The following is a 72,089-nucleotide window of genomic DNA, read 5'->3' on the forward strand; positions in this document are numbered from 1 at the left end:
TCGCCTAGTGCGTAGGCACCTTTAGTGTAATATGTCCCTATAAAAAGTTGTCATTGTCTAACTAAGTTTACTGCCCCTTCTCCCTTCCAAGTCCCCTATGAAGTTAGTCTGACCAATAACACTCTGGGCCTGATTAGAGATGGACGACGACTGGCTATTTGCCTGCATGTGTGCCGGATTCTCAGTTGGACATATATGCTGGCAGCTCAAACAATAGACAGCTATAGAAATACAAGGTGCATTCTTGCATATAACTTCTAGGTGTATGTTTGCACCTAGCTATGTAATTCCTAGGATGTTTTTTTTTTGTATCTGATCTCATTTCTTTCTTTTTTTGGTACCTGGTTTTCCATTAGTTTCTCATTAGTCTTTTCTTATCTTCCAACATCTCTTGTTTTTAGAAACTGGTGATTGCTGGGTTGATATGGCGATAGAGTCAGACTTTGGGGCAAGAAGTGGGACCCAAGTGCATGCAACATATGCAGCTGCTAATATTCTATTCTGCCCACTTAAATCTGTCCTGAACGCTACTCTCCATCTCACTTACCTCTCCCTCCACTCTCTCTCTCTTACCCCCACTACCAACTGCATGACTGGTTCCTCATCCATCGCAGAGTATTATTTAAACTCCTCACCCTCACTTATAAAGCCCTCAGTTGCCCCACTCCATCCTACATCTCCAACAACATTTCTGCTCACACTCACTCCTGCCTTCTACGGTCCTCTGCTGACCTCCACCTCACATTCACTGTGGTCATTTCTCACTCCCACATCCAAGGTTTCTCCTGTGCTTCCCCACAGCTCTGGAACTCTCTCCCTCACCCTATCAGATGTCTCTTTCAGTAGCCACATTTTCAAACGAGCCCTTCAGCCCTCCTCATAACTCATTACCCTGCCCCTCTGACCTCCCACCCACTGTCTATCTCAGTTCACCCTCCTGGTTACACCTCTTCCTCTTAGACTATAGATCCTCACCAGCAGGGTCCTCTGCCATCGATCTCGCCTCATAGCACCATCCCTGTCTTTAGTGCGCTTGAGGTTCTCCTGGCTCCCATCTCACACCAGTCACTCCGATCCTGTCTGCCCACCCACTGGTTGGTGAGTGCTGATTTACACCCCACCCCTATGAATTATTATTACTTGCGTTTCATAGCCAAAAGGAGTTGCTCCACCCTACCCTGCACTTCCTCCCATACCGTCCACCCTGCTTTTGATTGTATTGTTCTATAAATAGTTATTGTATGGTATCCGAGTTATGATTGTATAGCGTATACCTTTACAGCACAGCGGACATCTTGTGGCACAATAATAAATAAAGGATAAAAGTACTGAATGAACATGCACCTGTTCTGTATACCACTTATGGGTCTGTACTTTGTCATACTGGGCGTGAAGCCGCAAACATGATAAATCAACACATTTTAGGTCACCTTAAATTGAGGTGGCTTCAGGTTCAAATTGGTGCCCCTGACCCCACTGTAAGCAGCAGGGTATTTAACAAGGAGGCTAAGCCCTTGGGAGGGAGCAGTTACAAGGAAAAGATACAAATGCCAGTGTAGACCCCCTATAGAACAGGCTAGCCCAAAAAGCTTTGGCCGGCCAGACTACAGTACAACCATGAAACACTTCAGTGCTGTGAGGCAGCAATGCTTACCACTGTGCCCTGCTCTGCCCTCAGTGATTCGCCAATCTGCCACTGATATAGGGCCTTGAGTCAGAAACTTATTCAACTTTAGTAACATTTAGAGATCATAAAATGGAAGCTGCTCATGGCAATACTCTTCAGGTTCATGAAAGGGAGGGGTCATACTAAACAGAAAAACAGAAAGGAGCGTATCCCCTAGATATCCCCCAGCACACTAAATGGTACCTGCAACAATTCATGAAAACTATATGGTAATAGAAATTCAGAGATATTTGTTGCATGCATTTAGTAGTGCTAGTTGGAGTTCCCAGGGGTGACTCCCAGGTAAGCTGGCTCTCAATTTGGATGTATTTCTGTATGTGCCTTTATCATGAGGCCTTACAACAGAGTGGGCACTGTTATCATGCAGAGTAGGGACTGCCAGTATCAGAGAAGCCGTGAAGTGGCCTGGCAGCTTACCATTTACTTATAAATGCATGCAACAAATATCTCTGAATTTCTATTACCATATAGTTTTCATGTATTGTTGCAGGCACAATTTAGCAGAGCCGTAACTAGACATTTTGGTGCCCTGTGCCAGAAAGAGCATTGGCGCCCCCCTTATTTTTAAAAGGGACTTAATGCACCCAAAAACGGGCCATGGCTTCATGGGGAAGGGCCAGGGAAGAGATAGGAGAGGCCAGGAGATGCTGGGGATGAAATAAGAGGAAGCTACAAGCAAGAATGATAATAAACAGAAAGTTGACAGGCCCAAACAGCGCCCCCTGACCTGTGGTGCCGCACTACCCTAACTACGGCCCTGCAATTTAGTGTGCTGGGGGAACTCTAGGGGATACTCCCCTTTCTGTTTTTCTGCTTAACATTTAAAGATGTAACATCAATAAGTGCGGAGAGGACTTCCGCTTTACCGGCGGTGGTCTTATAGATCCTAAGCTTTCTAGGCTCAGGTCATGCAAAATTAGTGCATTTTGGATAAATTCCAATTTTTTTCCAGTCCGCTGGGTATTTTAGGCCATCAATATCCATGGCTCTTGCTCCGATATACAGTACTGTATGTAGAATATGTATTAATGTACGGTTGCAGTAACGTCGAAATTCAAAATGTCGACACCAGAATGTCGACACGGCATGCACGTCAACTTAGCCAAAATGCCGACATGGACATGATGTTGACACTGTCATATTCTCTACACTGTGAATGTCGACAGGCACAATGTCGGTGTCCATGTTAGTATTAGATTTAGGGTTAGGCTGCAGTTAGAGATAGGGTTAGGCTAAGGCTGCAATTAAGGTAAGGGTAGGGTTAGGGCCCGAATACACGAAAGTGCTATGTCAACATAAGGTCCATGCTGACAATCCTGCCATGTCGACATACTGGTGTACTTATGCTGTTCTTAAATATAGCCTTGTGGATTTGCCAGGCACTGCTGAATCCTGAGCCAAGTGCTTGAAAAGATCTACAATTACATGGATTCAATGGGGTCCCCAGCCTACATGCGCCCACAGTTTATTGGTCCCGACACTAGCACTTTACCCGATAGGACTTCATCCACTAGTAACAGGTCACACTTCACCGGAAACACCGGAGAATGATTTTGCCCAGAAAGGCAGTAGGAAATGACAGCAGGAAGAGATCTCCAGATGTCCTAACATCAGGGTGATCATGCTCCTTTGTGTAAACTGGGGGCCTCTTTTTGTCAGTGAGGCCAATCAGGCAAGCATGATGTAAAGCTCGGTGCAAGCCCATGACAGTGCCAGAGCTTGTTACCTAGGCTAGAACCTATCTGTTCCAACCATGATGAGAGACTGTTGGATGGACAGCACTGACCAGGAGTTACAGCTTCTGATGGATTGGTCAGGACCTGGTTAAAGAGATCTGTAGGTGGCTTAAGACTTTGCAGATTTTAACAACATTGGGGCGACATTGGACTTGGTCGGTGCTTTGTCAGCAGCGAAGAAAATTATCGGGGAGGGGGGTAATGACTCTGATGGGACATTGCCCTGGGGCTGGTTGCTGGTCAGTGCATGACTCAGCAATTTCATTAACTGTAAATTAAAATTAAAAAAAACTTCCCCATTGCATACAATAATGACTTTTGCTCTGCATACGGTGAAGGATTGCATACATAGCTGCTATAGGCATTATGATACACAACTGTCTCTCCTGTGATTAGCACTGAGTGTGTCTGACATCACATCCCCTCTGGTGGAGACATCTCAGGAGTCAGAGTCACATCTTATATCAGCACAGAGTTGGGACTACAGCAGAGTAATGGTGTGTCACATTATGGCAACGCTCGTCTACCTTCTAATGTTCCTCTGCCTCTTCTCATGTAAGTTATATTTTAGCACTTATATTTCCCATTGTGACATGCAGGACAGCAATTCAGTTTTTCAATACCAGCTGTGTTTCTTTTGGCAGATAGCATAGGCAGTGGTAACCCTCACACCCCATGGACCTCCTTACAGTGCATGTTTTCCATATCTCCTTGCTGGGGCAGAGACGTATTCAATACTGTCCTACACGTTATAAAAGATCCAAAGGTGGTGCTAATTATTTCTCTTATGTTTGTAACTCGCATGTGCTTCTTTGGAGAGCTGGAAAACATGCACTGTTAGGGTGCCCTGAGGAGTTTATTTGGGAAGCAGCATCTGATATTATATATTTTGTATGAAATAATGTATTAGTGTCACTCATTGTTACACACACTGTGGTGTCATTTCTTTGAACGTTACTCTTTTTACTGTGTGGCAGGAGACCCGTTATATCTTATATATATATTTATCTTATAGTTCCCAAACCCTAGACACAATGTTACGTCTATAGGTCATATCGTTGATAAATATTATCGGTGTTTGAAGGAAATGTTAAAAAATTTACTCCTAGCCTTCACTTTTCTTTAATTTGGTTTGTGTTTTTGAAAACTTTTGTAAACTTTTTTTTTTTTACCCGTTCCATATCTGACAATCTCTATCGCTCTCACTGTTAAGAAGTTTAAAAAAATTTTTTAGCAAGGTGTAAAGAACATTAAAAAAAAAAAATGAAGCTTGAAATCGATACTTGGAACTGATCTCCCCGTTATAAATATGCCACTTAGTAAAGAGGACATACACAACATGACAAAAACAGCTAAAGATGCAGCAAGTGTATATGGTATGTCACTTTAAGCAAGCAGTGCGTTTTAAGACATTCACAAAGTATAATGGTGAATCTGTGTCTTTGCAAGTTATGGATAGGTAGGCTGGCAGAGTTCGCTGGGACTTGCAGTTCCACAATAACCGTTGAGATACAGGCTGACCAATATTTTTTTCCATAGGTACAGTATACACATTCCAGATAACACATGACTGAGATTTTTACTAAAATATGACATTTATGAGAACAACAGGAAGGGATAGAGAGAGAAAGGGCTTATTGCTGGGGCACTCTTAAGTGTGAATCCGTATTCAATTCATATAAAATTTAAATTTTATTAATACCTTTAAAATTAAAGGGCACCCATGCTGCACATTAGTCATCCAAAGACTTTTTTCTCACGGAGTATAATTATCTAATTTATAAATATATCAGGTGTATAAAATTATTTAATACACCTGTATAATATATGGCGAACATATTCAGGCAGGGTAATATATCCCCTATATTTGCATAATCATAGAAATATTATACTGATAACGCGTGAGGATGATTACCCTAGTAACCCTTAATAATTAATAAACTGATGCAATGCTGTGTACCGTTAGTCCCAATTAGCTTCCTGTATTCACTAACCTACAGTACCTGGTATGCTCATGTGGTCTCCCGTTCCAGTACTAACCAGGCCCAATACTGTATAGCTTGCAAGATTGGGCATATCCAGTATGGTATGGCTGTAGGTTTTATTTATACAATCAGGGGAAGTGTAATTGCCCAGGTACATACATAGAGCAAGAGTGTTTGTAGGACTGTCTCACATAGGTCCAATTTATTCAATGACACAAAATTAAAAAAAAAGTAATGCACCAGCGTACTTTATTGGTTTCAATTTAACACATTTAATTATAATTCCATAAAAGATCACTTCTGTAATATATATATATTCGGAAGAGTACTCCATGCAATATCTTGTTGACATATCAATTTGTACAAATGCATGTATCATTTGTATAGGCAAATCCTGCCTTTTTCATCAAGTCACAGAGAACATGAATATGCGCTATTCAACAGATATTAGGTTCAAAATTATATCTCTCATAGTCCAGATGTGTCCATCCAAAATCAATTGTCACAATGCACAAACCTTGTATGGATGAGATTTTTTGAAAGCATCGGCAGTACAAACAGGTTTCTATCAAGCATATAATCAGATTCTGTATACGTTTGTGACTTATGTACTGAATCAGCAGGCTCCCAGAGAACGTGGCGTATGTTGTTCAAAGAATTACAACATATGCTGTACAGGGAGTTATTACCAGGCAGTATTCAACATATGTAAGGTTCCAGAATAGGAATGAGAACAATATTGCAAAACACAGCTGAAGTACAATAACAAATTTCATGCATGTGGACTTGTTCAAACATAACATGTGAGTAAATTAAAGTACATTTTCATGGGTTGATTACATTTACCCCTGACCTATGGACTCTGTGTTATACACCTACTTTAGGTTCTCACCAGCTGAAGCTAAAAGGCCCAGAGGTGATGACCGGCTTTTCGGGACAGATGCGGCTGGAATGTGTGCCTGATAGAACAGATCTCTTGGACTTCGGAGTGTTCTGGTTCCGTCAAAGGAAAGAACTCAAGAATCCAGAATCAATCATGTTTCTCAGTAACACGAAGAAGGAAGTATACAGCAGTGATTTGGTTAAAAAAGATTTCTCGGCAGATAAAACCGTGTCGGCATACATTCTAACCATTAAATCATTTGGCCAGGCAATCCAAGGAACTTATTATTGTATGATAAATAAAAACTCAGTGCTATACATCAGCCCGGGTCTACCGCTCCTCTATCCTGAAGGTAAGGCTCAGCACTCGTATATTAGATCTCTGTGAGCTTTCTTTAGTTCTGAAATAGGAAGTTAAAGCAGTGGAAAGGAAAATAAGTTGGATCTAGACTACAGATGAGGAAGCCTCACGTGGTTCAGTTCCTGTATTTTCCAGGAGACAACGTCGATAACTATTCTTTTAGCAAATCTATTTTATACCTGTTTCACTCTAAAAAAAAAAATCACTTATGAAAAAGTGTCATTTGTTATGATAATAATAACTTCCAAAAGCGGATAATATACCCTAAAAGCAAACTTCCTATGATCCGGTAGTTAAGTTGATTGTGAGTACCATGAGCCTTCCTAAACTCAACATATATTGCAACCTGTTGGGGGTAAATTTACTAAAGTGAGAGTTTTTAGAAGGGGAGATGTTGCCCATAGCAACCAATCAGATTCTAGCTATTATCTTCTAGAAGGTGCTAGTTAAATGTTAAGTAGAACCTGATTGGTTGCTATGGGCAACAGCTCCACTTCTAAAAACTCTCACTTTAGTAAATTTACCCCTTGGACTCATCTGTACTCAGATCCTTGGCTTAGGGGTATCATGGTGTATGATACAGGTGGAACGATTTTCTAAAGATAGGAGATAAACGGGAATACATCAATATCTCTTTGTCTGACGCCAATAAATAGAGGCACAGCAGCATAAATCACTCATTCATGTCTAAATGTCAATTTGTTTGGTATCTCTTCAAACTTTGTATACAATGCATTCAATTACAGGACGACTAGACCAGAAATGACACGTGCATTATATAAAAGAGCTACTGATAATATTAGCACAGTAGTTCTCATGTAGCTCCTATGTCTTAAGCTTATGCACCCAGTGGTTTACGTGCCCGTGATACATTGGTTTGTCCATTTAGTAGACCCTAAAGTAGTGATCTAGAGATGAGCAGAATATTCCTAACTGTTCTGTGAAACATTCTCTTTGTCCCGCAAAGCTATACGCATTTTATTGGGGGAAATTGTCCTTAATTGCTTCCAGTCGTACATCGGCCGGCCGTACTAGACAGCAGAATGATTGGCTGACGTCTTCTCAGCCACCGATGATTTATATCGAGTGAAACGCAAATGTGCAAACACGTTTGGGGAAATCCAGAGAACGACAGCGGAAACGCCTAGGTTGTACTCCTGGAACTTCTCGGCATGAATTGCTAATAAGCAAATAATATAGTTAGGATGGTACTTACACATATGTGACCGCAAGAGCTGCTGCGTGTTGTAGATACAGCCTGGTGCATTATAACTAACAAGCCAAACGCTGTAATGCAGGGGATTATAGATTTGTGAGAATTGCTAACAGAGCTGCCACATTTATGACAATTGCCACCCATAATCGTGGCTAAAATCATTAATCAAAACAATGTTGTAATTAAAATACCAATGCGTTCTCACTTGAAATGAAATAAATAAACTTTAGTAAGATCTAGAAATAAGTCTGGTATGAAAAAGAAAACCAACAGGGTGCCCCTATCAATTATCCGTAATTACTTTGTAGCTGAAATGTCGGTGGAATGTTATGATCAGCAATTTGTCAAAATCACCTATTTTTTTTCTTTTTAAGGCAAAGTGACCCCCCCCCAAAATAAAAAGACAAATCATTGATCATTACATTCCCACCTGATGTGTTTGCACTATTGCACTATACTTTTCTGAGTCCATTTTAATTTCCATTAGAGGTACGTGTCACATGATCACTCTATAGTGGTGGGTGTTGTACTATTTTTGGTACATGCCTGGCGACCCCTGAATCTTGCAGAGGGCCGCACTATATGTTGATGCTATTTTTGGCAAATGTCCGTTTGCCCACAGTGACTTTATTGTGGGTAAACCGGACTTTAAATGGAACTAAATTGGATCAGTCACAGCTACTGTATGACACACTTTCCTCCTTGCTAACATTTGCATGAGTGTTACTCGTAAACCTCACCCAATATAGGACAGGTTCTATTTTCAGAAATGTACAATGTAACTTTAATTTTTCGCTATCGTCAGCTTGATCAGCTTTCATTTTTGAAATAATATTCAGTATTCTGTAATTAAATGAAATCTAAGGGGGGATATGTATCAAGCCTTGGAGAGAGATAAAGTAGAGGGAGATAATGGGGGAAGATGTATCAAAGCTGGGAGAGAGATAAAGTGCTGACCAATCAGCTCCTAATTGTAATTATTCAATACAGTATGTAAGAGGTGCTCACATGAGTTTCTGTGAATTCTGTTGGATGGTTTGAACTCCTAGTGGAAGTGAAAAATATAAAATTCTGAAGGGCAAGTTCCAATGGAAAAATGCGTGAAGAGTTGCGAAATGCGTTGAGTATTCTGTCGAGCAGTTTTTAAAATTGTGCTCTGCACATTTGCAAAATCCAGCAGTAAATGACTAAGTAGGCCTCTACCACCGACTATCACTACCAGCAAACAATCCAGTTCTCACTGTTATCCCGCATCTGTGTACGTATATTTATTTCGATTTTAGTTTATACATTTATAATCACGTTAGTTGTGTTTTCGGATCTTAGTGACAACTCACAAACCAACTACAACAAAAGCGTCTGCACCAGAAATCACCACAAAAGGCAAAGGAGACGCGTGTGACTGTTCCTCAGGAAAAACAGGTATGTGCAGGGAGACATTAGGCGGGAAATGCAATGTGTTTAATAGTACTGTATTGCAGAAACAGTCAGGATGAGATCTGGTCATACAAAGTCCTTGTATAGTAACTATGTGGATCATTTACCCTAATTCACTGTGTTCCGATATTAGTTGAATGTAGCCTTCTAATGGTAATATAACATTTACATAATGTGCTCGTCATAGAGGGGGAATTCATTTAGGAGAGAGATTCGTGCTGTGACCTCACCCATTAATATTCTGCGGGCGCTGCATGGTAATTTAAAAATAAGACCCTGTCATGTGTTGCAATTAAAAAGCTCACCTCCGGTGTACAAAGGGTTAAATCCTGATTATGCGACCTGTGTGGAAAACGGTTCTCATAGCAAGTTCACCTTGCAAAACGATCCCACCCATAACACAGTGTTAGCCCTGGCAAGTGGCCATCGTAGATGTGTAACAGGCTGCTTGATCTGGGTCAGTGTGTGGTTTGCATTAACACATGTTACTAATAATTATGTTTATGGTGCAGGAAATAAATGGTTTTAGTGTTTCTTTTCCTTATATATGAATTTATTGATGTATATTGTTTCTTTCCGTGCTGGTGAAGTCTGCAGTGTGGTATGAGATTTCAGTATGTGTCAAACAATTAGATAACTCTTTTATTTAGGGGTGATGATGTTTGATAGTAGTGTGTAAGGAATGGTAAAATAGTAACATTGCAGCATTGTAGGATGTTGCAGGGTAGAGTGCTGTGTAACATTTACACGTAGTTTAGCAGTCTCTTACATGTTTATTCACTGACATAGGGGCCTAGTTACTAAGCTGTGTTAAGCTGGCCATACATGGGACGATTTAGAACACGATTTTGGCAGTTTCTACAGGTTGGACAGACCAATCGTTTGCAAATAGTTGTATTTTGAGACTTCTGCGACCCCGATGCACGTCCCCGCCGTCGTCTAGTTGGATCGCAGATCAGATGGTTTTGCAGAGAGATCTCAACTGATCGTATACGATGTGATACATTTCTATGCATCTTATCCTATGATCTTAGTGATCAATCGTACACCATTTGACTACATCTTATGAAGATATTCAAGGGAAATCGTACAACTGATCTTACCAACTTTGAATCTCACCGTGTATGGGGGCCTTTAGGAGACAGAGTGAAAAGTGATAAGAAAGGATAAGGTGCCAGCCAATCAGCTCCCAACTGTCATTTTTCAAATGCAGCCTGTGAGATGGCAGTTGGGAGCTGATTGTCTGGCACCTTATCACTTTCTTATCACTTTTCACTCTGTCTCCTAACACTGTTTAGTAATAGTAACTAGACACCATAGTTTCTGAGCACAGAAGACTCTCCATGACAAACGCCCATGAATTACACTTGCCACACACTTAAAGATGATCTTTCCGACCAGCCAACTAGTAATGTATGAGGAACAAAATCCAAACCGCCATTTACTTCCAAACAGCGAAAAATGTATGGAAACGGTCTCTCGGACACGGTTAAATCCATTTGTTTGAACCAATTGGTCCGAATGACTGTTTGTCCATTGTGTGATTTGAAAGACAATCTTTAGCTGTGTGGCCAGACTAAAGCTGGGTACACACTTTACGATATATTGTATATAGTGTGTACATCCAAGCCGTCATTCACAGTAGTCGTTCATCGCAACATCCCATCCGACGATGCAATGAACGACGCTATGCTGTTACATTCAGTGTGTAATGACACATTGTGACGTCAACCAAATTCACCGTTACACGCCTGCCCCACATTATAAACCATATGTATCTGCTTTAAAGTGAAAGTGACTGGAAATACAAAAATCTATTTTGTTTAAAGGGTTTTTTTTTATACTATTACTCTTTAATTTAAAAAAAAAAAACCATCACAATTTTTTTTTAGTAAACTGGAGTACCCGTAGGAAACCCATGCAAGCACAGGGAGAATATACAAACTCCACACAAGTAGGGCCCTGGTGGGGATTTAGTTTTTTGTTTAATACCCTGCATTTCCATTAGAATTTTATCTCTTGCAACCAAACCATCTTGTTCTCTGTGTCATTTGTACTTCCTATATTGCAACAGTGACAATAAAAGATGCCACCAAAAATAACAATAATAATAATAATAGCAAAAATTAGTATAGCTCCCTGAAGAAAGAATAAAACATTTACATTGTTAATATGCTTATTTATAATATGATGATGATGATGATGATAATAATAATTATAATAGCAAAAATGAGTATAGCTCCCTGAAGAAAGAAAAAACATTTACATTGTTAATATGCTTTTTTATAATAAAAATAATAATATAATAATAATAATAATAATAATAATAATCTCATCATCACCATAAATAGTATTAATGCTATTGTCTTGCATGGCGATATTGTAAACATACAGTACATTGAAATAGATAAACAAACAAGCAGCCCCAACTAGTACAGCTGTGTGATCTTTTTTGATGTATAGGGTATTGACATGTGATGGAAAATGTAGGGTAGACCACATATCAAAACAACTTCTTTTTTTTTACATTTTACATTTGTCAGTGTCACTTATGTTTTTTTTATGATTTGTAACTGAAGTATGTGCTTGGATTAAAGGAACCAATGGTTTTAAAGAGAAAACATATGGGGCCAAATGTAATAGGGTGAGAGTTTAGAAAATGTTAGAGTTTAGCAGTAACCTGTCACATTGGTTGAGTTCTATCTTCAAAATGGGAAAACATCTGAATGAGATTTTAAATCGTGAGAGTTTTTTAAGTCTAAAAAAACATGCAAGTTCGCTCTGTTCGCTCTGTTTTTGGGACTCTATTACATTGGCAACGTTTAAAAAGTGTCAGAAACTCTCACTTTTCTAAACTCTCACCCTATTACATTTGGCCCATGGTCTCTTTATATAATGTGTTTGCAGCATTGCCGTTTTGTGATATACAGGAGGCAGTGAGTCCAAAATATGATGAAAACCAGAGCACACCTCATACCCATTACAGTAAATACAGTAAATACCTGGACAGTGCACAAAATAAGTACCCAAATCATCACTAATAAACATATGGGCAGCCTTCCCTTTCCCTTCCCAGTTAAACTTTATTTGCACAATTGGGTGTGTCTTAGACACATTCGATGAATCAGACCGGGCCTGCAGCCATCATCATCATCAACTCACAACAGGCTCCCGGTTTTGAGTACCCACATGTCATGTCAGGCGGATACATTAGTACTTTGGCCACATCTCCATGCCCCCCATTGTGCGGCCCCCTTGTCATGGCGCGATGCCAGCGCCGCTTCCCAGGCAAAAACAAACGCACATTTCAGAGATAGAATCTTTTCAACTTATAATAGATAAGTAAACCAAATTATAAAAAGAAAAAGAACACTGCCAAGTTTAAAAAAAGTAACAAGATCAAAAGAATTTTAATTTTTTTTTGTTTTTTGAAACTTGACTGCAATATGGTGCAAAATCTAAAATAAGAAATGTTTACATTGTATCATAAACATACATTTTAAAAAAGTAAGATCCCATTGAAATCCTAACTTGAAATTTCTTATGAATTGTCTTAAAACGTAAAGGAATACATCCAATGTTTTTGAAGAGATCAGCTTACTAGAATATCCACAAACCACAAACCTGTCGCTCAGAGCATAATATAATTTACAGGTTAGACCCAACCAAAGCTAATCAGCACAATAGACCAAGGCATTATTATAACAACTATACATTAAAAATGTACAGGGTTAAGCCAATCTAGTCAAAGTATTAGACCATTCACAGGACTAGGCTGACCTATAGCCAATCAGAAAGTTAGACTATTCAAAGGACTAGACAACCAGTAGCCAATCATAGTGCGAGATCACCAGTTTGATTGACTACAGGTTGTCTAATCCTGTGAATGGTCTAGCTTTTTTGGCTATAAGTCAGTTCTATTCCTGTGAATGTTTTAATTTTCTGATTGGCTACAGGTGTCTAGTGGCTCCCCTATTTGAATTTTGGACTGTACTGCAGCTCCACCTCTGGAGCCACCACTGGAGATCACTCTCAGGATTAGACAACCTGTTGCCAATCAGAAAATTAAAACATTCACAGGAATAGAACTAACTTATAGCCAAAAAAGCTAGACCGCTTTCAGGACTAGACAACCTGTAGTCAATCAAAGAGCTAGACCACTCTCAGGACTAGACAACCTGTAGCCAATCAGAAAATTAAAACATTCACAGGAATAGAACTAACTTATAGCCAAAAAAGCTAGACCGCTCTCAGGACTAGACAACCTGTAGTCAATCAAAGAGCTAGACCACTCTCAGGACTAGACAACCTGTAGCCAATCAGAAAATTAAAACATTCACAGGAATAGAACTAACTTATAGCCAAAAAAGCTAGACCGCTCTCAGGACTAGACAACCTGTAGTCAATCAAAGAGCTAGACCACTCTCAGGACTAGACAACCTGTAGTCAATCAGAGTATTAAAACATTCACAGGACTAGAACTGACCTACAGTATAGTCAATCATAGAGCTAGACCATTCACAGGACTAGACAACACGTAGGCAATCAGTGGTAGACCATTCACAGGGCTGTGCTACTTCTTACTCCCCACCTAACACTTGGTTGCTTATGCTCTGTTGCTTATGTGGGTGTTATGGTCACAATGTAGTAATGTATCTTATACATGTCCTGGTCCTGCATTGTATTGTATTGTATTGTTAGTCACTTTTTTGGTTATATACTTTGTAAGGCGCTGCGGAACACTTGTGGCGTCATACAAATAAACAATAATAATAATAATGTTATTCTGCGTAAAAAATGGAATTCATGAACCGAACGTGTTTATTTCATGGACTTTTTTCAACATACATGTTTCATGGAAGCTGCTTGAAAGAAATTGAAGTAAAACAATCTCCATGATACAGTTATCATCATAAGCACTTGATTTCCCTGTCTGTATGTGAATTATATATAACAAGCTACAGAGAAAGGCATGTAGGTGGTTCCTAATATACTGCATCTCTAATTGTTGTTCTCTCTTTTAGCCTTAACACTGAAAGAGACGGAATTCTTTGGTTTCATCTGTGATCCGTATGTCTGGGCACCTCTGACAGGACTATGCAGCCTTCTTCTGATCTGTCTGCTGGTCACATCCATAATGCTCTGCTGCCGTAAGATATTATCATACCTTTATATTGACCTATGATCCACCAGTGCTAGAGACATACAGATTCTGCCTGTAACAAGACTATTTTCCATAGACCCCCCATCCTTTATAATTATAGTCAATAATGCCAAAGGCTATTATGATCTTTAACCTGTGGAAACGATCGTAACTAATATACAGCTAAATATATTACAGGCTACTGTAGATCATAGATATACATTTTAAAACGAATAATTACAAAAGTTTTACTTATATATGCTATGCAAAATTTCTTTACCTTCAATGTAAAGTTAATTAAATGAGAGGATAACACTTATGCTTAAGGGCCTATTTGTGAATGAATATTTGCGGGATATTTCCAGAAAACACCAGTTCATTTGTGGGGGGGGGGGAGATGACCCACAAATATTAAGTATTCCCTGCTGTGATCCCCCCATTTTCGATTGCAAAAGCAGCCCCCATAGAATTCTCAAGATGGCATTAGCCATTGTAGCCTATAGGCTACAGTCCACCAAAGGATCCCTCCCCGACACTCTCCACTCGCACATGCGTGGTCAGCAGACCATGCATTAGCAGGTCTGGCTCCGGAAGTCAAGAGATCCCATTAGAGAATACTGCAGTTCTAACACATGGCAGTGATGGGTTCCTATCTGAGCTGGTGTCCCTGCGTTTCTTTTTTTTATACATTTGGGAAATCTTTAAGTTCTTTTTGCTGTGGCAATAAGAAATTATAATTATTGGGTATAGAATAATTAATAAATAGTCCTCTTAGTGAGTTGTAGCTGCATCGGAAATAAAAATTATTAAATGCACTGTCAAACAGCAGTGCCCTTACAGATATTTCACATTATTATTATTAGCAGTAGTGGTAGTATTTTATTATTATTATTGTTATTGTTATTATTATTATTATTGTTATTATTATTATTATTATTAATAATACTAGAAGTAGTAGTATTTTATCATTATTATTATTATTATTATTATTATTATTATTTTATTATTATAGATTGAAGGACTATTATCTAGTAAATTTGTATCTATATTTTTTTTTATTTTGTATCTCCAATTGATAATGAATCATCTGACAATATATATAACATTTATAGTTGATCAAAAAGTATATTTACACAGTTTTACTTTTAAAATATAATCAGTTGTCTATGTTTCCTATAGCCTAAATTATATAGTTTTTTTATATAATTGTCTTTACAAATCCACAACATAGGATGTACTTGGAGAATACAAATTTATTTTCAACTTCTAGAGCATTTTATAGTAAATATTTATGTTTACACAATTTTCTCTCACTTAAAAACTACTCAGGTTTTACCCTAAATTTGTATAAAACTTATTTACTTAGACCCATCCAAAGAAAATAGCAGATGATACTTAAAATGGAGCATAATGTCATGGCAAATTTTAAAGGTTATATAAAGAAATGTGAAAAAAAATTGTGATCAGTTGCACCAAATGGTAACATTACAGTCAACAGGTGTAACAAAAATAAATTATCTACCAAATTTAAAAATATATGAAACTAGAATTTGTTTTTATGACACGTATTAAGTGAACAATAATTAATAAGTGACTGTAAATGTGTTCACAAACAATCAATTAAAATTCAAATTAAATGTGTCTTTTCTCATTGATAGAAACACTGCATTCAACAAATCAAAAACACATGTTTTAGTTATACATTGATGTATGTGATTCATTTTTAGAGCTGAATTTAGATGCTGAAGTTATTTTAGCAGCAGCTTTCATAGGGAACACTCGTATACAGTAGATTTAATTAAAACTAGTAACCTCTTTCCCTTAAATAGTCTTTTTTTCAAAACAGAATTTGCTAATTTATTATTATTAATGTCATCTGAATAAATTATAATTATAATTCTATAAAAACATGACAACATAAAAAAAAAATGTCCGGAACTTTCAATTTTCAAAGAAAGTATTGTTCACATGTTCATCAAAACTAAAAGACTTTTTTTGTATGACACTTAAATACTATGAGACATCCAGCGTCCTAGGCCATTGTGCATGAATTTTAAACTGAAAATTTAGCTTCCTCTACACAATCTGTCCTCTTTGTTCTAAATTGAAGGAATGTGCATTTAGCAACTGAACTATCAGAAAAGTGAAAATAAGGAAAGGACAAAATACAGTAGCATATATCATGATTCTGCTGCCCCCTAAGTCATGTGGCCCTAGGCTGATGTATATACAGGCTGCCATAGTAAAGTGCCCATCAGTAGTAGCACAGTTGTTGGAATGTGAGGATATAATGTACCACCTCAATATATAAGTATATTAAAATATTAGATCAAAGACTTCCGGGATGAACGAGATGCAAATTGTGCTACAGTCTCGTGTCTTAAATGTGGTGAGTTATACTTTAGTTCTTTATCTTGTGTAACATCTGCTTTTCTCAAAGACCCCCTGTCTAGAGACATATGTGAGATCCACAGCATAATGAGCTCTGCAGTTACAATACCGGGATTAAATTACATGTGATTTGTCATGTACTGTAACTTGGAAAATGCAAAATGAGTAGAGAGAAGAAATGTAGTGGTTGACAATAATGTGCTCATATTAATGATTTGTTCAGCTGATAAACTATTTTCAAACAATGTTTTGCAAATTAAAAACATTTTAGGATAACGAGAGGGCACTAGTTACACTGGAAACTACAGGATATGTTTTCTAAAAATATTTAAAAAAATAACTTCAGCATGTAAATTCAACGCTACACAGCAATCAGACACATCAATGTATAATTAAAAACAGATTGAAACATTGGTATCGGTGTAAATTCACATAATTAAATTTGTTTTATTTGAATGTTTGACCATGAATCTAAAAGAATATCTGTAATGAGACATTTTCATTATAAAGTTACTTATTTTCTGCAATATCTGCTGCTCAGTTATACCCTCAATAAGTCATATTAGCTAATAGATGATAAATGTGGGATTGTCTAGGGACATTAAAAAGATAAGTGAGATCTACAGTATAATGGAAATGTCAGATATAATCTAATTTTTTAAAATACCTTGCAAAGCAGTTGCCAAGAATATGATATGACACACGGTCTTATATATGTGCGTTATAAAGAAACTGCAATACTAGTCATTACACCAGTGAAATAATGACCAAGGATGAACAAGTATCACTTTTTGGAATTCAAACTGCTGATTTGTCATAAACTCAAAATAAAACTATTTAGTCCCTGTCTGATTTACTTAAAAAAAAAAAAAAAGAAATGCTTTCAAACTTCCAATTCAGATGAGAGAACAAATGGAGACTATGGGGTATATTTACTAAAATTTGAGTTTTTAGAAGTGGAGATGTTGTCCATAGCAACCAATCAGATTCTACTTATTTAACTAGCATCTTCTTGAATCTAGAAGATAATAGCTAGAATGTGATTGGTTGCTATGGGCAACATCTCTCACTTTATTAAATTTACCCCTACGGGCCTGATTCATTGCGGATCACAACTGCAACAGTGTATGCAGATGGCCGATGGTGCATACTGCGCACGTGTATGCATCAGAGTAAGCATGCACAAGTTAGCATCGCGATTGCTTTGCGTTCACGCATGCAGAAAGAAAGCCATTGCAGATTGGGTGACAGGACCTCAGCGTTTGGGGGTGGTGACTGGGGAGTGGTCGGAGAAACGCAGGCGTGCCAGTCTGATTGAACACCATTACAGGGTCGTGCATTAATTAGTGCGATGGCATACGCTTGTGTGCTCACTGCGTGTGATGAGATTAGCAATTACCGAGGTCAGACCTGTTGTAATTATGCGTGAGGGGCCGATGTTACTCGATGTTACTGATGTGAGCGCAGGACTGCGAGGTATTACGGATGTGAGATAGCGGTAGTGGGCGTCTCTATGTTGGATTTGCGATAGCAGACATTAGCATATTTTCGTTGCAGACGTGCGAGCGTAATTGCAGCTGCGATCGCAATAGCGATCCGTAATGAATCAGGCCCTATATGGGGTTAATTAGACATTTTTAAAAACCAAATGGCCCATTAAATATTAAGCAAATTGCTCCAGCGTAGTGTTTCCAAAAAAGATAGGAATTTATAATTTTTATTTATATTCGTGTATATTATGTGCGTTTTCCTGGGTAGCGTGCATTTATTAGATTTGTTTTATTTTTTTTTATTTTTTTTTAGAGATATCTGTGTGTGACTTTTAATGTAAGGGGTCAACCAGCAGCCAACAACTAAACTAAACTATAATATCACCTCTTATATACAGGGGTAAGCTATTTATGTGTGCTTAATGCACATTTTGATATTATATTTATATACGCAGAGCACAAATATTACGCAGTAACTTTCAGAAAATGTTTAATTCATTCACATCAGTCCCTGCCCCAGTGGAGCTTACAATCTACAGTATATTCCCTAAGACATATGCACACACACACACATACACACTACAGTTATGCACCTTTTCCACCAAAAACCTGGCTCCAACCCGGGACACTGAGCACATAATGAGCACGGGTCGGAGACAGGTTTTACTCCTTTCACACCGGAGGCTAAACCTGGGTTATACCCGAGTCCAGCCATTCACAACGGTCCCCGGACTTCCGTAATCTGGGTCTTCCGGTGTTGGGTACACATTTAACGATAGGCATAATAAGGCATAATAAGCAAATGCCTAGGGGCGACTGGAATGCCTAGGGGCATTCCAGGGCTCTGCCACGGTTCCCCACCACCCCGGTGCTGCATGCCCCTCCTCCCTACCCTGCTGCTGCCGCTATCGGAGCTCAGCTCCGATCGGGCAACGCAGTGGCCAGTTGAGCCGCCCAAGTCAGAATGAGCTTCTGTCCAGAAGCTCATTCTGGCTACAGGAGGAAAAATGATGGCCAGCCGCATCCATTCCTCCCATGGGCCTTTGCAGAGCAGAGCCGTGACTGACACGGCTCTGCCTCCATAGGACCAGGCGCACGACGGTAGTGTGGACCGCACATAAGTGCAGTCCGCGCTACACTGCCAGGAACAAACACACAGCCAACGGCACCGGCAGCTGTGTGTTCGTTTTAGCAGCCGATGAGAGTCAGACAGACTCTCATCGGCTGCTGCGCCCACTGCCGGAGCCGGACTTCCGGCTCCCGCAGTGGCTGATGGGAGAGACGTCATGACGTCTCTCCCATCATGCAGAGCAGGAGGACGTTGGATGGAGGAGCGGACGCCGGAGCGGGGAATAAAGTAAGTGGATTTTTTTTTTTCGTGTGTGTGTCTTTCGGGCACTGCTGGAAGGCGGGACGACTGGGGGCACTGCTAGAAGGGGGGGACTACTACTACTAGGGGTACTGCTGGAGGGGGGACTACTACTAGGGGCACTGTTAGGTGGGGACTAATACTACTAGGGGCACTGCTGGGGAGGGACTACTACTAGGGGCACTGCTGGCTGGGGGGACTAATACTACTAGGGGCACTGCTGGAAGGGGGACTACTACTAGGGGCACTGTTAGGGGGGTATATATATACATACATTCAGCCCGACACTCTGGATACATTTACTGGTAATCTCGAGGGTGCCCTCCCAGCATAATAAACAAATTCCCATACTGAGCTGAACAGCCCCTCAGGAAAAAAACAGGCGGCACTGCTTAGTAGTTGTAACAAAGTGATATTTTGTCACAAATCACATAGGTTCTGTTGATGTTTCAAGACCCATTGGTTTTTTCATGACATGTCCTGATGAAAAGACAGATGGGTCTTAAAACATCGACAGCACCTACTGAGGAGGGCCACCTGTTTTTTGTCCTGAGGGGCTGTTCAGCTCGGTATGGGAAGCTGTTAGGGGGCACCAGTCAAAATTTTGCCTAGGGCACCAAATGGGCTAGGGCCGGGTCTGACGATGAGTTCCCAGCACGATCTCATTAGTGATGTTTCCCTGCAGGGAACATACACACTTGCCGATGTCCGGAGCAGCATCGCGGCGGCGGGGGGCCATGCTGCATGTGCCCTTTATATCGTCCGATCCGGCCATCTAGTGTGTACCACCCATTACAGTGGACTCTTGGAGATAATTTCATCTATAAGCGCTACTGAAGCCGCCAATCAGCTCTTTTGAGGCATGACCTGGGTCATGGTGACCCAGGTCATGCTGTTCACACACCATCAATACCCAGGTCCTTCCGGGTTATTTATCTTAGACCCTTTTACACCAAACATAGACCCGGGTTGTCCTGGCAATAACCCAAGTTATTTTTTGTAAACAAAATACACACAGATATGTCACAAGCAGGGTGTGAACTGTACCCGGGTGTCACCCTTCCATGGGGTGACAACAAACTGCCAGCTCCTCCGCAGTGACGTGCAGCCGGTTGCCGCGCTGTGACATTACCATGCAGAGCCTGGCTCCTGTCACTGTGGAGAAGCTGGCAGGGCAGGCACAGTTTCCAGGGGCAACCAGGCATCTACAGAAATGCTGGGCACGCCCCCCGAAGTGATGTAAGCGGGGGCATCCACTGTAAAGCAATGTCCTCAGATTGAAGAAGAAACTTTTCTGCAAGGCCACGCCCATTTTCTTAGGCACACGGGGGGCTATTTACCGCACCAGGTGTCACTGACCCTGGTGCCGCCGCTGGGCGGTGAGGCAATAATGCTAACCGTGCTGTCCCAATCTAATTGAACATACTTTAATGCAAAATCAATAATGTCAGTTAATGGATATGAATACACATCCTGCCAGGAATTCCTAACGGTTTGCTTCCCATTAATTGCATTGTTCCATGCACCATCCTCAAGCCTTAATGTACTGTCCAAAATAATGAAGTGTTATGGGAGAGGTAATGAAATACAGATTACTAACTGGGAGTTTGAGAACAAAATTTAAATCCACTGTATAAAGCGAGGACAGAGAGTAAAGTTTTGCCTATACTTTTAGATATCGTTGTTTTTCGCCATTAAAGTGTATGAGACATACAAACCTTACTATCTTTTATCCTTTAGACGATCAGACCATTAGAATATTCACTAGGTTAGACCAAAATAAAGATATTTCAGAAATATAATTGTTCACACACCCAAAGCAACAAATAGCCAGATTAAAAGGATATTTCAATTGACTAGACCAGGGGTCAGGGAACTTTTTTACCTTTTACCCCAAAATATATATAGATACGCCGACGTTACCCCCTTGATTTGAAAGGAAGGAAATCATATAGTAGTGCCCCCATATATGCCCCTGTAGTAGTGCCCCCATAGTTATGCCCTGTAGTAGTGCCACCATATAATGCCCCTGTAGTAGTGCCCCATAGTTATGCCCATGTAGTATTGCCCCCAGATAATGCCCCTGTAGTAGTGCCCTCATATAATGCCCCTGTATTAGTGCCCCCATAGTTATGCCCCTATAGTAGTGCCCCCATATAATGCCCCTGTAGTGCCGCTTGTACAAAAAAAAACACTTACCTTAATCCCCGCTCCTACATCCACCGCGGTCCTGTCCGCCCGGCTGCTCCTCAGAACTATGGGAGAGACGTCATGACATCTCTCCCATAGTGCGCATGAAGAGAGCCGGAAGCTGGAGTTCAGAAGAGAACTCCAGCCTCCGGCTAACGCGGCACTGCAGGGAAGGAGATGGGCGCCCGCTGGTAATAACATCTCAGCGGGCAAAGGCTTAGAGCCTCCCTGCGGCACAGCCTCCCTAAAGCTCATATGCATGCCCGGCTGTCCGTCCATTACCCCCAGGAATTTAATTTTTACCCCATGTGGGGTAATTTACCCCTGTTCCCCGACCACTGGACTAGACCAACTGTTAGCCAATCAGAGTACAGTACTATTAGAAATCTCCCAGGGTCCACAAGCCAATTAGATAATTCCAATGTTCACATTCCTAGATCAAGCCATAGCCAATCAGAGTACTGGGAGGTTTACAGGATAATCAGCAGCCCTAGAACCCTAGACGACATACAGTATGTGTAACATGAGTTTGTGTATATTGTATTATCTATAATTCAAATGTCTTTCTTAATAGCTAGGAAGTAGAAACTATTTTGTGGGCACTGTCTCTTAAGCTGCAAGTCCAAAATGTAGGAGGGGAGGGTTAGGCTTAGGCTGCGGAGATGCAGGGTTCGGGTTAGGGGTAGGGGTAGGGGTAGGGTAATATACTTACCTCCCTCTGTCAGGATTGTGACTCAGTCAGGATGCCTGACCGCCAGGATCCTGAGCGCTGGCATCCCGTACCCAACCCTCTATATTCACTGTGTGATATTTGCAATTACATTTCTGTGAATATAAGTAGATCTGATTTTTTTTATATATTTTAGGAACAAGAAGAAGACGTTGCCGATGTAAACATAAGTAAGTTCTGGGGCTGACTCAACAGATACCCGAGGATTGACATGGATTCATATAGCAATATAGAAAAACACCTTGTTCCTAATCACTGATTGATTCTATTTTGTATAAAGCGCCCCTTATTTTATGAATAACAAAAATATTGGCCAATATTTAATAGCTATTTTCAGGTAAACTTGATCAGAACACACTTGTATTACACACTATACAGACATAGGACACTACACCCCCAACATGTCCTGACCACTGTACATGATCATAATACACATCTATTACACTCTATACAGACATAGGGCACTACACTCAGACATGTCCTGACCACTGTACATGACCATAATACACATCTATTACACTCTATACAGACATAGGGCACTACACCCCCAACATGACCTGACCACTGTACATGACCATAATACACATCTATTACACTCTATACAGACACAGGACGCTACACCCCCAACATGTCCTGACCACTGTACATGATCATAATACACATCTATTACACTCTATACAGACATAGGGCACTACACTCAGACATGTCCTGACCACTGTACATGACCATAATACACATCTATTACACTCTATACAGACATAGGGCACTACACCCCCAACATGACCTGACCACTGTACATGACCATAATACACTTCTACTACACTGTATACAGACATAGGACACTACACTCCAACTTGACCTGACCACTGTACATGATCATAATACACATCTATTACACTCTATACAGACATAGGACACTACACCCCCAACATGTCCTGTCCACTGTACATGATCCTAATACACATCTATTACACTCTATACAGACATAGGACACTACACTCCAACATGTCCTGACCACTGTACATGACCATAATACACTTCTATTACACACTATACAGACATAGGACACTACACTCCAACATGTCCTGACCACTGTACATGATCATAATACATATCTATTACACTCTATACAGACATAGGACACTACACCCCCAACATGTCCTGACCACTGTACATGACCATAATACACTTCTATTACACTGTATACAGACATAGGACACTACACTCCAACATGACCTGACCACTGTACATGATCATAATACACATCTATTACACTCTATACAGACATAGGACACTACACCCCCAACATGTCCTGTCCACTGTACATGATCCTAATACATTTCTATTACACTCTATACAGACATAGGACACTACACCCCCAACATGTCCTGACCACTGTACATGACCATAATACACTTCTATTACACTGTATACAGACATAGGACACTACACTCCAACATGACCTGACCACTGTACATGATCATAATACACATCTATTACACTCTATACAGACATAGGACACTACACCCCCAACATGTCCTGACCACTGTACATGATCATAATACACTTCTATTACACTCTATGCAGACATACATTATGACACTACACCCCCAACATGTCCTGACCACTGTACATGACCATAATACACATCTATTACACTCTATACAGACATAGGACACTACACCCCCAATATGTCCTGACCACTGTACATGATCATAATACACATCTATTACACTCTATACAGACATAGGGCACTACACCCCCAACATGTCCTGACCAATGTACATGATCATAATACACATCTATTATACTCTATACAGACACAGGACACTACACCCCCAACATGTCCTGACCACTGTACATGACCATAATACACTTCTATTACACTCTATACAGACATAGGACACTACACTCCAACATGTCCTGACCACTGTACATGATCATCATAATACACATCTATTACACTCTATACAGACATAGGACACTACACCCCCAACATGTCCTGACCACTGTACATGACCATAATACACTTCTATTACACTGTATACAGACATAGGACACTACACTCCAACATGACCTGACCACTGTACATGATCATAATACACATCTATTACACTCTATACAGACATAGGACACTACACCCCCAACATGTCCTGACCACTGTACATGATCCTAATACACTTCTATTACACTCTATACAGACATAGGACACTACACCCCCAACATGTCCTGACCACTGTACATGACCATAATACACTCCTATTACACTGTATACAGACATAGGACACTACACTCCAACATGACCTGACCACTGTACATGATCATAATACACATCTATTACACTGTATACAGACATAGGACACTACACTCCAACAAGACCTGACCACTGTACATGATCATAATACACATCTATTACACTCTATACAGACATAGGACACTACACCCCCAACATGTCCTGACCACTGTACATGATCATAAATAATACACTTCTATTACAGTCTATACAGACATACAGTAGGACACTACACCCCCAACATGTCCTGACCACTGTACATGACCATAATACACATCTATTACACTCTATACAGACATAGGACACTACACCCCCAACATGTCCTGACCACTGTACATGATCATAATACACATCTATTACACTCTATACAGACATAGGACACTACACCCCCAACATGTCCTGACCACTGTACATGACCATAATACACATCTATTACACTCTATACAGACATAGGACACTACACCCCCAACATGTCCTGATCCCTGTACATGATCATAATACACATCTATTACACTCTATACAGACATAGGGCACTACACCCCCAACATGTCCTGACCACTGTACATGATCATAATACACATCTATTACACTCTATACAGACATAGGGCACTACACCCACAACATGTCCTGACCACTGTACATGATCATAATACACATCTATTACACTCTATACAGACATAGGACACTACACCCCCAACATGTCCTGACCACTGTACATGACCATAATACACATCTATTACACTCTATACAGACATAGGACACTACACTCCAACATGTCCTGACCACTGTACATGACCATAATACACATCTATTACACTCTATACAGACATAGGGCACTACACCCCCAACATGTCCTGACCACTGTACATGATCATAATACACATCTATTACACTCTAGACAGACATAGGGCACTACACCCCCAACATGTCCTGACCACTGTACATGATCATAATACACATCTATTACACTCTAGACAGACATAGGACACTACACCCCCAACATGTCCTGACCACTGTACATGACCATAATACACTTCTATTACACTGTATACAGACATAGGACACTACACTCCAACATGACCTGACCACTGTACATGATCATAATACACATCTATTACACTCTATTCAGACATAGGACACTACACCCCCAACATGTCCTGACCACTGTACATGATCCTAATACACTTCTATTACACTCTATACAGACATAGGACACTACACCCCAAACATGTCCTGACCACTCTACATGACCATAATACACTTCTATTACACTGTATACAGACATAGGACACTACACTCCAACATGACCTGACCACTGTACATGATCATAATACACATCTATTACACTCTATACAGACATAGGACACTACACCCCCAACATGTCCTGACCACTGTACATGATCATAATACACTTCTATTACACTCTATGCAGACATACAGAAGGACACTACACCCCCAACATGTCCTGACCACTGTACATGACCATAATACACATCTATTACACTCTATACAGACATAGGACACTACACCCCCAACATGTCCTGACCACTGTACTTGATCATAATTAGGGGTGAGCGGGTTCGGATTTCTGAAATCCGAACCCCCCCGAGCCCCCCCGATCCGAGTCCGATCCGAATCAGGCTCGACTTTTCCCGCCTGACTCGGATCTGAAATCGAGGCAAAACGTCATCATCCCGCCTTCCGAGTCTCGCGGGTTTTGGATCCTATATAAGGTACCCACGTCGGCGCCATTTTCTCACTCGGCTGTGGACAGTGAAGAGGGAGGGTGGGAGTTAGGGCTGTGTAGTGTAGTGTAGTGTAGTGCTGCTGTTGTCCACTACTTCAAAGTCCATAGGGGCTGGCTGTGTTGTGCTGTGCTGCTGTTGTTAATAGGGGCTGTGTCCACTACTTCAAAGTCCATAGGGGCTGGCTGGACTGTGTTGTGCAGTCAGTTCTCCATAGGGGCTGTGTCCACTCCAAAGTCCTGTGCAGTGTCCCAGTCCTAAAGAGGTGCTGTAGTGTTGTCCAGGGGGTGCTCTGTCCATCAGGGGTGCTCCCCCCAAGTGCTAAAAAAATAATATATTTTCTGTGTTTGTGAATTGTGTGTGCAGTAGCCGCACGTGCATCAACAAAGTAGTGCCAAGCGTGCGCCTGTGTCATAAGTAAAGGGCCGGCTGGCTTGACCGTTAAAGGGTGTTGTAACCCCCGAAAGTACACTCCAGTCCAAACCAAAAAAAAATTATTTTCTGTGTTTGTGAATTGTGTGCGCAGTAGCCGCACGTGCATCAACAAAGTAGTGCCAAGCGTGCGCCTGTGTCATAAGTAAAGGGCCAGCTGGCTTGACCGTTAAGGGTGCTGTAACCCCCGAAAGTACACTCCAGTCCAAACCAAAAAAAAAATTATTTTCTGTGTTTGTGAATTGTGTGCGCAGTAGCCGCACGTGCATCAACAAAGTAGTGCCAAGCGTGCGCCTGTGTCATAAGTAAAGGGCCGGCTGGCTTGACCGTTAAGGGTGCTGTAACCCCTGAAAGTACACTCCAGTCCAAACCAAAAAAAAAATTATTTTCTGTGTTTGTGAATTGTGTGCGCAGTAGCCGCACGTGCATCAACAAAGTAGTGTCAAGCGTGCGCCTGTGTCATAAGTAAAGGGCCGGCTGGCTTGACCGTTAAGGGTGCTGTAACCCCCGAAAGTACACTCCAGTCCAAACCAAAAAAAAAATTATTTTCTGTGTTTGTGAATTGTGTGCGCAGTAGCCGCACGTGCATCAACAAAGTAGTGCCAAGCGTGCGCCTGTGTCATAAGTAAAGGGCCGGCTGGCTTGACCGTTAAAGGGTGCTGTAACCCCCAAAGTACACTCCAGTCCAAACCAAAAAAAAATTTATTTTCTGTGTTTGTGAATTGTGTGCGCAGTAGCCGCACGTGCATCAACAAAGTAGTGCCAAGCGTGCGCCTGTGTCATAAGTAAAGGGCCGGCTGGCTTGACCGTTAAAGGGTGCTGTAACCCCCAAAGTACACTCCAGTCCAAACCAAAAAAAAATTTATTTTCTGTGTTTGTGAATTGTGTGCGCAGTAGCCGCACGTGCATCAACAAAGTAGTGCCAAGCGTGCACCTGTGTCATAAGTAAAGGGCCGGCTGGCTTGACCGTTAAAGGGTGCTGTAACCCCCGAAAGTACACTCCAGTCCAAACCAAAAAAAAAATTATTTTCTGTGTTTGTGAATTGTGTGCGCAGTAGCCGCACGTGCATCAACAAAGTAGTGCCAAGCGTGCGCCTGTGTCATAAGTAAAGGGCCGGCTGGCTTGACCGTTAAAGGGTGCTGTAACCCCCAAAGTACACTCCAGTCCAAACCGAAAAAAAATTATTTTCTGTGTTTGTGAATTGTGTGCGCAGTAGCCGCACGTGCATCAACAAAGTAGTGCCAAGTGTGCGCCTGTGTCATAAGTAAAGGGCCGGCTGGCTTGACCGTTAAAGGGTGCTGTAACCCCCGAAAGTACACTCCAGTCCAAACCAAAAAAAAAATTATTTTCTGTGTTTGTGAATTGTGTGCGCAGTAGCCGCACGTGCATCAACAAAGTAGTGCCAAGCGTGCGCCTGTGTCATAAGTAAAGGGCCAGCTGGCTTGACCGTTAAAGGGTTCTGTAACCCCCAAAGTACACTCCAAACCAAAAAAATATATATTTTCTGTGTTTGTGACTTGTGTGCACTGTGGCTGCACGTGCATCAACAAAGGAGCAGTGCCAAGCGTGCGCCTGTGTCCCATAAGTAAAGAGCCGGCTGGCTCATTTCTTAAAGGGTGGTGTAACCCACAAAGTGCACTACTCTCCAGCAAAAATAAAAAAATATTTTCTGTGTTTGTGTGCGCTTTAGCCGCACGTATATATATCAATATAACATAAATGGAGGACCAAACTTTCTCTGATAAAAATAAAATAGGGAAAGATCAAGAACCACTTCCTACTAGTGCTGTTGCTGCTGCTGGGAGTTGTTCATCATCCCAGAGAGGAAGTAGGAACATCACTACTTTTACTAAACAATTGACCCTCCAACAGTCCCTAGCGATGAGGATGAAGTACGACAGCAGTCATCCTGAAGCAAAACGTATAACTGAGGCCTTGACTGCTATGTTGGTGTTAGACGTGCGTCCGGTATCCGACATTAGTGCAGTGGGATTTAGACAATTGATGGAGGTAGTGTGTCCTCGGTTCCAAATCCCGTCTAGATTCCACCTGCATCCTCAAAGCAGCAGCGACAAGCGTGCGTCTGTCTGTTAAAGGGTGGTGACACCCTCAAAGTGTGCTACACAAACAATTAAAATATTGTTCTTTTTTTTTCTGTCTTTGTGAAATGTGTGGGCTGTAGCCGCACCTGCATCCTTAAAGCAGCAGCGACAAGCGTGCGTCTGTCTGTTAAAGGGTGGTGACACCCTCAAAGTGTGCTACACAAACAATTAAAATATTGTTCTTTTTTTTTCTGTCTTTGTGAATTGTGTGGGCTGTAGCCGCACTTGCATCCTCAAAGCAGCAGCGACAAGCATGCGTCTGTCTGTTAAAGGGTGTTGTAACTCTCAAAGTGCTCCAAAAAATCAAAAAAAATTTTTTAATGTGTTTGTGACTTGTGTGCGATGTAGCCACACTTGCATCCTCAAAGCAGCAGCGACAAGCGTGCGTCTGTCTGTTAAAGGGTGGTGACACCCTCAAAGTGTGCTACACAAACAATAAAAATATTCTTCTTCTTTTTTCTGTCTTTGTGAATTGTGTGGGCTGTAGCCGCACCTGCATCCTTAAAGCAGCAGCGACAAGCGTGCGTCTGTCTGTTAAAGGGTGGTGTAACTCACGAAGTGCTCCAAAAAATAAAAAACTATTTTTTTAATGTGTTTGTGACTTGTGTGCGATGTAGCCACACTTGCATCCTCAAAGCAGCAGCGACAAGCGTGCGTCTGTCTGTTAAAGGGTGGTGACACCCTCAAAGTGTGCTACACAAACAATAAAAATATTCTTCTTTTTTCTGTCTTTGTGAATTGTGTGGGCTGTAGCCGCACCTGCATCCTTAAAGCAGCAGCGACAAGCGTGCGTCTGTCTGTTAAAGGGTGGTGACACCCTCAAAGTGTGCTACACAAACAATTAAAATATTGTTCTTTTTTCTGTCTTTGTGAATTGTGTGGGCTGTAGCCGCACCTGCATCCTTAAAGCAGCAGCGACAAGCGTGCGTCTGTCTGTTAAAGGGTGGTGACACCCTCAAAGTGTGCTACACAAACAATTAAAATATTGTTCTTTTTTTTTCGGTCTTTGTGAAATGTGTGGGCTGTAGCCGCACCTGCATCCTTAAAGCAGCAGCGACAAGCGTGCGTCTGTCTGTTAAAGGGTGGTGACACCCTCAAAGTGTGCTACACAAACAATAAAAATATTCTTCTTCTTTTATCTGTCTATGTGAATTGTGTGGGCTGTAGCCGCACCTGCATCCTTAAAGCAGCAGCGACAAGCGTGCGTCTGTCTGTTAAAGGGTGGTGAAACCCTCAAAGTGTTCTACACAAACAATTAAAATATTGTTCTTTTTTTTCGGTCTTTGTGAAATGTGTGGGCTGTAGCCGCACTTGCATCCTTAAAGCAGCAGCGACAAGCGTGCGTCTGTCTGTTAAAGGGTGGTGTAACTCTCAAAGTGCTCCAAAAAATAAAAAACTATTTTTTTTATGTGTTTGTGACTTGTGTGCGATGTAGCCGCACTTGCATCCTCAAAGCAGCAGTGACAAGCGTGCGTCTGTCTGTTAAAGGGTGGTGACACCCTCAAAGTGTGCTGCACAAACAATAAAAATATTCTTCTTTTTTCTGTCTTTGTGAATTGTGTGGGCTGTAGCCGCACCTGCATCCTTAAAGCAGCAGCGACAAGCGTGCGTCTGTCTGTTAAAGGGTGGTGACACCCTCAAAGTGTGCTACACAAACAATTAAAATATTGTTCTTTTTTTTTCGGTCTTTGTGAAATGTGTGGGCTGTAGCCGCACCTGCATCCTTAAAGCAGCAGCGACAAGCGTGCGTCTGTCTGTTAAAGGGTGGTGACACCCTCAAAGTGTGCTACACAAAGAATAAAAATATTCTTCTTCTTTTTTCTGTCTTTGTGAATTGTGTGGGCTGTAGCCGCACTTGCATCCTCAAAGCAGCAGCGACAAGCGTGCGTCTGTCTGTTAGAGGGTGGTGTAACCCTCAAAGTGTGCTCCACAAACAATAAAAATATTCTTTTTTTTTTCTATCTTTGTGAATTGTGTGGGCTGTAGCCGCACTTGAATCCTCAAAGCAGCAGCGACAAGCGTGCGTCTGTCTGTTAAAGGATTACATCGGTGACAGCATCCAAGTAGGCATGTCAGACAGTCCGTACCTGTACTGGCAGGAAAAAGAAGCAATTTGGAGGTCCCTGTACAAACTGGCTCTATTTTACCTGAGTTGCCCCCCCTCCAGTGTGTACTCCGAAAGAGTGTTTAGTGCAGCCGGGAACCTTGTTAGCGAAAGGCGTAGGAGGTTGCTTCCACAAAATGTGGAGAAGATGATGTTCATAAAATGAATGATCAACTCTTCCAGGGAGACCAGCCTCCAGAACGTACAGAGGGACCTGTGGTTCCAGCAGGGACGAATTAATACTCTGTGAGGATGAGGATGTACATAACACTGAAGAGGGTGAGGAATCTGTGGATGAGGAGGATGAGGACGACTTCTTGCCTCCGTAGAGCCAGTTTGTGCAGGGACAGATTAATTGCCAGCTTGTTTTGTGGGGGCCCAAACGAACCAATCATTTCAGCCACAGTTGTGTGGCAGACCCTGGCGCTGAAATGATTGGTTTGTTAAAGTGTGCATGTCCTGTTTATACAACATAAGGGTGGGTGGGAGGGCCCAAGGACAATTCCATCTTGCACCTCTTTTTTTTCTTTGCATTATGTACAGTTTGGGGCCTAGTTTTTCAATGCCATCCTGTCTGCCACTGCAGTTTCACGCCTAGATGGGTCACGTGTTTGTGCCGCCCACTCGTGTCGCTTAGCATAGTCATCCAGCTACCTCGGTGCAACCTTTTGGACATAAAAACACTATTGTGAGGTGTGAGGTATTCAGAATAGACTGGAAATGAGTGGAAATTAAGGTTATTGAGGTTAATAATAGCATAGGAGCAGAAAAACCTACAAATTCTGTGATTTTAGCTGTTTTTATGCTTTTTTTCAAAAAAATACAGATCCAAAACACAAAACCCAGAACCCAAAACACGGAAGGGTGGTTTTGGCAAAACCAATCCAGATCCAAAACACGAAGAAAGATCCAGATCCAAAACCAAAACACAAAACACGAAAAGTGGCCGGTGCACACCCCTAATCATAATACACATCTATTACACTCTATACAGACATAGGGCACTACACCCCCAACATGTCCTGACCAATGTACATGATCATAATACACATCTATTATACTCTATACAGACATAGGACACTACACCCCCAACATGTCCTGACCACTGTACATGACCATAATACACTTCTATTACACTCTATACAGACATAGGACACTACACTCCAACATGTCCTGACCACTGTACATGATCATAATACACATCTATTCCACTCTATACAGACATAGGACACAACACCCCCAACATGTCCTGATCACTGTACATGACCATAATACACTTCTATTACACTGTATACAGACATAGGACACTACACTCCAACATGACCTGACCACTGTACATGATCATAATACACATCGATTACACTCTATAAAGACATAGGACACTACACCCCCAACATGTCCTGACCACTGTACATGATCCTAATACACTTCTATTACACTCTATACAGACATAGGACACTACACCCCCAACATGTACTGACCACTGTACATGACCATAATACACTCCTATTACACTGTATACAGACATAGGACACTACACTACAACATGACCTGACCACTGTACATGATCATAATACACATCTATTACACTGTATACAGACATAGGACACTACACTCCAACAAGACCTGACCACTGTACATGATCATAATACACATCTATTACACTCTATACAGACATAGGACACTACACCCCCAACATGTCCTGACCACTGTACATGATCATAATACACTTCTATTACAATCTATACAGACATACAGTAGGACACTACACCCCCAACATGTCCTGACCACTGTACATGACCATAATACACATCTATTACACTCTATACAGACATAGGACACTACACCCCCAACATGTCCTGACCACTGTACATGATCATAATACACATCTATTGCACTCTATACAGACATAGGACACTACACCCCCAACATGTCCTGACCACTGTACATGACCATAATACACATCTATTACACTCTATACAGACATAGGACACTACACCCCCAACATATCCTGATCCCTGTACATGATCATAATACACATCTATTACACTCTATACAGACATAGGACGCTACACCCCCAACATGTCCTGGCCACTGTACATGATGATAATACACATCTATTACACTCTATACAGACATAGGACTCTACACCCCCAACATGTCCTGGCCACTGTACATGATCATAATACACATCTATTACACTATATACAGACATAGGACACTACACCCCCAACATTCCCTGATCCCTGTACATGATCATAATACACATCTATTACACTCTATACAGACATAGGACGCTACACCCCCAACATGTCCTGGCCACTGTACATGACCATAATACACTTCTATTACAATATACACAGATATAGGACACTACACCCCCAACATGTCCTGACCACTGTACATGATCATAATACACTTCTATTACAATATACACAGACATAGGACACTACACCCCCAACATGTCCTGGCCACTGTACATGATCATAATACCCATCTATTACACTATATACAGACATAGGACACTACACCGCCAACATGTCCTGACCACTGTACATGACCATAATACACTTCTATTACACTCTATACAGACATAGGACATGACACTCCAACATGTCCTGACCACTGTACATGATCATAATACACATCTATTACACTCTATACAGACATAAGACACTACACCCCCAACATGACCTGTCCACTGTACATGATCATAAAACACATCTATTACACTCTATACAGACATAGGACACTACACCCCCAACATGACCTGACCACTGTACATGATCATAATACACATCTATTAAACTCTATACAGACATAGGACACTACACCTCCAACATGTCCTGACCGCTGTACATGACCATAATACACTTCTATTACACTGTATACAGACATAGGACACTACACTCCAACATGACCTGACCACTGTACATGATCATAATACACATCTATTACACTCTATACAGACATAGGACACTACACACCCAACATGTCCTGACCACTGTACATGATCATAATACACATCTATTACACTCTATACAGACATAGGACACTACAACCCCAACATCTCCTGACCTCTGTACATGATCATAATACACATCTATTACACTCTATACAGATATAGGACACTACACCCCCAACATGTCCTGACCACTATACATGACCATAATACACTTCTATTACAATATACTCAGACATAGGACACTACACCCCCAACATGTCCTGGCCACTGTACATGATCATAGTACACATCTATTACACTATATACAGACATAGGACACTACACCCCCAACATGTCCTGACCACTGTACATGACCATAATACACTTCTATTACACTCTATACAGACATAGGACACGACACTCCAACATGTCCTGACCACTGTACATGATCATAATACACATCTATTACACTCTATACAGACATAAGACACTACACCCCCAACATGACCTGACCACTGTACATGATCATAATACACATCTATTACACTCTATACAGACATAGGACACTACACCCCCAACATGACCTGACCACTGTACATGATCATAATACACTACTATTACACTCTATACAGACATAGGACACTACACCCCCAACATGTCCTGACCACTGTACATGACCATAGTACACTTCTATTAAACTGTATACAGACTAGGGGTGAGCGGGTTCGGATTTCTGAAATCCGAACCCCCCCGAGCCCCCCCGATCCGAGTCCGATCCGAGTCAGGCTCGACTTTTCCCGCCTGACTCGGATCTGACATCGAGGCAAAACGTCATCATCCCGCCTTCCGAGTCTCGCGGGTTTTGGATCCTATATAAGGTACCCGCGTCGGCGCCATTTTCTCACTCGGCTGTGGACAGTGAAGAGGGAGGGTGGGAGTTAGTGCTGTGTAGTGTAGTGTAGTGTAGTGCTGCTGTTGTCCACTACTTCAAAGTCCATAGGGGCTGGCTGTGTTGTGCTGTGCTGCTGTTGTTAATAGGGGCTGTGTCCACTACTTCAAAGTCCATAGGGGCTGGCTGGACTGTGTTGTGCAGTCAGTTCCAAAGTCCTGTGCAGTGTCCCAGTCCTAAAGGGGTGCTGTAGTGTTGTCCAGGGGGTGCTCTGTCCATCAGGGGTGCTCCCCCCAAGTGCTAAAAAAATAATATATTTTCTGTGTTTGTGAATTGTGTGCGCAGTAGCCGCACGTGCATCAACAAAGTAGTGCCAAGCGTGCGCCTGTGTCATAAGTAAAGGGCCGGCTGGCTTGACCGTTAAGGGTGCTGTAACCCCCGAAAGTACACTCCAGTCCAAACCAAAAAAAAAAATATTTTCTGTGTTTGTGAATTGTGTGCGCAGTAGCCGCACGTGCATCAACAAAGTAGTGCCAAGCGTGCGCCTGTGTCATAAGTAAAGGGCCGGCTGGCTTGACCGTTAAGGGTGCTGTAACCCCCGAAAGTACACTCCAGTCCAAACCTAAAAAAAAATTATTTTCTGTGTTTGTGAATTGTGTGCGCAGTAGCCGCACGTGCATCAACAAAGTAGTGCCAAGCGTGCGCCTGTGTCATAAGTAAAGGGCCGGCTGGCTTGACCGTTAAAGGGTGCTGTAACCCCCGAAAGTACACTAGAGTCCAAACCAAAAAAAAAATTTTTTCTGTGTTTGTTAATTGTGTGCGCAGTAGCCGCACGTGCATCAACAAAGTAGTGCCAAGCGTGCGCCTGTGTCATAAGTAAAGGGCCGGCTGGCTTGACCGTTAAAGGGTGCTGTAACCCACAAAGTACACTCCAGTCCGAACCAAAAAAAAATTTATTTTCTGTGTTTAGCCGCACGTATATATCAAATCGATATAACATAATTGGAGGACCAAACTTTCTCCGATAAAAATAAAATAGAGAAAGATCAAGAACCACTTCCTCCTAGTGCTGAAGCTGCTGCCACTAGTCATGACATAGACGATAACATGCCATCAACGTCGTCTGCCAAGGCCGATGCCCAATGTCATAGTAGAGGGCACATACAATCCCAAATGGCAAAGTTCAGGAAAATGACCTTGAAAAAGACATTTAAATCAGCTGAAGAGAAACGTAAACTTGCCAATATGCCATTTACGACACGGAGTGGCAAGGAACGGCTAAGGTCGATCCCTAGTATGTTCATGACTAGTGGTTCAGCTTCACATGACGATGGAAGCACTCCTCCCACTAAAAAAATCAAAAGAGTTAAGCTGGCAAAAGCACAGCGAAGAACTGTGCTTTCTAAGAAGATATCACAAATCCCCAAAGAGAGTCCAAGTGTGGTGGTGGTTGCGATGCCTGACCTTCCCAGCACTGGACGGGAAGAGGTGGCTCTTTCCACCATTTGCACGCCCCCTGCAAGTGCTGAAAGGAGCACCCACAGTCCACTTGCTGATATGCAAATTGAAGATGTCACTGTTGAAGTACAACAGGATGAGGATACTGGTGTAGCTGGCGCTGAGGAGGAAGTTGGCGAGGAGGATTCTGATGGTGATGTGGTTTGTTTAAATCAGGCTCCGGGGGAGACAGTTGTTGTCCGTGGGATGAAAAAGCCCATCACGGTCATGCCTGGGCAGAAGACCAAACATTCCACCTCTTTGGTCTGGCAATATTTCTATCCAAATCCGGACAACAACTGTCTTGCCATATGTACCATATGTAAAGGTGAAATAAGTAGGGGTAGGGACGTCAACCACCTAGGAACATCCTCCCTTATACGGCACCTGCAGCGCGTTCATAAAAAGTTACTGTCAAGTTCAGAAACTTTGGCTCAGACCGTAAGCAGTCCAGGGACACCTAAATCCCGTTGTCCTGTTGTATCCAAGCGCCTGCAAACCACACCGTCAACTCCCTCCTCGTCAATTTCCTCCTTAGTCAGGATCGGAAGTAGTCCTGCAGGCCATATCACTGGCATGACTGACTCTCCTATCCGGGATTCCTCCGGAGGATCCTGCATTGCTACGCCTACTGCTGCCGCTGCTGCTGTTGCTGCTGCTGCTGGGAGTCGTTCATCATCCCAGAGAGGAAGTAGGAACACCACTACTTTTACTAAACAATTGACCCTCCAACAGTCCTTAGCGAGGAGGATGAAGTACGACAGCAGTCATCCTGAAGCAAAACGTATAACTGAGGCCTTGACTGCTATGTTGGTGTTAGACGTGCGTCCGGTATCCGCCATTAGTGCAGTGGGATTTAGACAATTGATGGAGGTAGTGTGTCCCCGGTTCCAAATCCCGTCTAGATTCCACTTCACTAGGCAGGCGATACCGAGACTGTACAGAAACGTCAGAAAAAGTGTCCTCAGTGTCCTGAAAAATGCCGTTGTACACAATGTCCACTTAACCACGGACATGTGGACAAGTGGAACAGGGCAGACTAAGGACTATATGACTGTGACAGCCCACTGGGTAGATGTATCACCTTACGCAGCAACAGCAGCAGCGTCACCAGTAGCAGCATCTCAGAAACGCCAGCTCGTTACAAGGCAGGCTACGCTGTGTATCACCGGTTTCAGTAAGAGGCACACCGCCGACAACCTCTTAGAGAAACTGAGGGAAATCATCGCCCAGTGACTTACCCCACTTAGACTCTCCTGGGGATTTGTGATATCTGACAACGCCACCAATATTGTGCGGGCATTACATCTGGGCAAATTCCAGCACGTCCCATGTTTTGCTCACACAATAAACTTGGTGGTGCAGAATTTTCTGAAAAGCGACAGGGGCGTGCAGGAGACGCTTTGGGTGGCCCGAAAAATTTCTGGCCACTTTCGCCATTCAGCGACTGCGTGCCGAAGACTGGAGCGCCAGCAAACACTCTTGAACCTGCCCCGCCATCACCTGAAGCAAGAGGTTGTGACGCGGTGGAACTCAACCCTCTATATGCTTCAGAGGATGGAGGAGCAGCAAAAGGCCATACAAGCCTATACATCCACCTATGACATAGGCAAAGGAGGGGGTATGCACCTGACTCAAGCGCAGTGGAGAATGATTTCCGTGTTGTGCAAGGTTCTTCAGCCCTTCGAACTTGCCACACGTGAAGTCAGTTCAGACACTGCCAGCTTGAGTCAGGTCATTCCCCTCATCAGGCTTTTGCAGAAGCAGCTGGAGAAAGTGAAGGAGGAGCTAAGACGGAGCGATTCCGCTCGGCATGTGGGACTTGTGGATGAAGCCCTTCATTCGCTTTGCCAGGATTCCAGGGTGGTCAATCTGTTGAAATCAGACCACTACATTTTGGCCACCGTGCTCGATCCTAGGTTTAAAGCCTATGTGGTGTCTCTCTTTCCGGCCGACACAAGCCTGCAGAGGTGCAAAGACCTGCTGGTGAACACACTGTCAGCTGAAGCGGAACGTGACACGTCAACGGCTCCTTCTTCATTTTCTCCCGCAACTGGGGCTGCCAGGAAAAAACTTAGGTATCCTAAGCAACCCGCTGGCGGTGATGCAGGGCAGGCAGGACCAAGTTTGGACATCTGGTCCGGACTGAAGGACCTGGCAACAATTTCTGACATGTCTACTGTCACTGCATATGATACTGTCACCATTGACAGAATGGTGGAGGATTACATCGGTGACAGCATCCAAGTAGGCATGTCAGACAGTCCATACCTGTACTGGCAGGAAAAAGAGGCAATTTGGAGGCCCCTGTACAAACTGGCTCTATTTTACCTGAGTTGCCCCCCCTCCAGTGTGTACTCCGAAAGAGTGTTTAGTGCAGCCGGGAACCTTGTCAGCGAAAGGCGTAGGAGGTTGCTTCCACAGAATGTGGAGAAGATGATGTTCATCAAAATGAATTATCAGCTCTTCCAGGGAGACCAGCCTCCAGAAGGTACAGAGGGACCTGTGGTGGTGGATTCAAGTGGGGACGAGTTAATACTTTGTGAGGATGAGGATGTACACACTGAAGAGGGTGAGGAATCGGTGGATGAGGAGGATGAGGATGACATCTTGCCTCCGTAGAGCCAGTTTGTGCAGGGACACATTAATTGCCAGCTTGTTTTGTGGGGGCCCAAACGAACCAATCATTTCAGCCACAGTTGTGTGGCAGACCCTGGCGCTGAAATGATTGATTTGTTAAAGTGTGCATGTCCTGTTTATACAACATAAGGGTGGGTGGGAGGGCCCAAGGACAATTCCATCTTGCACCTCTTTTTTTCTTTGCATTATGTACAGTTTGGGGCCTAGTTTTTCTAACTGCCATCCTGCCTGCCACTGCAGTGTCACTCCTAGATGGGTCACGTGTTTGTGCCGCCCACTCGTGTCGCTTAGCATAGTCATCCAGCTACCTCGGTGCAACCTTTTGGACATAAAAACACTATTGTGAGGTGTGAGGTGTTCAGAATAGACTGGAAATGAGTGGAAATTAAGGTTATTGAGGTTAATAATAGCATAGGAGCAGAAAAACCTACAAATTCTGTGATTTTAGCTGTTTTTATGCTTTTTTTCAAAAAAATACAGATCCAAAACACAAAACCCAGAACCCAAAACACGGAAGGGTGGTTTTGGCAAAACCAATCCAGATCCAAAACACGAAGAAAGATCCAGATCCAAAACCAAAACACAAAACACGAAAAGTGGCCGGTGCACACCCCTAATACAGACATACGACACTACACTCCAACATGACCTGACCACTGTACATGATCATAATACACATCTATTACACTCTATACAGACATAGGACACTATACCCCCAACATGTCCTGACCACTGTACATGATCATAATACACATCTATTACACTGTATACAGACATAGGACACTATACCCCCAACATGTCCTGACCACTGTACATGATCATAATACTCATCTATTACACTCTATACAGACATAGGACACTACACCCCCAACATCTCCTGACCTCTGTACATGATCATAATACACATCTATTACACTCTATACAGATATAGGACACTACACCCCCAACATGTCCTGACCACTATACATGACCATGATACACTTCTATTACACTCTATACAGACATAGGACACTACACCCCCAACATGTCCTGACCACTGTACATGATCATAATACACATCTATCACACTCTGTATAGACATAGGACACTACACCCCCAACATGTCCTGACCACTGTACATGATCATAATACCCATCTGAAACACTCTATATAGACATAGGACACTACACCCCCAACATGACCTTACCACTGTACATGAGCATAATACACTTCTATTACACTGTATACAGACATAGGACACTACATCCCCAAAATGACCTGACCACTGTACATGATCATAGTACACATCTATTACACTGTATACAGACATAGGACACTACACCCCAACATGACCTGACCACTGTACATGATCATAATACACATCTATTACACTGTATACAGACATAGGACACTACCCCCCTAACATGTCCTGACCACTGTACATGATCATAATACACATCTATTACACTCTATACAGACTAGGGGTGTGCACCGGCCACTTTTCGTGTGTTGTGTTTTGGTTTTGGATCTGGATCTTTCTTCGTGTTTTGGATCTGGATTGGTTTTTCCAAAACCACCCTTCCGTGTTTTGGGTTCTGGGTTTTGTGTTTTGGATCTGTATTTTTTTTTAAAAAAGCATAAAAACAGCTAAAATCACAGAATTTGTGTGTTTTTCTGCTCCTATGCTATTATTAACCTCAATAACCTTCATTTCCACTCATTTCCAGTCTATTCTGAACACCTCACACCTCACAATATTGTTTTTATTGCCAAAAGGTTGCACCGAGGTAGCTGGATGACTATGCTAAGCGACACGAGTGGGCGGCACAAACACGTGGCCCATCTAGGAGTGACACTGCAGTGGCAGACAGGATGGCAGTTTGAAAAACTAGGCCCCAAACAGTACATAATGCAAAGAAAAAAAAGAGGTGCTAGATAGAATTGTCCTTGGGCCCTCCCACCCACCCTTATGTTGTATAAATAGGACATGCACACTTAACAAACCAATCATTTCAGCGCCAGGGTCTGCCACATGACTGTGGCTGAAATGATTGGTTCGTTTGGGCCCCCACAAAACAAGCTGGCAATTAATGTGTCCCTGCACATACTGGTTCTACGGAGGCAAGATGTCGTCCTCATCCTCCTCATCCACCGATTCCTTGGATAAAACAGGAAAAAGGGATTTAGGTGACCCTGGACTGCTTACGGTCTGAGCCAAAGTTTCTGAACTTGACAGTAACTTTTTATGAACGCGCTGCAGGTGCCGTATAAGGGAGGATGTTCCTAGGTGGTTAACGTCCCTACCCCTACTTATTTCACCTTTACATATGGTACATATGGCAAGACAGTTGTTGTCCGGATTTGGCTAGAAATATTGCCAGACCAAAGAGGTGGAATGTTTGGTCTTCTGCCCAGGCATGACCGTGATGGGCTTTTTCATCCCACGGACAACAACTGTCTCCCCCGGAGCCTGATTTAAACAAACCACATCACCATCAGAATCCTCCTCGCCAACTTCCTCCTCAGTGCCAGCTACACCAGTATCCTCATCCTGTTGTACTTCAACAGTGACATCTTCAATTTGCATATCAGCAAGTGGACTGTGAGTGCTCCTTTCAGCACTTGCAGGGGGCGTGCAAATTGTGGAAAGAGCCACCTCTTCCCGTCCAGTGCTGGGAAGGTCAGGCATCGCAACCGCCACCACACTTGGACTCTCCTTGGGGATTTGTGATATCTTCTTAGAACGCACAGTTCTTCGCTGTGCTTTTGCCAGCTTAACTCGTTTGATTTTTTTAGCGGGAGGAGGGCTTCCATCGTCATGTGAAGCTGAACCACTAGTCATGAACATATGGAAAGACCTTAGCCGTTCCTTGCCACTCCGTGTCGTAAATGGCTTATTGGCAAGTTTACGTTTCTCTTCAGATGATTTAAATGTTTTTTTCAAGGTCATTTTCCTGAACTTTGTCATTTGGGATTGTATGTGCCCTCTACTATGACATTGGGCATCGGCCTTGGCAGACGTTGTTGATGGCATGTTATCGTCTATGTCATGACTAGTGGCAGCAGCTTCAGCACTAGGAGGAAGTGGTTCTTGATCTTTCCCTATTTTATTTTTATCGGAGAAAGTTTGGTCCTCCATTTATGTTATATTGATATATACGTGCGGCTAAGGCGCACACAAACACAGAAAATCATTTTTTATTTTTGTTGGAGACTAGTGCACTTTGTGGGTTACACCACCCTTTAACGGTCAAGCCAGCCGGCCCTTTACTTATGACACAGGCGCACGCTTGGCACTACTTTGTTGATGCACGTGCGGCTACTGCGCACACAAATCACAAACACAGAAAAAATATATATATTTGGTTTGGAGTGTACTTTGGGGGTTACAGCACCCTTTAACGGTCAAGCCAGCTGGCCCTTTACTTATGACACAGGCGCACGCTTGGCACTACATTGTTGATGCACGTGCGGCTACTGCGCACACAATTCACAAATACAGAAAATATTTTTTTATTTGGTTTGGAGTGTACTTTGGGGGTTACAGCACCCTTTAACGGTCAAGCCAGCCGGCCCTTTACTTATGACACAGGCGCACGCTTGGCACTACTTTGATGATGCACGTGCGGCTACTGCGCACACAATTCACAAACACAGAAAAAAAAATGTATTTGGTTTGGAGTGTACTTTAGGGGTTACAGCACCCTTTAACGGTCAAGCCAGCCAGCCCTTTACTTATGACACAGGCGCACGCTTGGCACTACTTTGATGATGCACGTGCGGCTACTGCGCACACAATTCACAAACACAGAAAATATTTTTTTATTTGGTTTGGACTGGAGTGTACTTTGGGGGTTACAGCACCCTTTAACGGTCAAGCCAGCCGGCCCTTTACTTATGACACAGGCGCACGCTTGGCACTACTTTGTTGATGCACGTGCGGCTACTGCGCACACAATTCACAAACACAGAAAAAATATATTTTTTTTAGCACTTGGGGGGAGCACCCCCGACGAACAGAGCACCCCCTGGACAACACTACAGCACCCCTTTAGGACTGGGACACTGCACAGGACTTTGGAGTGGACACAGCCCCTATGGACAACTGACTGCACAACACAGTCCAGCCAGCCCCTATGGACTTTGAAGTAGTGGACACAGCCCCTATTAACAACAGCAGCACAGCACAACACAGCCAGCCCCTATGTGGACACAGCCCCTATGGACAACAGCAGCACAGCGCAGCACAGCACAGCACAACACTACTCTGCACTACACTACACTATACTACACAGCCCAGCCAGCCCTAACTCCCACCCTCCCTCTTCACTGTCCACAGCCGAGTGAGAAAATGGCGCCGACGCGGGTACCTTATATAGGATCCAAAACCCGCGAGACTCGGAAGGCGGGATGATGACATTTTGCCTCGATTTCAGAATCCGAGTCAGGCGGGAAAAGTCGAGCCTGACTCGGATCGGACTCGGATCGGGGGGGCTCGGGGGGGTTCGGATTTCAGAAATCCGAACCCGCTCACCCCTAATACAGACATAGGACACTACACCCCAACATGACCTGACCACTGTACATGATCATAATACACATCTATCACACTGTATACAGACATAGGACACTACACCCCAACATGTCCTGGCCACTGTACATGATCATAATACACATCTATTACACCCTATACAGACATAGGACACTACACCCCCAACATGTCCTGACCACTGTACATGATCATAGTACACATCTATTACAGTCTTTCCAGACATAGGACACTACACCCCCAACATGTCCTGACCACTGTACATGACCATAATACACTTCTATTACACTATATGCAGACATAGGACACTACACCCCCAACATGTCCAGACCACTGTACATGATCATAATACACATCTATTACACTCTATACAGACATAGGACACTACACCCCCAACATGTCCTCACCACTGTACATGATCATAGTACACATCTATTACAATCTTTACAGACATAGGACACTACACCCCGAACATGTCCTGACCACTGGACATGATTATAATACACATCTATTACACTGTATACAGACAAAGGACACCTCACCCCCAACATGTCCTGACCACTGTACAAGGTCATAATATACATCTATTACACTGTATACAGACATAGGACACTATACCCCCAACATGTCCTCACCACTTTACATGACCATAATACACTTCTATCACACTGTATACAGACATAGGACACTACACCCCAACATGTCCTGGCCACTGTACATGATCATAATACACATCTATTACACCCTATACAGACATAGGACACTACACCCCCAACATGTCCTGACCACTGTACATGATCATAGTACACATCTATTACAGTCTTTCCAGACATAGGACACTACACCCCCAACATGTCCTGACCACTGTACATGACCATAATACACTTCTATTACACTATATGCAGACATAGGACACTACACCCCCAACATGTCCAGACCACTGTAAATGATCATAATACACATCTATTACACTCTATACAGACATAGGACACTACACCCCCAACATGTCCTCACCACTGTACATGATCATAGTACACATCTATTACAATCTTTACAGACATAGGACACTACACCCCGAACATGTCCTGACCACTGTACATGATTATAATACACATCTATTACACTGTATACAGACAAAGGACACCTCACCCCCAACATGTCCTGACCACTGTACAAGGTCATAATATACATCTATTACACTGTATACAGACATAGGACACTATACCCCCAACATGTCCTCACCACTTTACATGACCATAATACACATCTATTAGACTTTATAGAGGCATTTAACACTACACCCCCAACCAGGCTTGCCTACCCTCCCGATTTGGCCGGGAGCCTCCCGATTTTCGGGTGCCGCTCCCGGCCCCCCGGAAAGACAGGCAAGCCTCCCGGAAGTCTCTGACGCTCCCTACCTCCCCCCTGAAACAACTAGAAACCCCCGCAGCGGGGGGGGGGCGGTGACGCAATTCGCGCTGAATCGCGTCATCGTGGCCCCGCCCCCTGCTTCACAACACCGAAAATAATGGCATTGTGAAGAGGGGGCGGATCCACGATGACGCGAAGGTGCGGTCCCGCCCCCGGCTCCATCCCCAATGAGAAACAACCTGACCGGCCCGCCCCGGCTCCGCCCCCAATGGCCGGCCCGGCCCCCTCTGCTAGCCAACAATCAGCTCCCTCCCGGAAGGCTGGAGCTGATTGTCGGCAAGTATGCCCCAACATGTCCTGACCACCATACATGACCATAATGCACATCTATTACACTCTATACAGACATAGGACACTACACCCCCAACATGTCCTGACCACTGTACATGACCATAATACACATCTATTACACTGTATACAGACATAGGACACTACACCCCCAACATGTCCTGACCACTGTACATGACCATAATACACTTCTATTACACTGTATACAGACATAGGACACTACACTCCAACATGACCTGACCACTGTACATGATCATAATACACATCTATTACACACTATACAGACATACGACACTACACCCCCAACATGTCCTGACCACTGTACACGATTATAAATAAGGATGTGGGAAAATCCAAACTAATCTGAGCCCGCACATCCCTAATTATAATACACTTCTATTATACAGACATAGGACACTCCCCCACTACCCCAGTGAGCGGCTGGATATGCGTCTGGTACCTCCTGCATTGAATGTGGATGTGATTTAGGCCAGTGTTACTCGTCTATTTCCATGGACAATTCTGGACAGATGCTGCTGGCCATGATCATTAAGCACCCGTGGTCAACCACTGCACTGTCCAAGGTGGGTGGTATCACCTTCCATGAGGTATTCCTGGCACACACGTGACAACGTAGATCGAGGAATGTTGAATGTCTGCACAACTTCAGAAATTGGATGTCCAACACATCGGACACTCACTATGATGCCCCATTCGAACTCTGATAATTCTCATTTCCTTGCCATGAGTAGCCTACCCAGTGTTCATTCTGACTCACGAGATGTCAGATTACAACTGAGGCAGGTCTGGGCATTTCCAAGATGTCACAGTACGATGATGCTACCTACCATTACCTTTACATACTGCTAACCCATTACTTTTGGCACTTCAGTGAATTATACTGTATACAGACATAGGATACTACACCCCCAACATGACCTGTCCACTGGACATGATCATAATACACTTCTTTTATATTGTATACAGTTATCAGTTATTGTTAGAGATGAGTGATTCTGTTGTGGCTCGGATCATCCCGCCAAGTTTGCATCTCAGAACAAGGCAAAATGGCATATTTCACAGACAAAACCTCTCCTTGTGCCGAGATGACATACAGTATAGCTTTGTCCTGAGATCGGGAAGATCCAATCCAAAACCGGATCACTTATCTCTAGTTATTACACCAATTAAGATGATTAAATTCTGTACATGATCTTTATACAATTCTATTATACTCTATACAGACATAGGACAGTAACATGACCAATACCACAAGCAGAAAAACACCCTTACCACAGGGTAAGCAGAACGACTGTTATGTAAACCATGAAATCATGAACGGTCACACGATAAATGTAGCTGTTTCGTTTCTTTACATTTCATATTACACAGAATGGAAACTTTTTTTTATAAGAAAGTTTATACAATTATGTATTATTACTACCCTTACAGCAGGGATGGCCAAAACGTCGATTGCGATCTACCGGTCAATTGCGGACACTCGACCTGTAAATCAGGCTATTTCTTATTGGCTTGCTGCGCTGAAGCCATGGCTGTCCCTGTTAACTCCCACGAGTGACAGCAGTAGCCAATAAGATTCAGGCTGATGCTTATTGGCTGAGGCCTGGTTCGTACGGTGCAGTGCCCTGGGGGTAGCAAGATTGCAGATCCACCTAGCCCACTATGCTCTGCCGCAATCACTATTGCCCGCTACAATGCATGTTACGCAATAGGTGCGCCCAGCTTATCCTGCCCATCTTCAGCGGTGGGCGCTCCCTGCCTCTGGCCAGCGGCAGTGGCATCAGCTCCTACACCCCAGGAGAGCCATGTTCCAACTGCCCACCCTCAACTTCTCCCTGGAGCAGGCAGCCAGCGTTTGCAAGACGCTGGAGGAGACTGGGAACATTGAGATTGTTAGAGGACTGCACATGTGCAGGATGTTTACTGCGCATGTGCAGTCCTCCACTTGCAAATCTGCTCGCAGTGTCTCCCAGCCTCAGCCTGATTGACAGGCTGCAGCGTTTGGGAGGCGGAGCTGGGGTATTCCTGTGCAGCGTTACTGGAAACGGGGGCGCGCCGCCTCCATTTTCCAGGAGGGACGAGGCCAAAGTATGCATCAGTGTATGCAGATTTCCTGGCCTCGCAAGCTGCCAGGACCATGGCCGAAGGGGCTAACAATTGCATTGGTCATGATGGTGAGCCGCTTGTGTGCGCCTCTGCAATACCGTCCATCTCTGAATTGGGCCCCTAGTCCCTAATATATAGGTGCTCCCCTGGTACCTGTATATACTAATGTTGGCGGGACAGATCCCATGCCCTTTGCCGCAAGGCCATGAGCCCTTTCTCAGGAACATAGATCACAGAAAAATTTCAGCCATTAGAGTAGATACTGAAGTCCAAAAGTCTGGCCAGCCCTGACTTACAGTCTCACTACAATAATTTTAATATACTAAATACATGCTATGCTTCCTGTTATGCAAATGTACCGATTAACAGCTTTGCACCTATATATGATGGAGGCTGGGCTATGCGGAGAGGAGGCAGGCAAAGGAAGGGGAGGGGAGAGCAGTATAGAGAGAGGGAGAGGAGGGAATTGGAGAGAAGGGGAGGAACAGAGGGTACGTTTAATATTCTGTCTTATCCCTAGGGAGGGGCCACTCACCAGAAAGGACCAAATGCTTGGGCCAGTCCACTATAGACCAGGATAATCCAAGTCGAGCAGGCCAGGTTTTCATGGCCACCTGCCCATGTGGAAATATAACATTGGGTGCAGATTGGGCCCGTATGTCGAAAGGCCCAATCTGCGTGGGGATCCCATGTCTCATGGGCCGTTGTACACTGTACACCAATGATGGATACACACTGACATCTCATCAATATAATTAATATATTAATATTGCCATTATTATTTGTTTAACTAATTGAAATAATTATTTAATTATTTATTATTTCATTCATTTCAATTGTGACTTCATTAATGGGGAAGTAGTTAGTCTTCAGTAATGTCGACAGCATTATGTGGGCGTGACAATGCCTACACGTTTGTACCGTCATTTGCAGCATTTTCACTGTCAGCATTATAACGTTAAACATGATCGTAAAGTTATAATGCCGACACTGTTAAAATGTTGCAAATAACATTCGTTTGTGACAAAATTGTCCCATCGATATAATGCTGTCGACATTTTGACTGTCGACAATCCATATGTATCCCCATAAATGTCACCTATTATAGCAAGCCCATTCCACACTTTTTATTTAGTTATGCCATTCTGGTTCTAAATCCTTTTCAAGGTTATGGGGTCTGGCCACAAATGTCTGGGCCTCCCTTGGGGGCTTGGAAGTGGCAGATTACAGTGGGGGTGGCTTCCTATGGGTGCGAGTGTTCACACCCCTCCTATGCTGACTGCGCTTGTGATTTCTCTCGGCTATCCTTGGTATAACATTAATGGTTTAACCGCATCCTCCCAACAATGTGTTTATGGTAGGGATGTGCAGGCTCGGATAGGTTCGAGTTTGCACGCTGAGTTCGGATTTTTCCCTCCAAAAAAACGGAACTCAGAACGAGGCAAAACGTCATCTTGCATGGACAAACATCATCATTCCTGGACAAAAGTCCAGGAATGATGATGTTTGTCCATGCAAGATGACGTTTTGCCTCTTTCTGAGTTCCGTTTTTTTGGAGGGAAAAATCCGAACTCAGCGTGCAAACTCGAACCTATTCGAGCCTGCACATCCCTAGTTTATGGTTAATGTATTCAGCATAGGAACAACCAACTGTGAAAGTCTGTAAACTGAGATGTGTCTTGGAGCTGTATATTCATCAAACTTTTGCTTGTATTTTAGGCCCTTGGAAGAGAACAATGGTAAAAAAAACACCCCAAAGAAGCCTAGATAATGAAAATGAAGCACCACGCTCTCTCCTGCAGGCAATTTGTCACCCATTACATGTAGCAAAGAGAGACGAAACCTGGGTACACACTGATAGATATATCGGCCGTTCCAATGAACGGCCGATATATCTATAATACATCGGAGGATGTGTATACCCGATATGTCTGTGAATGACATCATTCACAGACATATCGGGTCGGCCCTGCACTACAGCAGTTAGCTGACATATCTGAAAGATGTATCGGTCATCTGCTGGTGTGTACGGGCGACAGGCCGATCGTCCGCACACATGCTGCAGGGACTGCTCAGCTGTGACTTCAAGCCTGGAACATGGCCAACCCATAGAACTAGTGTGTACCGGGCTTTCAGGCCTGATCCAGAGACGGTCACAAATCCTGTCACGACTGCATCTTGTAAGAAGTGGCTGTGCGAAAATATGCAAATGGCACAGCCGCCGGGATTTGTAATGAGGCAATCACAGGGGACTTTGCATATCCACCGCATGGGGGCAACCATCGAACCCACATTGGTAAACCATCGGACTTCTGAGTAACCCTACGGTCGTGCGGAATAACCAATGGAACTAAGACGCCGGAGCCTTTACAACTGCGTGCATGATTGCAGACGCAGGCTGTGAGACGCCCCCGAAACAGTCGAGGCACGTCTGCGTCTGAGTCTCCACCCCCCTGTTACTGCTTAGAAACGGTCTCTGACTGTCAATCAATAAATTGTCTCTGCAACTGCCATCTCAGGACCACCGCGGCACATACGCCGTGCGACTCCGATGTATGCGCATTAGAGAAAAAAACATCGGAATCGCAACCGTCTCTGAATCAGACCCATTGTGGTATATCTACTTAAGGTCGATTTTAACATCGATCAAAATTGATGTTGGGTTTCTGGGGCTTAGGGCTCTATCTATTAACATTATTTTTACTAAAATAAAGTGAAAAAGGGTGTTTTCACACCCTTTTCACATTATTTTAGTATCACCTATAGTTACTACAGGGCAATTGGAGTACAATCGTAAATTTCTACTCCAACCCCTAATTATCACTTATTTTTAGTAAGCAGATCGCATTTCCCATAATTGTAATGGGAAATGTGATCCGACCAAAGTTACTAAAAATAAATTGTAAAAAAATGCCGGGGAAAGCCCTGTGTGATAAAAAAATTCAGTTATCCGAGTCCAGGGACCGGTAGTCGGGGCTCCGGTGATGACTCCCCTTCCGGTCAGCTGATCTCCCATACTGCATTGCGACCCGGTCATCAGGTGATCGGGTCCCAGTGCAGTATGGAATATCAGCTGACCGGAGGCATGGAAGACATCACCGGAGCACCGATGACTGCAGGTAAGTGCTATTAAGGGAGGGGGGTCGCGGGGGGGGGGATCGCGGGGGGGTCCGCGATCACGGGGGCGGGGCTTAGCGCCGGGGGGGTAGCAGCGGTGGCCGGTCGGCGCATGCGCGGGGCACTAGTCACGGTATTTTTTTGCGAAAATATCGTGACTAGTGTGCGGAGGGGATTCGCTGGGATTTGTAGTAATCCCTGTGATATTGCCTGAATTCGCAATGCGAATTCAGTCGATAGTATCACACTACAATCTGCATTACAAATGCGGATGTAGTAAATAGAGCCCTATATCACATATTTACTAACACAATTTTTTATTTTGTTTAGCGTTAGTAAATGTGTGATTCAGCTTCAGAAACACAAAATCGATGTTAATCGATTTTGATCGATTTTAAATCGATTAAGATTGATTAAAATCGACCTTTAGTAAATATACCCCTTATGGTGAATAACTATGCATTTTGTCAGTGGTTTCCTTGCCGCCTCAGTGAAATGTATATAATGCCGTCCATTTTTAAACTTACCATTAAAAATTTATAATTTGCTTTGGAAAAGTACAACTATTTTGACCTTTTTTGCTTGATATTTTAGGTGTGGGGCATATGTATGGATTTCAGTAATCTTTCCTTGTGCTTATTGGGGCAGATGCTGTGCTGACCAGAATTTGCAGTAATGACACAGTATCTTTGCACCGAGTTTTGGTGACTCTCCTCCCCCCCATTGTTGCTTTGTGTATTCCTTAGAGGAATGTAGCACAGTGTGATAATATCCGGGTGCCAGCTGCAGATACTGTACATACCAGGAGCAGCTGCTTCTTGCTGTGGCTACGTGAAATTGTGTCATGTTTTTGCACCTGTACAGTATATGAACTATGTATGTTGTTTACATGGAATACAATCAAACGTGAATATGATGCTTATGTTGTCACATGTATATAGATTATTGTTTCTTATTAATAAATAAATATTAAACCATTCCACTTCTGAATTGGAGTTTCATGTAGTTAGGTCAGTGGTCAGGGAACAGGGGTAAATTACCCCACATGGGGTAAAAATGAAATTCCTGGGGGGTAATAATATAGAATGATTCATATGCATGCCCGGTTGTGCCGCAGGGAGGCTCTAAGCCGGATTCCCGCTGAGATGTTATTACCAGCTGGCGCCCGGATCCTTCCCTGCAGCGCCGCGTTAGCTGGAGGCTGGAGTTCTCTTCTGAAATCCAGCTTCCAGCTCTCTCCATGCGCACTATGGGAGAGACGTCATGATGTCTCTCCCATAGTTCCGAGGAGCAGCCGGGCGGACAGGACGGCGGTGGATGCAGGAGCGGGGATTAAGGTAAGTGGTTTTGGGGTTTTTTTTTTGTACAAGTGGCACTACAGGGGCATTATATGAGGGCACTACTACAGGGGCACTATATGGGGGTACTACTACAGGGGCATTATATGGGGGTATTAGTACAGGGGCACTATATGGGGGCACTACTACAGGGGCATTATATGGGGGCACTAATACAGGGGCACTATATGGGGGCACTACTACAGGGTCATTATATGGGGCACTAGTACAGGGGCATTATATGGGGGCACTACTACAGGGGCATTATATGAGGGAACTACTATATGATTTCTTTCCTTTCAAATCAAGAGGGTAACATCGGCATATCTAAATATATTTTGGGGTAAAAGATGAAAAAGTTTCCTGACCCCTGAGTTAGAGGAATTAAAATTTTTTAAAAAGCATTTCAGAGAGATTGTGAAAGTAACACCTATGAGTGCGGTGGTTAGGTGGGCGTGTACTGCTACATCTGAGAGAATTGAGTTACATCCACAGGTAAATAAGCCACAAAGCAGTTAGTAAGATCTACTTGTTGATGAGAACACACTGATACATTTCAGGGCTTGCTCATATATTGTATTTTACAAGGGGTTCCATATAAGTGTCCAAAATAAACTTTATATGAAAATGCATGTAGCCATGGGGTTCAGGATGTACAAAGGGCCTCATTTATCAATGATGCATAGCTTCTTTAATGCTCGATAAAGAGGTTATGTCATCCTTTCTTTATTCAACAGTGGTAATCTAAGATGGGGAGAGCACTGCAGTGAGAACCAGCGGTAATCTTTAGATGGTGAGAGAGATACGGTCCCCATTGCCGACAATGGTGACCCAGCGCTGCCTTTCCGGCTTCATCTAAGCCTACCGGGCACTGCCGGGTAAACGTGTCATACCCTTGCGCAGACGGACCACCGCGCATGTGCATTACACAGAAGCCCGTCACTGGCTGTGTTAGGCTGCCAGTAGCTGAGCGGAAGAACTCGCCAACCAGGAGAACTTCGCTGGACCTCCCTGGAACTCGCCCTGAGCTCCATTAACACTAGAACTGACCCTGGTAAGGATGTGATTAAGCCGCCTATGAATATGCAAAACATAAGATAATACTGTATGGAAATTCACGGGCAAGTTTGCCCTGTTTTTCAAAAATGGAAATTTACTGAAGACCAATATGGGTGGCAAAATACAAATTTCTTTGAAAAACACGGGTGAAAACACAAATTGAAGTAAATACACCATTGACCAAACTCGCAAGTACTGTCGACATGTAGAAATACAACACGGGCTTTTACCAAGAATCGTATCTACTGACCGTAAATGGAGCAAACTTGGGTCAAAATAAAAGTAAAAAATAGTCGCTCTCCTGTGCAGCATGTGTTATCAGAGGCATGCACAGTACAGTGATCTGAGCGTAACACAGCCATTAAATGGTTACATTTAAATAAAAATTACGTGGGGTCCCCCCTCAAAAGCATAACCAGCACCGGGCACTTAGAACCGGCCATGGTCCTAAAAATACAGGTAAAAAAATTGCCTAGGGGTCCCCAGTATTTTAAGGGGTTGGGTATGAAATAACGACGCCTTACAAGCCGCCGGTTCAAATCCCGACGAGAGAAGCCCGACAGATGAATACCCCAATGCTGGCTCGTAAGTATACTTAACCCTCCCCTCTCCCCCCCAAATCTCCCTTGGGGGTGCCTAACCCCAAGTCGCCCCCATGGTGCCTAACCCCCCTCCCCGCACCCTAAGCCTAACTCTCCTGGGGGGTGCCTAACCCTATCCTCATCCTCAGTGGTGCCTAACCCTAACCCCACTTCCCCTAGCCTACACCTAACCCTCCCGGGGGGCTAATGATAGGCGTCGGTATTTAGACGCCTATCTTTAGTGTCAGAATTCTGGCGGGCAGCATGACTACATCCCATTTTAAGAAACAGCACTAGACTCAACTAGTAGGGGGGTAATGCCTCAGCCAGGGGGCACACATGACAAGGTCACCCCAGCCAAAGCAATAACTCCCCTAACTAATCAGCCCAGGCCGGGGATTCCTCGGGAAGTGCCCCCCCCAATAAAGGTCTCCCCCCTCCCGTGTAGACCCCAGGCCTGGGCTGATGCTCAGGGCTATCCACTGCGCCCCTGGGTGGTGGGTGCAGGGTTGATGTATGTCAAGAATAGAGCTGAACAAACTATTCATCAACACTAAAATAAGGACATTTTCCTTAATTAACGTTATTTTAGTATTCATGAAGTATCTTAATGCAGGAGATATCACTGATATCTCCTGGTTAAGTCCCCCTGCATTAATTTCCACACTCCCCATACATTATGTACGGGGAGTGTGGAAATATGGTATTCATAAAATTCCGAAAATTATGTATTGTAAAATAAATTTATGGTATTCATAAAATTCCGAAAATTATGTATTTTCGGAATTTGATGGTGTTAATATACGCCACTGTGAGGTGGTGTATAGTAGGTAACACTTACCTACTTTCAGCTGGACAGGTCCCCCGGCGTCTTCCTCTGTCGCTCTGTTCCCTCCTCTGGCTTCTGTGGCTGCTCTGACACTGTGTTCTCCCAACAGAACACAATAAAGTTTAGAAAAAAAAAAGTTGGTTTTTTTTCTGTGTTCTGCCGGGAGAACACATGACAGCAAAGCAGACAGAGCTGGAGGCTGCTCCACGGGCAGGTAAGTCGGGACGGGGGGGAGGTGAGCGGTGGGGGGAGGGGACACACACAAAATTACCGCAGCTGTAGGCAGTGCTGCACATGCGCTGGTTTTACAGATGTAACAGCACATGCGTAGCACTGATTCCAGCTGCGGTAAGTTAGAGTAGAGAGAGATAACTATCTATTTCCTGAAAAACTGTCATCGCAAAAATGACAGCTTTTCGAAGTAGTTAGTTATGGGGAGGAGGAATGATGAATTCCTCCGTGCGAGTTCTAAACCTAATTACCTCCAGAGACAGTTTAGGTATGATGAATAGGCCCCATTGTCCTTTAAAGTAGGGTCTACAGGTCCCTGCAAGCCCGCCCCGCTTGCTGGCACTTGGAGAACCACAAGTGCCAGCAAGCCCAGGCATTATGGTCCCGCTAGTGCCTATAGTCCCCCTGCAAAGGAAATATTAAAATAATGACAGTACGTACACCGAATGTTTTATTATTTTATTATACATCCTCCTTGGCACCGGTCGGTCCTCTTCTCCAGTAGGCATCCTAGCCGCCGGTCGGTACTCTTCTCCAGTAGGTATCCTAGCCGCCGGTCGGTCCTCTTCTCCAGGAGCATCCCAGGGGGTGTGAAAAAAAAAAAAAAAGGAAAAGGAAACCCAATCTTTTATGGATCGCCATTGCGAAATATATTAATGTCTTCCAAAACTTAGTCAAGCATAGGGACACCCACTTCTGCCTTCTCATATCCATCCAATGACGGGCATCAGCGTAAACATCAGTAACACTGACACAGATCAGGCAGCCACGCAGCTTCTGAGTGAAATCTGACCTGTCTCAAACACAGCATCTCTTCGGACAAGCTGAGAGCTCTCATGCTGTGAAGGAGATCGCAATGGCTAATTTATACACGCCCATGAAACGGCTTTTAAACAGTCCCGACACACTTGGGTTTACCTAGCCACCCCCCTTTACCTCCCCTAAACGCTCACTATCTGTCACTCACTTTGCAAGTGAATCCTCTGTGCCAGCGTAATCACAAACTAATCGCTGTGCGTGTGTAAGGCGACATTCACATATGTGCATAAATATCGGTATTGCGTAAATCTCGGTTTCATGCCCATAGCATGCAGGAGAACATCACACTGCAAACAGCTGAGGGGGGATTAATAACAATAACTATACTTTTAGTTCCCACCACTATTAAATACTCATCATACACATAACACACACACACACCACACGCACACACACACGCTTTACTAGATTTTAGCCTGAACACTGCAATATTTATTTATTATTTATTTATTAACAGTTTCTTATATAGCGCAGCATATTCCGTTGCGCTTTACAATTGGAAACATTGATAGAACAAAACAGGGTAATAACAGACAGACATAGAGGTAAGAGGGCCCTGCTTGCAAGCTTACAATCTATAGGGAAATAGGCATTGATACACAAGGATAGGTGCTATATATATTGCAATTTGGTCCGGCCAGAACGCAGAGTTTCTTGGTGGGCTGCATGATCCAGTCACACAGGAATGTCGGCCAAATGTCAGGAGTATGTGAAACAAAGACAATATGTGAGGTTATGTGTGGACTGTGAGAGGGGATGTAATAAGACATGGAAGCTATGAAGGTTATGTGGTCGGTTCTGGAATCTGATAAGCTTGTCTGAAGAGGTGAGTTTTCAGGGAACTCTTGAAGGATTAAAGACTAGAGGTAAGTCTTAATGTGCGTGGTAAGGCATTCCATGGAGTGGGGGCAGCCCGAAGAAAGTCCTGTAACCGTAAATGGGAGCAAGTAATGCGCGGGATGAGAGACGCAGATCTTGTGCTGAGCGGAGAGGTCGGGTTGGGAGATATTTTGAGGTGAGTGAAGAGATGTTTGTTGGTGTAATTCGGTTAATGGCCTTATGTGCAAGGAACAGTGGGCCTGATTCAGAGCCGCTCGTAAGCGGCCGCTCGTTCGCTCCGAGCGATGTTTGCCCAACTGCGCATGCGTACGGATCGTAATACGCATGCGCGAACCAGTCAGTGCGGCCAAAAATCGTTTGTTCGCTAAATAGCGAATGCCTGCTATTATGAGTGACAGAATGAGGCGTATGTGGGTGGTAACAGGGGAAGGTGCTTGAAAACGGGGAGTGGAGATCCGAACGCAGGCGTGCTTAAAGGTCAAAGCGGGCGTTTTAAGGGTGTGCATAATTAATACAGCAGCGTCATTGACCACGTCACTGGGTTATTTTATAGCCAGAACTGCTCGCAAGATTGTGGTAGCAAAAACCAACCACAAGGATAGCGAGCAGTTCATACGCTGGTCGATGTACTCGATTAATCTAATAAATAGCGGACATGACGTAGGATGCGAGCGGCCAGGGGGCGTATTTTAAAAAAAAACGACCGCAAGTTTTGTTCGCTCGTTCAGACATAGAGGCGTGAACAGACCGCAAAGAGCGAACGGTTCATTTGAATAGCCACCCCTATTTTCTGGACGAACGACCGCAAATAGCGTCCGGCTCTGAATCAGGCCCAGTATTTTGTATTGAATATGGTAGAAAACCGGCAACCAATGGAGGGACTGACAGAGCGGGGCAGCAGACGATGAACGTTTGGCAAGGAAGATAAGCCTCGCAGCTGCATTCATAATGGATTGTAATGGTGATAGCCTGTTTTTGGGAAGACCAGTAAGGAGACTATTGCAATAGTCAATGCGGGAAAAAATGAGTGCATGGATTAGAGTTTTTGCAGTGTCTTGTGTGAGATATGGTCGAATTTTGTATATGTTTTTTAGCTGTATGTAACATGATTTTGAGACAGATTGAATGTGGGGAACAAAGGACAGTTCAGAATCCAGGATGACACCAAGGCAGCGAGCTTGTGGGGTGGGGTGGGGTGGATTGTTGAGTTATCAACAGTGATAAAGAGATCAGATTGGTAACTGTTATTGGCCGGTGGAAATATAATTAATTCTGTTTTAGAAATATTAAGTTTCAGGTGGCGAGATGACATCCAAGATGAAATGGCAGAAATACATTCAGTGACACGGACCAATACAGATGGTGATAAATCTGGAGAGGATAGGTAGATTTGAGTATCATCCGCATACAGATGGTACTGAAATCCAAAAGAGCGGATTAGTTTGCCAAGAGAGGTGGTATAGATTGAGAATAGCAAAGGACCTAAGACAGAGCCTTGCGGTACTCCAACTGATAGAGGTAGCGAAGAGGAGGCAGAATCAGAAAAACGAACAGAAAAAGAGCGATCAGATAGGTAGGAAGAGAACCAAGAAAGAGCTGTGTCCTTAAGACCTAGGGATTGTAATGTTTGTACGAGAAGAGAATGGTCAACATTGTCAAAAGCAGCAGAGAGATCTAGAAGAATTAGAAGTGAGTAATGGCCTTTAGCCTTGGCAGTGACCAAATCATTTACTACCTTTGTCAGTGCTGTCTCTGTGGAGTGCTGGGAACGAAAGCCAGACTGAAGTGGGTTCAATAAGTTGTGGGTGTTAAGAAAGTGTGTGAGCCGGGTGTAGACAAGTCTCTCCAGTAGCTTGGAGGGGCATGGGAGCTGGGAGATAGGACAGTAATTTGAGAGAGTGTTAGGGTCAGAATTTTGTTTTTTCAGAAAGGGAGTAATCACTGCATGCTTGAACAGTGATGGAAAGATGCCAGTAGAAAGAGAGAGATTACAGATAAAACCCTTCTATCACTACTACATTTTACATGTGCCAGGGGGTGACCCCCAGGGAAGGTCCTGCCTCTGGGAGTATATGATATACTGACTCCTATCTGCTCTCTCCAGTTCTCAGCACTTATTTTAGAAGAGTGGATCAATGACTTCATATTTTGGACTGCCATTTCCCTCACAGTAGGTGGAACACATCCTGCTCCCTACTGGTAAAGTACCAAAACGTCTAACAGCTAGGCCAGGCTAGGTAATATTCAATATGCAAAGCATATACATGGGTGTAGCTATAGTGGGTGCAGTTGTTATGGGGCCCAGAGACTTAGTGGGCCACAGACCCAGGTCATATAGTTGCCATCTACCAAGTTCCCGAAATTGCCTGCTAAGCATTTGGGACTACTAAGGGGCATAACATTAACTACTGAACTACTACAGGTAATAATATTAACAAGGGCACTACTAAGGGGCATAAAATGAAGTAGGGCACTACTAAGGGGCATAAAAAGAATTAGGGCACCACTAAGGGGTATAAAAAGAATTAGGGCACTACTAAGGGGCATAAAGAGAACTAGGGCACTACTAAGAGGCATAAAGACAACTAGGGCACTACTAAGGGGGATAAACCTATATGTTTTTCTAGATGCATTAGAGAGAAACCCCTTCAAAATGTTGCTATGGGGCCCACGAAGTTCTGGTTACGCCCATGAGCACAGCGCCATAACTGGGTGTTACAGCACCCTGTACCAGCCACAACCCCCGAGCGCATGCTGTCATGCTGATGGCGCAGGGCTGGCAGCCCCTGGAAGAAAAGCAGTGCCAGGAGCATCCTCAGGATGCACTTGGGGGGGGCTCTATAGGCTGTGGTATCCATATATGGAGCGTTCCAGGCATGCTGTTAGCCAGATGCAGGAACTGTGGGGCAGAGACGGTGCCACCCACATGGTTCTGTGGGGCAACAGTGCTCACACACCTCTACTTAAGGACCTGCCTGAGCAAATAGGTTCTTCTGCATCACTTCTTAACTGGTTTGGATCCCTTGTGGGTCAACCCAAGTAGGAGTGACCTTGTGAAAATGAGTTTGTTTAATGAAACTCACAGACATGACACAAATGCGCACCTGAGAATCCAATTAGAAATGCCAATTTGCGGTACGCGTGGCAAGGTTGCACCACTTTTTTTCACAAATAGTGGCCTGGGAGAAGTGCATTAAAAAGTGGAGAAATCATCCGGGACCACAAAAAAAGTGATAATTGAGATAATAGGACCATATACTGTAGAAGGCTGTTAGTGGCCTTAAGTACTGGAGGTTTTTGAAAGGTGACAAATGGCTGATTTTTGCAATGACTGAAAAATGATAGCAAACGTTTTTCATCAAATTAAAGTCTTTCCAGCATTTTGGGGTTACAGAAAGATGTCTGTATAGTAATTTTTCAGCATTTATACACGTATGTAAAAAGTTGGAATAAACACTTTTAACGATGAAAGTTCAAAAACACCTCTCTCCTCACAACAAACCCTCCACACGTCCCAAATCATTTACCCCTCCACATACCTGTCCCATATAATTCACACCGCCACATACCTGTCCCACATCATTTACACCTCCACAAACCTGTCCCACATAATTTACGCCTACACATACCTGTCCGACATCATTTACATCTCCACATACCTGTCCCACATCATTTACACCTCCACAAACCTGTCCCACATCATTTACACCTCCACATACCTGTCCCACATCATTTACGCCTACACATACCTGTCCGACATCATTTACACCTCCACATACCTGTCCTACATCATTTAAATCTCTATATACCTGTCCCACATCATTTACACCTCCACATACCTGTCCAACATCATTTACGCCTACACATACCTGTCCCACATCATTTACACCTCCACATACCTGTCCCACATCATTTACACCTCCACGTACCTGTCGCACATAATTTATACCTCCACATACCTGTCCACCATCATTTACTTCTCCACATACCTGTCCCACATCATTTACATCTACACATACCTGTCCTACATCATTTGCACCTCCACATACTTGTCCCTCATCATTTACACGTCCACATACCAGTCCCACATCATTTACACCTCCACATACCTGTCCCACATCATGTACACCTCCACATACCTGTCCCACATCATGTACACCTCCACATACCTGTCCCACATCATTTACACCTCAACATACCTGTCCCACATCATGTACACCTCCACATACCTGTCCCTTCTTCAATTACACCTCCACATACCGGTCCCACATCATTTACACCTCCATAAACCTGTCCCATATCAGTTACACCTCCACATACCGGTCCCACATCACTTACACCTCCACATACCTGACCCACATCATTTACACCTGCACATACCTGTCCCACATCATTTACACCTCCACATACCTGTCCCTCATCATTTACACCTCCACATACCTGTCCCACATCTTGTACACCTCCACAGCAGCTGACCTATCTGACAACTGGTAAGCGCCTACACACATACATATAACACCTCCACATACCTGTCCCACATCATTTACACCTCCACATATCTGCTCCACATCATTTACACGTACCTGTCCCACATCATTTACACCTCCACGTACCTGTCCCACATAATTTACACCTCCACATAAATGTCCCACATCATTTACACCTCCACATACCTGTCCACATCATTTATACCTCCACATACCTGTCCCACATCATGTACACCTCCACATACCTGACCCACATCATGTACACCTTAACCATACTTGTCCCACATAATTTACACCTCCACATACCTGTCCCTTCATCAATTACACCTCCACATATTGGTCCCACATCATTTACACCTCCACATACCGGTCCCTTCATCAATTACACCTCCACATATGGGTCCCACATCATTTACACCTCCACATACCTGTCCCATATCAGTTACACCTCCACATACCTGTCCCACATCATTTACACCTCCACAGCAGCTGACCTATCTGACAACTGGTAAGCGCCTACACACATACATATAACACCTCCACATACCTGTCCCACATCATTTACACCTCCACATATCTGCTCCACATCATTTACACGTACCTGTCCCACATCATTTACACCTCCACGTACCTGTCCCACATCATTTACACCTCCACATAAATGTCCCACATCATTTACACCTCCACATACCTGTCCACATCATTTATACCTCCACATACCTGTCCCACATCATGTACACCTCCACATACCTGACCCACATCATGTACACCTTAACCATACTTGTCCCACATAATTTACACCTCCACATACCTGTCCCTTCATCAATTACACCTCCACATATTGGTCCCACATCATTTACACCTCCACATACCGGTCCCTTCATCAATTACACCTCCACATATGGGTCCCACATCATTTACACCTCCACATACCTGTCCCATATCAGTTACACCTCCACATACCTGTCCCACATTATTTACACCTCCACATACCTGTCCCATATCATTTACACCTCCACATACCTGTCCCACATCATCACACCTCCATATACCTGTCCCATATAATTTACACCTCCACATACCGGTCCCACATCATTACACCTCCACATACCTGTCCCATATCAGTTACACCTCCACATACCTGTCCCACATCATTTACATCTCCACAGCCGCTGACCTATCTGACAACTGGTAAGTGCATACACACTTACCAATCGTTTGGCCGATGTGCCAGGTCTGACATCACAACTGGGTGGCCATTTAAATGTGGCCGCCCAATTGAGTTGTCACTCATCAGCAGGGCCGCCATAAGTGGAAAGCCTGTCGGTACTGGAGTCCAGGGCCCGAACACTTGGGGGGCCCGCCCAGCACCTGCACAATACAGTGAGTAAATGACTCGATGTGAGTCACTTCTCACCCAGCCGCACCGCCATCCCGCTCCGCCTCCCGCATTGGCTGGCATGGCCACTACCCTGCCCTCAATAAAGTTTTTTTTTTTACACTGAAGCAGACCCGGCGTGACGTCACACCGCACCTCTGAATGAGAGAGAGGAGCAGCGGCGTCCGGAGCATACATGCTGGCATAGGAAGAAGGAGCAAGATAGGTAAGTTAAATGTGTGTGTCTGTGTCCTTTCTCTCAGACCCGGACCATGCCATTTTTTTGGAGTATTTAGTCAATTTCAGACAGTGGAGACAGTTGATGGGACTGAGGGGTATATTTACTAAGCAGTGTTAGGAGACAGATGCCCTGATTCAGAGCCGGATGCTCTGACAGAGCGCTCGCTCTGAATCAGGGCCGGTCTTTTTTTTTTTTTAGAACGGCCTCCTGGCCGCTCGCATAGCTGTGGGTGACCACCCACAGCTATAGCGAGCGGCCAGGAAGATGGTCGCGATGGTCTTGACCATCGGGCTTGCGATGAGACCCTTGTGGTAGAGTCTCGTTGCCGCAAGCCCCAGAGAGATTTCGGCTCTAACAGAGCCGAAATCTCTCCCACTGACATCACTCGTGATGTCAGTGGGGCCGGCCCCAAACGGAGGCGTTCACATGGGAACGCCTCCGTTTGGACAGCCACTCCCCCGGCCCGCCCACCAAAGGGGGCGTGCTGTCACTCAACATCGACAGCACGCCCCCTTTGGTACAAGACCCAGAGCGACGGTTTGCCCGTCGCTATCCGTGTCTCGCGCATGCGCACGACAGAGCCGGCTCCGTCTTTCGCATGTGCTCTGGGCCACCATCGACCCGGTTGCAAGCGCTCACCACTTGCGACCGGGTCTGAATCAGGCCAGAGTGAAAAGTGATAAGGAAGTGATAAGGTGCCAGCCAATCAGCTCCCAACTGTCATCTCACAGGCTGTGTTTGAAAAATAACAATATGAAAATCAGTGGAGCGCTTAATCCAATTGGTGATCTGAATGTTTACACAGCAGCTGACATATAGAGGAGACTGCCAGTTTCCTCTCAACAGATATAAATAATCAAAAAAGAATATGTCTGCGCTAGTGTGCACATAAACCACAATAAAATTATTATTGTGATTGACCATATGGTGATGGTAAATTAATTAATTAATTTACCATCACCATATGGTCAATCACACAGAAATCATCAGGGCATCCTATGCAATTTAAATTGTTAAATTGAATCTTGTTGATATCAATGCTAATAGGAACTGCAGTTCTGGATTATTATGTGCAATAAATTGTCGATTTTAATAATCATTTTATTGTGGTTTATGTGCACACTAGCGCAGACATATTCTTTTTTGATTATTTATATGTGTTTGAAAAATGACAGTTGGGAGCTGATTGGCTGGCACCTTATCACTTTTTTATCACTTTTCACTCTGTCTGCTAACACTGCTTAGTAAATAGACCCCTTAGTCCTTGTGATTAATGGAATTCTCCCCTCCCATGCTGCCTTGCAGGCTCCACCTTTACTGTAAGTCTCTGGTTTGGGCCCTAATTGCACAGTAGCATAATGGACAGAGGCCCTGATTCAGAGATGGACACTCTGAATCTGGGCGTGTTTTTTTTTTTTTTGTGAGGCTCAAGCGCTTGCGAGCGGGTCTGAATCAGGCCCAGAGTATTTTAATAAAAGATATAGGTGACCTCCTGCACATTATATCAGATTATAGTTGCTAATGACCAACATACAGGATACAGTAATTATGGGCAGATGTACAGTATAGTGGGGGGAGGGGGTTGGAGAAGGGATGGGGGCCCTGCCTAGTTTGTCAGTCCCGGGCCCCATAATTTCTGATGGCAGCCCTGCTCATCGGCGGGTCCCTAGAGCATGTGTACGGACACCAGCAGATGACGATATACGTATATATCTATCAGATATATCTGCCTTGTGCTGTGCTGTGCTGTAGGGCCGATCTGATAGGTCTGTGAATTATATCATTTACAGACAAATCAGGTGTACACACCCGCCAATGTACTATAGATATATCAGCCATTTAATGGATCGGCCATTATATCTATCAGTGTGCACCCAGCCTAAGGGCAGGGGCGTATCTACCCACTGGCCAGGTTGGCACTAACCAGGGGCGCCAGCCAAGGAGGGGCGCCATCCAGCGGAGCCACCCGAGGCCGAGGGGTAGAATCAGGCCAGCACTATCAGGACTGCAGTCCAGGGTACGCCCCTGGCTCCTACCCCGACAAATTGTCCAGGGCTGGGTAGCCGTTAGCGCTATCCGGCAGCTGCCTGCGTGAGTGACGTCATGATGTCACGTGCATCGCATTGCTGCACTGAGGAGCCGGCCACAGACTGAAGATATGCCTGGTAAGTATGTGTGTGGGCTGGAAACACTAGTTTCCGCATATTTTAGTTACCGGGATATTCATCATCAGGGATTCCGAAATTTACCACCTGATATTTAGCAAACTCCGAAAACTGAAAGTTTCTGAGTTTGCTTGCCAGAACAATCTTCAGATGGCGCTTGTTCTCGGATTCTTGCTCCTTTCCATTGGGAAGGAGTTCCGGGGCTGCAAAGATGGATCCTAGTGGATCCCGCCGCCGCCTCCTCACTACGGCTTTGCGCATGCGTGACCTCGGGAGGAGGTAAGGAACGCAGCTACTTCTGTAGCTGCGATACTAGCTGAGGAGACAGCTGCTTTTTGGAGCAGCTGTCCCCGCACCGGAGCAATGATGAATTGCTTCGGTGCAAAGATTCCCTTGCTGCGAGATGGATACTTAAGTATCCCTCGCAGCAAGATCATTACTTAAGCATCGGGGGGCCATTTGGCCTCCAATGATGAATCATACATGTCTACACTCCCGGTTTTAGCGGGAGGCTTCCAATTTTTCAGGTAATCCCCAGCACCCCCGGAAGGGTAGGCACTTCTCCCGCATGGGATGAATGGAATGTTAGCGCAGATCGGCAGTTCTGAGTGTTGGGGCAGGACCCAATGACGCAATTCTTTGAGAATCACCTCATTTAGCCCTGCCCCCTAGTTAAAATATGCATAATTGCGGTGAATTCCTGTGAGGGGTGGGGCTTAATGTCACGATTCCCATGAGGGGCGGGGCTTAATTATGCGATCTGACGGCCCAGCCCCCAACTCTACCTGGGAGGAATATTAAATAGTCAGCAAGTATGTGATGAATAGGCTCCTAAGTCTGTAGGTGCCAAGAACAGGGAGATAAAGGACTTTCAGTTTCCCACCCAATCCTCATAACTTTACTTTATACTATCTACCTAAGAGGAACACGATCTTGCTATACTAAGTATAGGTACATTTATATATAAGTTCCATCTACAGGAACCTATACATAGGATTATGTATTGATCCATTCCCCATAAAGCAAGTCCATGGCCCTCAGTCTCTGTAATTGTCTTTCATCTTGTCCATCTTGTCAGGAATATTCAGGGAAATGATGATAGTCTTGCATTGTCCACATGTTTGCTTGTCATCCTCAATGAGGCTGGTTCCACAAATGGTACCGCTTGGAATATTGTCTTAGGCATAGATGTTATCATAGACTTGAGTTATCATCAAGATCTTTAGTGTATTTTCCTTGGAGAAACAACAGTCAAGTGTAAGTAACTTCTTAATCAGAAAAATAGCAAGTTTTATAGCAATATAAATGATTGCAAACAAAGCTAAACCTTTATCAATAATTGAAAGAATTCCTGATATCCATCTATAAAATTCATTAGACCATTTAGCTGGGTTTAATTAGGTAAACCATTCATTATCATCAAGATCATACTCTGGATTACTATGTGTTTTCCTGAACTGGTCTTTCAGTTCCTTGATTTTCTTCATGTGTCCATGTATCAGGTCAAAATAGTTATCAGCTATATACATTACAGCAGGTTAGTCTCACTATAAGACACATATCTTATTAAGCAGCCGTAAGGTAGTTGAGGATCAGTTTAAACTGTCCCATAACTTTTACTCTAAATTGCAGTTCATTAGAGATCATTTTAAGCACATTAAATATTTCATCTGTAACATTATCAAACAATTTGGCTACAACTTCTATATTGTGATCATACTATACACTGAGCCTAGATATTGTTACTGCTTCCTCTCTTGATATACCACTATATATGCAGTTATTCAGCCTAATACTTGTAATAAAAACTCAAAGTTTTAAAGCTAAAAGTAAACTTATACCAAAGCAAAGCATAATATACATTTCCACAAGCCTTTGTCTGGATTGGGGCCTAGGAACATGTATCTATTCACAATATCAAATTACTCCAACTCCACTCGGATGAAGACTTTGCAATCGGAGGCATGTAGTCAGGTGTCCGTCCCATGAATTTTCACTGAAATAAATATACTCAGCAGGATTTGGAATAAACTTTCAAATCTGGGCTCAATAGCCTTCCTGGTATATTTCCAAATTATCATCCAATCTCCTGGTTGTAAACAGTGGGTTCCTGTATCAAGATTAAGGACTGGAATAGAAGAATACACCTAACTATGTATTGTAGTTAATTGTTTCTGTAAGATTGATACATAGTACACCATATCTGCAACTGCAACCAGTCTATTGTCTTCAGCTTTGGGTGTAGTCTCTCAAGTGTACCCTCATTTTTATCACTACAAGCCTTTGGGATAACTGGAATGTAGTAGACAGCTCTATGATGTAGCCAACATATCTTGTGTATGGAACTCCATCTTCAAAAGAAACATTTGAAATGTTAAATAAGGATAATGATTCCTGGTTCATTAGTTCAACACAATCATGGAACAGAAAAAGGTTGTATATTTTCAGTGTCCTCCTTGACACTGTCACTATTCTCTATCCTCCCATCTTTTGGAACCTGCGAAAGTAATGATGATGCAGGGTTTCAATGTTATCTTTAAGAGTGACATTATTTTACAACAAAGCTACTTCGTATTTTGTAAGTCTAACAACAGATAAATGCTTTCTTTAAGCTCTACTTAGGATTTTATAACTTATTTGTAATACTATAAGGGTTAAAGGGTGTCATAATACTATGTCAGCACTTTACAGTGTCTAGGTGATAAGAGTTTCCATGTGATTGTTCAAGGACCCCCTGAGCATGTGAGTTAGACTCATGACTAAACAGTATAAACGGCATACTATAATCAGGTAAAACCAATGCTGATGCATTAATAATATCTTGTTTTACAACATGATAAACTTCAATTTATTCATATGTTAATGTAAGGGGATTCTGTTGTATCAATCCCTTGTTTGCATTTTACAAAAGTTACAATTTATTTACTCAAAGTATAATTTTGTTTTACTTGTGCAGAATATTCAATAATAATTTTGTCTCATACAACTAATCTTGTTTAGAGCTCACATATAACCATAGATCATCTACATATCGTATAACAATCCGATTGCACTGGCAAACAGCCAATCCTTTTAACGTTAGAACTTGTAGCACACCCTTGTGGCAGTTTAGACTAAACATACTGCTTCTTTTGTTAGGGACTAAAAGGCAGTAAAAAACTATGAGATGGGTGGTATGCCATTCAACAAGGTGTGCATATTAGGTACCGTTAGTGTATTAAACCTGTAACCTTCCACCTATTTGGTTACTTGATCTGAACTTAAAGAGTATTGTTTAACTGGCCACGCATGTTAGCTTTAAGTGTAATTTAAATGAGCAGTAGCTTTATATCTATTTTATCCTGTGCCCATAACATATAAGGGACTTTAGCAAACATCTCATTTCAGTATAGACTTTCAGTGTTAACAACATCAATGAGACTCATTAATACAATTAAGAGCTATTCTTCTAAGAAGTCTTGGTTTAGAAGCTAAAGTCACTTTCCTATCTTTGTATGTTACTGTAGCATTTAATGCTGACCATAAATCTGCCTCTAAAAGATTAGGTAGGCAGTATCTGAGACTATTACACCATTATTTACAGTAATCTGCAATGGATTTGTCTTTTGTAAATACTGCATTTGACCATCCAGGCCAGTGGCCAGGACTACAGAGGAGGTCAACTGTTCTAATGAGATTAATTTGAACCGAATAACATCTTTAGGAGCCCCAGATAGACACAATATATTGTGGGACTCTATGACTGGTTATATTGAGAGGTCTGTGATTCTGGGGGCTATCCTCATATGCATGTATGCATTTGTGTTCTACTCTGGGTTCACTGAGTTGAGGACAATCCTTATATTATTAATGTTATCTTCACAATAATTGTTACATTTCAACACTTGTTGTAAACACTTCAATGTTACAAGCCAACTTACTTACTGTGGGTAACATATATGTAAGTAGCAATAACCTTACAACTCCTTGTATAGGATTAAGGTAGAGGTGGACAGAATTACCTATACTGCCCCCGTAATACTACAACCATACAACACTTATACATATTTATGTAGTATCATTAAAACAAAGGTCAATAGCAGAAAATAAAAACACTTTTGCAACAAAACAAAGGTCATACTTAAAAGGTAAAAACATTTTGATTTGCAAATGTCATTGAACATACACCTTAATTTATGTATCTTCTACATTAACTATTTCTTAAGCTCACTAATTCTCATTTATGGATTTTAACACTTTGTTCACTTTTTGGCAAATCATCAGACATTTTCATCACACAATCACTTCTCTGGTCAAACACATATTTGTAGTGTGTTTACATTGCTTATTTTCAGTCTGAAAATCCTTTGGATTGCAAGCTCACTATTTTCTGCACAAACTGCTGTGTGTAAATCACCTGAAATCTCAACTTCTTCTGAACACTCACTCCCCCTCCCTTCAGAATTCCTTAAAGGGAGACTATTAAAACTCTCAGACACACAATAGCAAAACTTCAGCATTTGATTCAAAATCAATTTCTTTTAAAACTCAACTATTACATTGTATGGGTGCCCCCAAACACGTTGGATTAAACTGAGATATTTTAACACATTTCTGAAATCCACCTTTTGCAATTTTTACATGCACTTATCTTTACACTTAAAATCATAAACAATTTAGCACTCTCCACAATTTGATCGAGGATGTTCACATTTCTATGTATTTTTCTTATTCTTATGTAACCCTCCTTTACCCTCTATAGGGACACCAGGTTACTAACTCCTATGTAATCTTATTTTACCCACCCTTAAATCATGTTAAGTGGTGTACCTTTTCTTTATCAGTTCAGTGCCTCCACCCAAGTATCAATAGTAGTCTGGGCCTACTTGGGAAAACCCTATTATGCATTGGCTTGGATAGTATGTAGTATTAAGGCTTGCCTGGATAAGCCTGAAATAAGTATGTTTCTTTACCTTACCTAAAATCATATCATATATGATATTCTCCACACTCTCCGAGGTAAGTAAACACATGAATAGATACATTTTAACACTTTATATATTTACTAAGTTATCATAAACCTAAGAAGCAAATATAATGGTTAATGCTTTACACATACATAGCAATACAACAAAGTATGCATAAATATGCAAAACAGTTTTAAAGTTACATACAGTACATTAAAGTTATAGCAAATGCTAAATATAATAACAGTGTATTATTCCAAGACTTTACATCAATGACCATAACATTTGCTATGCTTATATACAAATGGGATGAATGAGGGCGAGACCATTGTAATTCTCTTAGTGATGAGAACTATATGGATATTACTATGTTAGTTCTGATTCACCCTCCACAACTTATACAATAACAGTGTTTTACATCAAAGTGTAACCCTCACTTTTACCTATCATAAAGTCCAGTTGTCTTATACTGTTCATCCTTTTCTTATAGTAAAATATTACAGTACTGTATATGGGAGGTAGTAGGTTTTATGCTCCAGCTGCTCCATAGTCAGTTCTACTCTGATGAGATGCCTCTCTTGTCTCTTATGTATCACTTCTGCATCTATTATTTCCTATAACTAGAGTATGTATGTTATCTGTGAGACTAGAGAGCTTCCAAGTGAGTGAGTGTAGTGTAACTACTCTACTCACTATGGGCTCAGTGCTACTGCCGCTGCTCACATGCATGAGATGCTCTTCCAGGAGCAATGTTTGAAGGAGGGAAGTCCGGCTCTTTAGAAACATCCGACTGCTGCCTGTGAGTGCACGACATCAGCCTCCACTATGCTATACAGCAGGACTCTGCAAGGCCTCACTGCCTCACCACTACTGCTGCTTTGTCTCTGGGCGTGCCTCTGCTCCTCCCACACAGTCTCCATGCTTACGGACAATGGCCACCACAGTGCACTTTGCCCTGCACCAGCAACACCAGCTGCCATCTCAAAGAGCAGGGTGAGTACTCCTGCCCACCGGCCTTCCGCTGCCACCTCGGATGGCTGCATCTGGGAACACCACTGACAGGTGAGCTGGGAACTCTGCTGACAGCCACTGCTGCTCACCATCTTCACAGCTCCTGCTGTGACAGGCTCCCTCTCCAACTCCACCCCCTGTGCCTGGCAGCCTGTCATAGCTCAGCTGCCATTTAGGACACAGGGGGTGAGCACTCAAGAAAAGGATTTAGCAGACCCCCTCTCAGTCAGCCGGCAGCTCCTTTTATATCTCTCTCTCAGTCCCTGCTCTTCTTTGCCCTGATAGGAACCCAATCACTCCCAGCTATATTACTCTGCCCCTTCTTCTATAGTACATGGGCATCGCACACACTGAGGCACATCCTCACCACAAAAAGTAGTACCACATATATATATATATATATATTTATTTTCATCAATACCCTACTCACTTTAACCCTTTACCAGGGTTACATTTATTCTAATTTCTGTTATCTTTTCTGGGTTCAGTATACGATACCTTCAGTTTACAATTCTACAATTTACTGCACCACAATTTCAAATCATCACATGCTTGACAGTCTATATTGGGACATAGCTACTTAATTCTAGCAATATTCTTTACTGAACAATTTAGACCTACTGTCCTTACAAATGTTTCTTCAAAATAATCCTTAAAGTACACACAATTAATTCATATTTCCCTTTCTTGTGACTCTTTGTTTATCAAGGCCTGTTTTAACACTTTTATCCAATTTAAGTTTGCTTTCACGTTTGTTACTCTTTATGCAGGAGCCATATGACTTACGTATGTATTGTAATTTTAATCGGATCAAGTATGCCATTTCCATTCCTTCTGTCACCCCAGGACCCAACACTGTACGTATAATATCTATGGGGGTTTGACAGCTGTACAGATTTCTGCTGTCCGCATTACCCATATTTGTGGGTTTCCTAAACTCAATTTTGTGGGTTCACCAAAACCTTATTCTGTGGGTTCACCAAAACCCTATTCTGTCGGTTTACCAAAACCCTATTCTGTGAGTCAGCTCCTACTTAGAGACACAGATTCTTTTATATCCTTTCTGTTACTAAAGTGGGTCTCCTTAGTAGTTCTGGGCACACTATTACCATACCTTTGGTATATAACTTGATTGGCAATGTTGTTATAAACAAATCCCTAAATTATTTTACTATAGTCTGGAGATAATCTCCATCAATATGGCAACCTGCCAACAAAAAAATTTTACTTCTACTGTATCACTCTGGAAATATAAAGATCACAAGATATAGCAAGGGACAATACTTATGCTAATCAGGGAAACAAATTATCAGACTATTAAATATTATAACACATTTGCATTTCTCACATGTAAATCTATAAGAACTATAGTCTGTATACATTTTTAAAGATTCTTTAGATATGTAATTT

General features: G+C 43.1%; 1 protein-coding gene across 1 annotated transcript; it reads left to right on the plus strand.

Annotated features, from left to right (window-relative positions):
* Nucleotides 1-3,914: 3,914 nt before the first annotated feature.
* On the plus strand, nt 3,915-49,476 carry LOC148480523 (T-cell surface glycoprotein CD8 alpha chain-like). The gene is made up of 6 exons (XM_088454255.1): nt 3,915-3,978; nt 6,293-6,643; nt 9,194-9,289; nt 14,329-14,454; nt 22,754-22,787; nt 49,358-49,476. The coding sequence occupies exons 1-6, from the start codon at nt 3,918-3,920 to the stop codon at nt 49,407-49,409; spliced, it is 720 nt and encodes a 239-aa protein (XP_088310381.1). The 5' UTR covers nt 3,915-3,917; the 3' UTR covers nt 49,410-49,476.
* The last annotated feature ends 22,613 nt before the right edge of the window (nt 49,477-72,089 follow it).

The sequence above is a fragment of the Taudactylus pleione genome, unplaced genomic scaffold (assembly GCF_031769625.1).
Source record: "Taudactylus pleione unplaced genomic scaffold, aTauple2 ptg000611l, whole genome shotgun sequence".
NCBI lineage: Eukaryota > Metazoa > Chordata > Amphibia > Anura > Myobatrachidae > Taudactylus > Taudactylus pleione.

What these genes read in the sequence shown, in the direction of transcription:
- LOC148480523 (XM_088454255.1), top strand. Translation starts at nt 3,918, where the DNA reads ATGGTGTGTCACATTATGGCAACGCTCGTCTACCTTCTAATGTTCCTC. An exon ending in ACCGCTCCTCTATCCTGAAG is followed by an intron (nt 6,644 to 9,193) that starts GTAAGGCTCAGC and finishes TTCGGATCTTAG; the next exon opens with TGACAACTCACAAACCAACT. An exon ending in ATCCATAATGCTCTGCTGCC is followed by an intron (nt 14,455 to 22,753) that starts GTAAGATATTAT and finishes TATATATTTTAG; the next exon opens with GAACAAGAAGAAGACGTTGC.